Below are 54,696 nucleotides of genomic sequence, written 5' to 3' on the forward strand. Positions count from 1 at the left end.
AGAAAACCTTAGGAAAACACTTAGGTTCTTAGGAAACAGAAAATCTAGGTCAAAAACACCTAGACACTGTGCTAAATGATTGTTATGCATAAAGCGTCTAAGAGAGTTAAAATTAAATGCTTAAAGCTTATCATACCCAAAAGGTATTCAATTTAGCTCTCGAAAACATACCATGTCAAGATGATATCTTTCACAAAACACACTAAAAGATTAAAAGCTTAGAATACAAAAGAAAACATAAACAATCTAAATGTTATCTGTCTAAAGGAGAGATTAAGATCAAAGCAAGCGTTTACTTTCCTAAATGATACCATGAGCTAAAACAATACTTCGTCCAACGATGAAGTCTTACTCAACGCTTGGTATCTTTAAAAGAAAAGCTTAATTGTCAAATGCTACCTTAACGGTAGGAAATCAAAAAGTACTTTGTTGTTCTGAGCAAGCGTTAAATGACATTAAATGCTCAATGTTAAAAAATAACCAAAGTGATAAGAAAAGATCTATCTGTTGAATGCACAATTTACTCTACTCTTTGCAGATAAGTTATTCTACACGCATCTAGAGAGCTTCAGATCAAATATCAGAAAGTGAACGTTAGAGACAAAAGAGATATTCATAGAATGTTCTTCACTTGAAGCCATGCCTAAAAGGGTGTACCACCTACTTCAAGCAAACAACTGAAAAAACATGTCTGCTCTGACAAATTGACTTATCTAATGGATGTTGTACACAAAGAAAGAGAAAGCACAAGAAACAAGGTGAATGCTAAGTCTATTCAAGGAGCCTTTAAATAAGAACTTTCAAAAGAGAAATCAAGATGATAACCAAGAGAATAAGAAAAACTCACAACAAGATATCTATCCTGAGAAGCGTACGAAAGAGAAGAAAAGAAAGAGCTTAAGAGAAAGATTATATCTTACCAGAAAAAGAAAAGAAGTGAAAAGAAAAGAGAAGAAAATAAATTATCTCAAGCTTCATTGTTGTATTGCTTAATGATTGTAAGAGAGAGAAAAAGAAAAAAAGAGAAACACTTGCGAGTGTTTAGACTACTTTGTATTGTATTCAAATTCTCTTAGTGAAAGATATAGTCTGAATTAATTGTAAGCAATTGTTGATTGCAATTCTGAAGAGAATTAAAACACTCACAACTGAACTCTATTGAGTTGTGGAATCTTGGAAAGGTTGCTAAGTACCAAGAGTGGTGCAAATACTCAAAGGAAATCTCGGTAGGTTGCTAAGTACCAAGAATGGTGCGAATACTCAATGGGGTTACTGAGTACCAAGAGTGGTATTAATACTCAGAGAAAATCTCGATGAGGTAGCTAAGTATGCAATGTTTATATGAAGTATATGTATATGAATATGATTATTTATGAGATGTGATGATGATGTTCAAGTAATGTGTGAAGTATGGATTTTAAGTATCATGTGAGAAAAGAATTCCAAGGAGGAATATCCTAGTTGGTTATGTTGTGTTATCTATTGAAGTAGGGGATCCTGGATTGGGGAATGATCCCGACACTCTCAATAACCCCATCTCACGTAGAGATGGTGATTATGTCATAGAGAGTAGCAGGTGCTCATAGAGTATGATCACTGGTTTGGCCATAGATGTTTGATGGATTAACCTCGGTGTATGGTATTATTGGTGGTGGTTGAGGTTGTGGTTATTATTATTTCTGAGCAAGGTTGCTCCACCGTACACGGGTGCAGTTCCCCATGAGTTCGACATCAATGCATCTATCTGGATAGTAGGTTTCAAGTTGAAGTGATTAGTTTTGGTGTTGATTGATTTATAATATGCATGTATATTGTTATTGTTTTAAATTGTATGTATAATCTTTTGATACTTTAGCTTACCCTTGTTTTTGTGTTGTTTGTCTTTGGATATGTTTCTCTTTTGTAATGATCACCTTAGTGATATGAGTTTAGGTAATGTCTTCGGGAAACATGTGCTAGGTGATAGCGGAGCTGAACCTTAGAATAAGAAGTTTTGGTTTTTTCTTTTGTTTGTAATGTTTACCTTACTCTTGGTCATTAGTATTTATTCTTCTAGTATAAAAGGGGTGTGTATATGAATTTTTTATTATAAATTATTGTAACAGGGATTTATATGTTTTTCTCGAGTTAATTGCGTGTAATATCAAGATTGTGATGTATCCTATAATAATTAAATACTATATGAAAAATTGGGATGTTACAAGTGTTATAAAAATATTTTTTTTAAATAGAAATCAAATAAAAATTAAGAGAAAATAATTTACCTTTTCTTTCTCCTTGTTTTACATTTTAAACTTCAACTGAATTTTTGTAATATAGGTATAAGCTTAAGAAAAAGGAAAAGTGGGAAAGAAAAGACCAAAGTGACAATAGAGCAGCAAAGAGGGTGATGAGATGGAGGGAAAGAGATTTTTTGTGGCGGTTCACGTCGGCGCCGGTTACCACGCTCCGTCTAACGACAAGGCCCTCAGGTCCGTCATGAACCGTGCTTGTCAAGCAGCCGCTTCCATTCTGTCCAGCGTAACCCAACCGAACCCAACCTAACCTTTTCTTGTTCTTCATTTTCAATTTCACTCTTTCACCACCTTTCTGTTTCTAGGGTTCGGGAACTGGCCTAGACGCCGTTGTAGCTGCCATTCAAGTGTTGGAGGATGATTCCTGCACGAACGCTGGCAGAGGCTCTAATTTGACCGAGGACGGTGGAGTGGAATGCGACGCCAGTGTGATGGACGGAAAATCTGGAGCTTTTGGGGCTGTTGGAGCAGTGCCAGGTACTTGCTTTCTTATTACGTCTCAAATCGTTGATCCAATGAATATGATGATAGTCACCTACAATAATTGAATTTAAACTGCGCTGTATGGAGAAATGAGGCTTTTGCACGAGAATGGGCAAATTTGCCTCTTATATTACCAAAATAGGCAAAGTCAAACAAATTTACGTAAATGGGGAAGTCGTGGGGGCCCAAACGACTTCAAATGAAGAAGTCGTGCCCCCCTGCACGACTTCACACTGTTCATAGCAACAGTGTTGAAGTCGTGCACCCCAAAAACGACTTCAAGACTTTGTAATCGATTACAATGTAATGGTAATCGATTACAGAGTGTTGAAATCATGACCACCCTGCACGACTTCAAATTTGTATGCCACCAAAAGCACTGGTAATCGATTACAAAACATGTGTAATCGATTACCAGGTTGTTTTGGTGCAAGGCAGAAGAGGACGCTCGTCCAGGCAGAAGCGGACGCTCGTCCAGGCAGAAGCGACGCTCGTCCAGGCAGAAGAGGACGCTCGTCCAGGCAGAGAGAACGCTCGTCCCGAAAGCTAAGAGGACGTTCGTCCATCTAGCTAAGAGGACGCTCGTCGAGATGCGCTCAGTGGACGCTCGGTAGGAGGAGTGGACGCTCGTCCATTTTCAGTGAACGCTCGTCCACATACAGATCGTCCGCCCGGCGCGATTTTTCCAGAAAGTTTCACGCAAGAGTGCTTCTTCCAACATAACCCACCTGGTAATCGATTACCAAAATGGTGTAATCGATTACCAGTACGTTTTCTGCCTTCACATTTCCAGTCTTGCAGGGGTCAGGATTTCAACATTGTGTAATCGATTACCAAAAAATGGTAATCGATTACAGGACCCAGAAGTCGTTTTTGGGGTGCACGACTTCAACACTGTTGCTATAAACAGTGTGAAGTCGTGCAGGGGGGCACGACTTCTTCTTTTGAAGTCGTTATTACCCCCCACGACTTCACTTTTGGTCAATTTTTGCCTAGATCCGTAATAAATTCCTCATTTTTGCCTAGTATGGTGCAAAAGCCGAGAAATGAAGATGACTCCAATTGTATTGCTTAAGCTTGGATGGTTAATAATTAATGGCAACTAGTGGGTGTTTGGTATAGCCTATGTGGAGCTTACGGAAATAGCATATGACTTCCTTTACAAGCTTACTAGTGCATAAGAAATCATTGTCGTAAAAGTTCTCTAAGAGGTTATGGATAAAAAAAAAAATTAGGGTCTATATGTATACAAGCTAGAATTGCTTTTTTAGTGCTTCACTATTTGAAATCCTATTTGGACAAACTTCTCCGCAAAGACAAGAAGAAAGTGAAATAAGCTTTTTCATAAGTTGAAATTAATATATTTATAAGTTAGTTTGTACAAGTTCTTTCATATAGTTTCTCAAAATTTTTATTTTTTAACTTCTGCGTAATGAAGTTGCTTTTCTTCTTATGTTTTTATTTTAGAAATTCCTATGGAGAAGTTTGTCTAAATAGGTTCGTATAAATTTTTCTAGTAGAAAATCTTTCAAAGCATTTCTGGCATTGTATCCAAACAGACTCTTAGCTAAACATTCGTGTAAAAGTTGTTTTTAACTTTCTACAATAGTAGAGGAACTGGAGTTAAACTGTTCTGTTGTGAGCTGTAAGTTGGTTTTCATTAGCTATTTTGAGAGCTGGAAGCAGCTTATACCTTGGCTATTTTGTAAGCTTTTCCTATTACTTACATAAACGCTCATGTCATAAGATAAGTCCAAAGGAGTTGTAAAAGAACTTCAAACACAGCCGAAGTGCTTAGCTAGTGTAGTAGGTGGAATGTTAAAATATTGATTTTCTATGGCAATGAATGTTTTGTTTAATTTATTTCAGAGAAACCTTTTCTTGATAAATTCTAGGAACACTCTTGTTATTGCATTATTTCCAATACAATCATTTTATTTTGGATAAATTCTAGGAACACTCTTGTTATTGCAAATCAATCCCTCATTAGGAATGTGTTGGAAATTGTGTTTGAGAGAGTGTCATTAGCATTCTCTCATCTCTTTTGCAGTTCTTGGGAGAGGTTTGCTAAACTAAGAAACGTTGTTTAAGCTTTACTTTTTTGCTTGTGAGACTTTGGAATTTAACTATTTTATACCAAGTTATCTTTGTATTTATTCCATTTTCTATAGACCAGGTGTCCGCAATGCTATACAAATTGCCGCTTTATTGGCCAAAGAACAACTGATGAGATCTCCATTGCTCGGTCGGATTCCTCCAATGTAATCACTATTCAAGATCTCTGCATCTGTTACCAAAGCATTTATATAACTTCATGTAACACACTACCAAAATTAGTATTTTAGAAAGCCTTCTCCTTTTGGCCTTGCAAACAAGTCCTCCTGTTAATAATTATTGCTGAAGTTCTTATGGGAATTGGTCTTATGCAGCTTCTTGGTTGGCGAAGGGGCTCGCAAATGGGCCAAGTCTAAAGACATTGCTTTGCCAACTAGTATAGAGGAGGCCAATGAGGTAATATTTTCACTTAAAGTTTAAATTCTGCAGTGAAACTTAATTGAATCATGACTTACCACTTTGAAATCATAGTTTGTTACTATGTGTAACAGTGGCTGGTCACAGAAAGGGCTAAAGCACAATGGATAAAATTCAAATCCATGGTTGAAACTGCTAGATCTAAGGCAGACAACACTCCTGAGTTTGATTCTTCCGTCTGTCAAAGTACCACAATACCAGGTATTTTAATAGCACACTTCTGCAAGACCTCACCCTACTTTTTTCTTCTAAAATTCTCAAATCAATAAACAACAGTGCTCCAAAGATCTTAAATTCATTTCCCATGAAAATTAGCATAAGCCTACTGTTAGGTTTCTTGGTGACAAGAAACCTAGATTCTATCTCAAACTAAATAATCAGAAACAGAGAAATGAATCCTCACTATGAGGCAGCAATTTATTGAATGAAAAATATTGAAAACAATCAACAACGTCCAAGGAAAACATTCTCTTCTGCACAGGACAGTCCCTGTTCAGAAATAAAACACTCAACAACTAGAACTAGTACACACCCCCCTCCTTAAAAGACAAAAACCGCCTAACTACTAATTAAAACTTCACCTAACTGTTGTTTAAACTCCTCCTAACTACCCCTAACCACTTCTTTCTAATTTCTATGTTTTATTTTTCCTAACGTAAACCTTCAAAGACCTATCAATACTGCATCAATCTGTGTTTTAGGGGGATAAAATGTCCATACTTACTCAATCGATCAACCACCACCAATACTGCATCATACCCATTAGATTTGGGTAGTCCCACAATAAAGTCCATACTTTTGTTACAAAATCTGCCACATCTCTCTTCATGCCTACCTAATATAGAGTTTGTGCCAATTTCCTATATGTTAGCGCACCATGCAAGAAGCTACAAAATCTGTCGGATCCCTCTTCATGCCCACCTAATATAGAGTTTGTGCCAATTTCCTATATGTTATGAAAATTCCAGAATGACCCCCTGTTTGTGTTACATGAAACTCTGCAGTTAACCTCTGGATCCATGTGGATTGGGCTGTAAGAACCAATCTCCCTTTGTAATGCAACAGATCATTCTCCATTGAGAAATTTGGATGAGAGTCAGGGTTTTTTCTCCAAATCATTTATGATCTTTTGGAGTACAGGATCATGTTGTACTTTCCCCAATACCTCTTGAAAGTCCTACCAAAATGGCCTTAAAATGCCCTTTAGTTCTAATTCTTCAGGCTTACGTGACAATGCATCGGCCACTCTATTTGTCACCCCTGATCTGTATTCAATCTCAAATTCATATCCCAAGAGCTTGGCCAACCAATTCTTTTGATATTAAGTGGTTATACGTTGCTCCAACAAATACCTTAAGCTTCTTTGATCTGTATGCACCACAAATCTTTGCTCCAACAAATATGGTCTCCAATGTTGTATAGATAGAACTAAAGCCATTAGTTCCTTCTCATAGATGGATTTGGACAGAGAAGAATCATTTAAGGCTTTGCTAAAATAAGCAATGGGCCTTCGATTATGTGACAACACAGCCCCTATTCCTTTACCAGAAGCATCAAACTCCGCATGAAAGGTTTGTGAAAAATTTGGTAATGCCAACACCGAGGCTGTGGTAAGGGAAATTTTGAGAGCTTTGATTGCTACCTTGCCTTTGGGAGTCCATTCAAATTGTCCCTTTCACAACAGATTTGCCAAGGGCCTAGTATTCTTCCCATAGTCCTTAATAAACCGCTTATAATATCACGTAAGCCCAAGGAATCCCATAAGATCTCTCATATTATGTGGTTCTGGCCATTCTCAGACAACCTTAACCTTCTTCAAATCCATTTCCACCCTTTTTCTCGAAATGACATTTCCCAAGTACCTAATTTGTGTTCTTCCAAAATCACACTTCTTCTTATTGGAATATAGTTGTTGTTGCCACAATGTTTGAAGAACTTGCTTAAGATGTTTCCTATGCTCCTCTCATGATTAACTATAAATTAAAATATCATCAAAGAAAACTAACACACATTTCCTCAAAAATGACTTCAATACCGTGTTCATCAGACATTGAAATGTTGTAGGAGCATTGGATAATCCAAAAGGCATCACCAAGAATTCATAATGTCTTTGGTGTGTACGGAAAGCAGTATTTGGAATATCTCCTTCCTCGATTCTGCTTTGGTGGTAACCAACCCTCAAATCTACTTTGGAAAAATAACTAGCCCTATTTAATTCATCAAACAACTCGTCTATAACTGGAATGGGGAATTTATCTGGTATAATGGCTTTATTCAACGCCTTATAATCAATATAAAACCTCCAACTTCCATATCTCTTCTTTACTAGAATAACTGGGCTTGACTATGGGCTATTACTTGGACTTATTTTCTCTGAAGTCAACATTTCTGCTACTTGTGTTTCAATCTCTGTCTTCAACAAGCGAGGATATCTATAAGGCCTCACATTAACAGGATTCACGCCCACTTTGATAGGGATTTGGTAGTTTATTTGTCTATTAGGAGGTAATCCCTTTGGTTCTTGGAAAATTTCTTTCAATCCTCCTAGAATTTTGTTAGACAATTAAAAGTATATGTGAGAAGGAATAAAAGGGGAGAAAGTTAAAGGCGGGAAGAAGGGATAATCTGTTAGAGGAGAGAGGCTAATCTGTTAGAGGAGAGAGAGGGTATAAATAAACAAACAGAATAGAGAGAAAGGGGATCAAATATTATTTTGGGGATTTAGACTGGACCTCTTGGCCAGTGGAGGAAGGGAGGCTTCCTTGGGGGAGAGACTGATACATGAGCCTGCAAAGAAATATCCCATCAATTGTTCCTCTGTCAACTCGGTTGCTTGTCCCACCAACATTTCAAACTCTTGAATATACTCCTCTATTTCGCCCTTCTGCCTAACAGTTGCCAGTTTTTAGAACACTGAACATTTTTCCTTCCCCCCAAATCTCCTAATAAGTGCTTCCGTCAACTCCTCTCAAGTAGATCCTTGGTTTTCTTCTTCCAAAACTGAAACCAATGAAAGGCTCTTCCTTCCATACTTATGAAAGTCAAGCTGATTTTCTCTCTAGATGTAACTTCCTAAACTTTGAAGAATATTTCTTCCCTTGTTATCCATCCTACTGGATCTCCTCCTTCAAACGTGTGACATTCTACTCTCTTCATCCATCTATGTTGATTCTCCTTTCTCTCTTCCTCCCATTCTTCTTCAGTTTCATCCCTTTTTCCCGCTCTGTCTCCATACACAAACCCTCTACTTCCTTCAGATCCTCTTTCCATATTTTTCATTCTTCGTAGTAAATCTTCCATCATGTCACTAAGCCTCTAGAAATTGGCTCGGTATTCCTCCCTTGACTCTTCAATTGCATGAGCATTTTCTGTCACCAGTCTCTGCACTACACTCACGCGACTCTCCATGTCTCACCATTTCTTTGATTCAGCAGGTCGGACCAAATGTTAGGTTTCTTGGTGACAAGAAACCTAGATTCTATCTCAAAATAAACAATCAAAAACAGAGAAATAAATCCTCACCGTGAGGCAGCAGTTTATTGAATGGGAAATACTGAAAACAATCAACAACCTCCAAGGGAAAACATTCCCTTCTGCACATAGTCCTTGTTCAGAAATAAAATACTCAACAACCAGAGCTAGTACACGCCCCCCTCCTTAAAAGAAAAAAACTGCCTAACTAGTAATTAAAACTTCCTCTAACTGCTATTTAAACTGCTCCTAACTACCCCTAACGACTTCTTACTAACTTCTATGTTTTATTTGTCCTAACGTAAACCTTCAAAGACTTATCACCTACTACTGTAAAAACAATCTTACTACAAAATAAAAATTTTGTGAAATCTTCAAATTCTTGAAGTCTTATGACTTAAATGTTAGGATATGAAGCTAAGCCTTTGTAGCAATTATAGATAATTTTTCTAAATCCAAACTTGAGAGAGATCTTAAATTGCTAAGGGATTTAAATGGTTGTATTCAATTAAGTATCCATATGCTATTGGGAAAAATATTGCAATGCGTAGGAGTTTGGGAAAAATGATCTTGCCCGGAATTTTTTCTCCTAGCCTTCAATTGTTACTTTCATATGCAGATAGTGCTTTAGAAGATCACGTAATGGACACTGTTGGGATTATTTGTGTAGATAATGAGGGGCATGTTGCAACTGGAGCATCCAGTGGTGGTATTGCTCTAAAGGTGAAAATGGTTTTCTTGGTTTGGTTCTCTTCAATTGCTCTACAGTTCCATGTTAGATTACTAAGTAATTACACATAATTATGTACGAAATATCCAACAGGTCAGTGGACGTGTTGGGTTGGCAGCAATGTATGGTGCAGGTTGTTGGGCATCATCAAAAGGGCCCTTTGGATCTCCGTTCATGGCTGGTTGTTGTGTATCAGGGGCAGGAGAGTACTTAATGAAAGGATTTGCAGCTAGGGAATGCTGTGTTTCATTGTCACTGTATGGTTGGCTCTGTGTCATCTGTTTATATTTTCATGATAGGGGAGAATTTTTATGTAAGATTTGTCCATGTGCTTAAGTTCTACCGGGTCTTCATTTGATATGATAGCATGGAGTAGAATATAATCACATATCACATTTGGACGTTTTCTTTTAAAATTAATGAGCTGGTATTTCTTAAGGACATTCCACCTAAGAAATAATAGTGTATATTCAATGTCTAAACATCTGCACGTGTGATTCTATGTTTGATGGTGAGGACATGCATTAAAATGATGCTTTTATTGAAATTTACATATTGGAAACATTTTATGCTGTTGTATGCGTCACTGGACATTTTGTTGGACACACGTTAAAGATCATATTAAAATATTTTAAAATTTCACTTGAGAAATTAATAAACGAAAAATACATTATTTTTATCTCAAATTTACTTGCTGTGCAAAATTGGTAGGTTAGGATTTGTCCAGTTTATGTTTTCTCTTGTGTGAATACTGAAAATATGATCTCTTCAATATCCCGCTTAGTTTATTGGCTTTAGAAATTTCAACTTCTGATATTGATGCATTGTTGCATAATTTCATTTATGTGTGGGCTATTTCAAGATATCATGGGGTGGACTTTTGATGTTGACTTTCTTTCAGCTCACAGTCTGGTGCTGCTTCTGCTTGCACAAAAATTTTACGGTCTGTTGTTGAGGATGGCAGGCAATGTGATACTGATAGCAGTGCAGGGATCTTGGTTGTGCAATCAGATGCATCTTTAACAGTTAGTCCCTTCAGCTTTTCCACCTAATAGTTTTGTGAAGATTATTAATCTTTCACTTTCCATAGGATCAAGGAAAATCATCAAGGCTGAAAGCTGTAGAGATTGCTGCTGCATACACTTCCTTATCCTTTGGAGTAGGATATTTTGGAAGCTCTATGGAACGTCCCAAGGTAGCAGCACTCTTATGACTGAGATTTATCATCATATGAAGATTTCATATTATAATTTTTTCTAAATTTAAGTTAATTGTGTTCAGTTTAAGGAATCATCTCATGATGTGAAAAAGATGCGCATTATGAAATCATCACATTATGGTCCAAATAGATCAGAAAATTCTCTTCAAAATTATTTAATTTAACAAGATTACCATCTGGTTTGCCTTTTACCTCCCTCTAGACTGATGGTTCTCAGCAAACCATTTGTAAAGTGATATTTTCCTATTGTTTATGATCCAGGTTTCCATTCTTAGGAGTACAAAACAACAAAGCAGGATGGCAATAGATCAATTTGGGGCACGGATAGATCTTTCAAATGGATAGTTAGTGTGACCACGGGTCAAATTTTCCGTGTGATGAGGTGAAGTTCGTGACACCTACAACAAAATTACTTGATTTTCTATATCCAGTTTTTCGATAATCATTTTAGTTCAAGCTATTTTGGTTAGGATAGATATAAGATTTCATTGTTGATTGTCAAGTAATGGTCAATGATTCTATGGACTGAGTCATACAGAACTTAGTTTTCATGTTAAATTAATTTATCTGTCTTCAACATTTACTAAGCTCCCCAGAATTATGGTCTTTGAAGAAAGGCATTTCATTGAAATAATACAAAGATGAAATCATATAATGATACGTAAGTAATTTGTAGTACTTCAAGTATGAAAAGTGGATGCAGTAAATGCTTGCAATTGTTGGTAAACAAACGTGCTGAAAATTTCTTCAAAACTAAACATACTGAAAAAAATTGCAGTTTTTTCTGATCTAGACTTTTGAGCTTTATCACATCTCTTCCACCAAATTTGGTATCTCAAAAAGTGCCAGTTTTCCCTACATGGTGGCATTAACCAAATTTTATGAATATAGTCATCAATTATATTTTTATTTATAACATTTTGCAGTACAATGGTTTTAATAAAATTCTTGTAGTCAAGTAATGTTAAATCTTATACTACAATAATTTACTCAATTATTTTGAGGGATTTCATTTACAACGATGCATTGCTTTTTATGGCATGTTTTGTATAATATTCTTTGTAGTGCTATCATGTAATTTACACTGTCTCTTTGAAATGTTAAATAATTCAAATTTTCAATTATTAAATATAATATAATATAATATATTTACGAAAAGTATTCTTAGAAATGTAACAAATTGTTTTTTTATATTACAATTTTTAGGAAAAACAAGTTCAAAAGTTCTTGCTTAACTAATCCAACATAATTTAATCTTATAAATGGTAAATTAATTAAGTTGGATTGATTCTGAAAAAGAAATGTAAAAATATGCTCCAACCCAGTAATAAGATTTTCTTATCAGGTAGGTTAGGTGCAAGCTTAACCCAATATACTCAATGCATCATGGATTGGCCGTTAATATGAATTGACTTATCTAAATGTTAAGATAATTATTTTAAAAGTAAAAGAGAATAAAGATATATATATATATATATATATATATATATATATATATATATATATATATATATATTTAACAACACAATACGTGAAAAATTAAGATTCTATTATAAGAATTAAAGTTGGTACATGATGAGTGGATATTTATGTCTATATTTATGCTTTAAAATTAAATTTTTGATGAAATTCATGTGCTTTGAATGATTGATTTAAAGAGGATTTGTGATGATTGGAATTTTTGGGTTTGGAAATAAAAAGAAACTTAAAAAGTTATTTTTAGTTGCATAAATTAAGATTTTATTTGAAATCCTAATTGGGTGAGAAAGAGGGTTGCCACGTGGCAAGTTCTCATTGGTCGCGCCTTTCCTCAGTCAAAGCTGGTAAAAGTTGGTCAAACAGGAATTTTGGTGCAATTTTGGAGAATTCTGAAGGGGCTAAAGTGTAAATAGAGAAAATTTCAGGGTATTTGTGCAATTTTGGAAAGTCAGAAAATCTAAAAGATAAAATTCAGTTGTTGAATTTAATTTGGGAATATCAACAGAAAATATCTTCCAAATAATTTTATCATTATCTAAATCTTTTAGTTATTTGGAAGATATAGGATATAAGATAATTGAGTTAATATCTATCAAATATTCTTTAAAACTGATTTAATTTAATGAATATTTGAAAGATATAATATATCAACAGAAAATATCTTATCAACAAACTATTCCAAGGGAGGCAGAAAAAGGGGACTTCACTGAATTCATTCATTCTCTCATACTCCTCTCACTTTTCTTTCATCTTGTATTCAACTCCATTCATGGAGAGCTAAGCATATAGGACTATTCTGCTGTAATTCCATTATGGATTCTGCGGTTACGTTCAATTAATGCAATTGTTTATTTTGATTATTGATTTAAGTTGTTCTCTCTCTATGTCTTTCATCTCTCTATCTTGTTAAAAGTAAAGATTTTTGCATCATAATGTGTTTGAATCTACATGCATATTGATTATATGAGTTCTAGGGTTTCTAGGTTTAATTGAGAATCTACTTTGATTTAATTTAGGAACTTTCATATGATTAAATGATTTTTACTATCAATTGAGAATGTACTTTGATTGGTAGTAATAATTTCAATTATAATCAACTGAGAATTTACTTTAATTAATTAACTTTTAACTTGGTTAGGAGATTTAAGAATAGACATGATTAAACACAATAGGATTTGATTGAGAATGTACTTTGGTTGAATTTATTGTGAATAATCTAGAAATGTTTTGCATTTGATTGAGAATTTACTTTGGTTAAATGCATGATCGCCCTCAAATTAATTAAGAATGTACTTTAATTAATTTGAAACTTAAATAATAATCAATTGAACAATTATCTGTGAATAACCGATGATGAATCTATTTTGGAAAAGCAGTGAAATTAGCCTACTTCATCATAACTATTTTTAAGTTTCTTATTTGTTCTTTAAACCTTCTCCAAACATCATTTTTATTCTTGAACATTGCATTGCATTCAAAAGATTCAAATATTAAAAGGTAATTCCGTATTCGTTGGGAGACGACTCAGGGTTACTTTAACCCTATCTACTTACTTGAATACTACTTGGCAATACTGAAGTTGCCTAGAAAAGTAGTATTAATTTGATAGCTTCAACGACAGCCTATCAGTATATGATACATAATGCTAAATAACAAAAATTTGACATAATTCCTTCCTCAATCCTTATAAACTTTGTATAATAAATAATTAGATTTAAACTCTCGAATGGTCCTCGTATGTGTAAGAAAATCTTAAGTGTGTTCTTTTGTTGAAATCAGTGTCAATTAAATTCTAATTTTTGAAAAATTGAGTCAATTTTGCTATTTCTGTTAAGTGTTGACAAACCACGTCAAAGTCCGTTGATGTGGTGATGTTGATTTGGATATTTGATTACGTGGAAATAAAATTTTGACTTGGATTCCCTACCCAAATGAGGTTTTGACCAGAGAGGTTGCACCTAATGAGAGCTTTCCACGTTGCAGCCCCTATTACCCCAAAAAATTGGGTTCTTGATTAGGCAAAGGGCTCGCTTGATTCTCCTCCACACAGCTACTGATGAGAAGATTTTAAATAGTGAAGTGAGATGGTTCAAAGATTCACGATGTTGGATTCTGGTTGCTAGAATTGGTTTCTGTGATTTGTTTTCTTTAGGTTTCGTGGATGCGAATTGGATGACAAAGTCGCGTCTGGTTTTGAGTGGAGAAGCAGTAGCGCGATTTGAAGGTTCATGATTCAGTGGACGTGCGAAGGAATCACGATTGGTGGTGGAGGAGAATCGCGATTGGGATTTCGCAATTAGGGTTTATGAATTGGGTTTTTGGGTTTCTCTGATTTACAAGTTGGAGGCATGATTCTTAGTTCAAAGGAGGGTTTTGATGAAGGTTGATGGTGGTGCAAATCACAGCGACGAAATTAGGTTCTTCACGTTCTAGGTTTCAAACCAGCTTTGCGCGAGGTTGAATAAAGAGTGGCGACAAAGCGTGGAGAACTGGCGAATGGCGGCGACGCATTGATGTATGATAACAACGATTTTGACCTAGCTACTGGCGACACAATTTTGGGATGAACAACCCTGTATTGACTGATCATTTTCGCACAACTGAAGGTGCATCTTGATAGATCAGGAGAGAAGACTTGCAATATTGAATTTGTTGTTTCCCTGTACGTGAGTGTCAGGAAGAAGAGTGATGCACTCTTGACTTTGAGAGGGGATATCTCAAAGGGTTTGCTGCAACAGGGATGGGTTGTTATGTGTTGGCAGGTTTTGTTGTTCTATATTTGATTAAGAGTTTGTGAGGTGTTTACATTTGAGAATTGCTCTGTAAAGCCTTGGTTGTAATACTCTGATCATTACAGTGAATTACTCTTCAATCTAAAGTTGATTGGGAGGTTGACTGGATGTAGGCATTGAGGCCGAACCAGTATAAAAACTGAGTTTGATTTTCTCTCCTCTATCTCTTTACATTTTCATTGTCATTGCATATACTTGTACTGTTTCATTACACATAGTTAATTGTTGCACAAGAAAGATTTCAAGAACCTTATAATTTGCGAAAAAGATAAAAAAAGTGCAAGTTTTTATAAAACACCAATTCACCCCCTCTTGGTGTTGAGAAACAAAGTCCATCAATTCTAACACTTTTCATTAGTAGCACGAAAGATAATGTCATCAACATATATCTAAATGATAATGAAGTCTTGATTAACATTTTTCCTAAATAGCGTGGTCCCTACTTGACCTCTTGTGAAACCATTCTTTATAAGATAGAAACTTAACCTTTCGTACCAAGCTCTGGGGGCTTGTTTTAATCCATACAATGCATTGTTAAGTCTGAAGATGTGTGTGGGATTTGTTTGACATTCAAAGTCCGAAAGTTGTTCCACATACAATTCTTCCTTAATGTTGTCGTTTAGGAATGCCCTATTGATGTCCATTTGATATAATTTGATTTTGTTGAATGCCACAAATGATAAAAGAATGTGAATGGATTCTAACCTAGCTACTAGAGAATAGGTTTTTGTTTTGTTAATTCCTTCTTGTTGAGAATAGTCTTTCGCAACAAGTGTTGCCTTGTTTTTTATAACTTTTCCATCTTCATCCAAATTGTTGCGACAGACCCATTTTGCTCTGACTACATGTTTTCCTTGAGGTAACTCAACGAGTTCCCATACCTTATTTTTTGAATTGATCCAACTATTCTTTCATGGCTTCAACCCAAGAGTTTCTTCTAGAGCCTAATTGATGTTCAATGGTTCAATTTGATATATGAGAGTTGTGGTAGGATGCTTATGATATGCCTTTGTTCTCACATGCTCTTCCAAATTTCCTATGATCTTTTTTTAAGGGTGATCCTTGGTGATCAAACGGTGTAGGCTATTTGTTTCTCTTCTCTCTTCAAAAGTATCGTTGAGTGGCTCTTCCCGTTGACTCTCTTCTTGGTCTTTGGGTGCCCCTAATGCATTTGCTTCCTTGGACACATTATCTTCTATCTACAATTTGGAGAAAGAGTCATCTATCTCTGACTTGTTTAGGTTAGGCTTATGGTTAAATTTAACATGAATGGTTGCCTCAACTTTCAAGGTTCTAGAGTTGTAAACTCTAAACGCTATTGATGTTTCTAAGTAACCAAGCATGATTCCTTCATCGCTTTTGGAGTCAAACTTCCCCATATTATCTTTAGTATTTAATATAAAGCATTGAAAACCAACAGGGTGAAAATAAGAAATATTTGACTTTATGTCCTTCCATAATTCATAAGGCGTTTTGTTTAGAATTGGCCTAACGTAAACTCTGTTTTGAATATAGCACGCAAGGTTAACTGATTCTACCCAGAAGTGCTTAAGAGAGTTAACAACGTTTAATATTGTTTTGGCCATCTCTTGTAGAGGCCTAATTTTCCTCTCAATGACTTCATTTTGTTGTGGAGTCCTTGGAGTTGAAAAGTTATGTTTAATGTCAGAGTTTTTGCAAAATTTTTTGAAAAGTTCGTTTTCAAATTCTCCTCCATTATCACTTCAAATAGATATTATTTTCAAATTCTTTTTTAGTTTTTATCCTTTTGCAGAGTTTGTAAAAAGCATGAAAAGCCTCATCCTTATGAGTTAAACATAGGACTCTGGTCCACCTAGAAAAATTATTTACTACTACTAATTCATAGGGTTTACCGCTGATAGACATTGTTCTTGTAGGACCAAATAAATCTATATGAAAGAACTCAAGAGATCTTTTATTAGAAACTATGATTTTACTCTTGAAAGATTCCTTGACATGTTTGCTCTTCATGCATGCATTAGAGAAGATTGCATCATTGAATGATACTTCTAGAAATCCTCTTACAAGGTCATGATGTTCTAGCTTCGAGATTAATCTCATATTTCCATGTCTACAATTATTATGTCATGTTACTACCTCATCTTTCATAGATACAAGACATGAAACACTTTGAGACTAAAGTTCATCTATTATTTTGTACAAGTTACCCTGCCTATTAGTTGTAAATACTAATGAATTCCTATTATCTAATACCCTACATTAGCCTATTTCAAAACAACAATATATCAACTGTCACATAATTTACTTATGTTAAGCAGATTCTGTGTATAAAAATGAGTCAGATACTCGAATCTCTCATTGTACTCTTATATTGTCATACCTCCTTGGCATAATGCTAGAAACTGCCTTTCTCGTTCCTACTTAGTACGGGCTGGAAAATATCTCTCCACGAATCTATCTTTGAAGTCTTATCAGGTAGCAACCTCTCCCTTAGCATCAATTCCTCTATGTATGCCACGCCACTAGTACTCTGACTCTCCTGCTAGCATATAGACAGTAAAAGCCATCTTCTGACCCTCGATACATTCAATTGCATCAAATATCTTCTCAAGTTTGCAAATTCAATCATTTACCTCATCTGAAGTTTCTTTGCCATTAAACTCAACAAGATTGTGATGCAGAAAGTCATTCATGCCCACTCTTGGTCTGGGTGTTTGCTCTACATGTCGCGTCTGTTGCGTTTGTTGTCCTTGGATGATCTTACCAATTTGCCTTATAGTTTGTGCTAGTTCCGTAGTAGCATCAATTGGAGTAGTAGATCTTGTCCATCTCGACATCCTTTTTATTTACACACAACAGATAAGTAAAAGAAATTTCACATACATCAAAATCACACAATGAAACTAGTCGAACTCACTCCCCAAAGCTCTCAAAAGTTTTTCGAAAACCAGGCTCTAATACCAAAATGTAACACCCCTTCCGGAATGTCACGGGTGTAAAAACTTTTCACAACAATTTCATAAACATACATTGATGATAATCAACTTTATTCAATTGAAAACGCGGAAGCAAAACATAACCATAAATGTCGTCTAGAAATTTCAGAATATCTCTTTTACATAAAAGAAAAACCAAGTCCGAAAAATTTTAAATCATAGAAAGAAATAATAAATCCCCAACCTTCAACCCCAACTCTCGTTAGCTATTACGATCCGGTCTTATTTGCAACACTATCTACTCATGTACGATCATTGTAGGTGGAAACCACAACCTCAACATGCAAGAGTGAGCAATCAGAAATATCATAATACACAATATACATCAATCATTTTAACTCATAATAATATAACCATAGATTATCACAACAATATCATCATAGCCAAACCATTCGTAAACCAATGTCGTTTCCTTCTACTGTGTCGTCATAACTTGTTCTCACTAACAGGGTGATTCGAGTCGTCTTCCATCGCAACTTCATACATATCTCCCCGACTTCTCAAGGACTAACGAGTAAAAATACTGACACTACGCGCACCGGTGCATTATACTCAGTACGAGCCAAATTTTAAAACCCTAGTTCTCCCTTAAAACCCAAAGATATATAACATTTTTTTTCTCGCTACCATTTTCTGTTTTTATTTTAATCTATCTCTAATATCAGTAACCAAATTTGTAAACGTAAGAAAAGTGCCCTAAAGATCCTGAATTGTTATCCTCTTAGATCTCTCTAGCCAAGCCCAACATCTAAACAAAGAAGAGGGTTATTACCTACACCACCACAGACTACTCCCTACACCTCCCCATTCCTCTTTTGCCCTTATATAATATTTAATTTTTGGTGGTTAAGACATATTAACTTTCACCAACATACACCCACTTCATTAATATTTCATTAATGGTCCTCATTATATCAATGCACCCCCACACCCCACCACTTCCACAAAAATTAGATTTCTCTTATTTTCCTTCTCCCCTCTAACTTTTCTTTGTGATTCTTGTTTGTTGTGAGTGTGGTGGTATAGTGTGGTGTTATTGTAGTGTGCTTGGTTGGAGGTGGCAAAGCTTAGTAGTGGTGCAAGAAGGTGGTCCAATGGTAGCAGGAGGTGGCAAAGCTTAGTAGTGGTGTAAGAAGGTGGTCAAGTTGTGGCAGAGCTTGGTCTTGGTGGTGGTGCTTGAAGGTGGTCCAGTAGTGGTGGCACACACGCAGGAGCTTCACAGGTGTGAATACATAATTCATACCCTGAAACAGATGTCCATATCCATTGAACTCTTAAACGAATATCATAATCCATCGACGGATATCGAAATCCATTGAAGGATAAACAAATTTGGAGATTCGTTTATCCTTCCACGGATGTCGAAATTCGTGTATGGATTTTGATATCCGTTTTAGAGTCCAACATATATGGACATCCATTTTAGAGCATTTTACTTATTTTCTTATCTCAAATGTTTTATTTTACTTGTTTATTATATATAATTGTTGATTATATATAGTTTTAGTTTATAATGTTTGTATATTACTTGAATGTTATTAATTATAATTAATTTATTAGTTTAATAATTTAATTATTATGTAGATATTTATTTATTTTTTTTGTTTTATATGTTTAATCATTTGATAATTATATAGATAAATTTGAATTTGTTTAATTATATAGTTTAATTATATGAATTATATAGTTTAATTTAATAAATTTTTGTATATTAGTTTAATTAATTATGAATTATGTTAATGGGAGTGATTATTATTTTATAGGTGAATATTGTTTAAAATGGATGAATATCTTCATGATATGAAATCTTAAATTGATTATGATTTTATATCGAATTTATCTTCTTTCATCAAAGAAGTAGGAGAAAGATATTTGCACTCACCCGACCCTCCGAAATAGCATAAGCGACATGCTGAACATAATGCGTCAGCAATGAAACATCACATGGACTTCCAGAAAATCCATTGACATCCACCACTATGTCAAGAACATCCGCATGCTCCTCCTCCTCCTTAACATTGTCGTCAGGGACTTCAAATGCCTCCCCCTGAACATGAGCCTCATAGGCCTCATATGCCTGCTCCTCAAAGGCTTGCTCCTCAACTATAGGGTCATCCTCAATAGGCCATCTCACTACTGTACCCTACCTCACCGATTGTAGCCGCTCCTATAATCCACTATAGCCTCTCCTATAGGACATATATAGCCTCTCTTACAGATCATCTCCTTTCAATGCACACAAGGCAAAAGGAATCACTTATCCACAAATAGATCCAGTATTTGCGAGGTACAACAAGTAGACTTATCCTCCACTCTCATGCTCATCAATCACATACTCAGGTACATCCAAACACTCACTCATGCTCCACTCTCAACCACAAGTCAAACTAACCCTAAACATAACCACTAACCTCAATCTCTGATTATCATCATGTTCCACAGCTCCCCAAGCTTGGTTCACGTCCATTTTTCATCAAATTCGCCATTTTCCACCAAAATGCACTGTAATATTCGATTATCACTTAAGATAATTGATTATCTCACTGAAATTTACTTAGAAACATCATGTAGGAAGGGATAATCGATTATCATCCTAGATAATCGATTATTCCCGAAACCACACTCAAAACTAATGCACAGATAATCGATTATAACTAATAATAATCAATTATTGCCGAATCGAAACACATCATGGACATGATTCAAACATTCAAACATGCATACATCAACCTTAGATCACGTGGAAACATAGTTAACACATCATACATGCATTCAAGCATCACATACCCATGTAAACATACTCAAACACATATAATACATCACTTAAATCATCCAGATCCAATCATTGACATGTTATACCCCAATAATAGGGTGCAAAGGAGTCTTTGATAAAAACACTAAATAGGGTTTTCAATCAACCAAATAATGCTTACAAATGAGAACCAAGAAAATGAAAATTCTTCAAAATAGAAATGTTGATGCGAGGCTGTTTTCTCACAAACTAGACCTTCGATTGGGAATCCGACCGGTAAGAATGAAGAACCATACGCCTGAAACCCAATGTCCAAGAATTAGTCTGATCCAACAGTGAACGACTTCACAATGAGGAAAACACCAGTGCAAACTTTATGAAATTCTCCAAAACAGAGCTTGTGATGCAAGACTGTTTTCTCCAAACTAGACCTCCGATTGACGATCCGAACAGTCAGAATGAAGAACCATACATCTGGAACCCATTGTCCCAAAATCAACCCGATCCAACGATAAACGACTTCATAATGACGAAAAACTAGTACAAGTTTTATGTTATGCGAGAATGACTTCTTCTCTTCCTTTCTCTCTCACTTGGTTTTTCCATCTCTTCAAATGACTTTAATCTGACCTATCTCCACTAAAATAAAGTGAAACATAATGATCCACATTATTTGGCCTATTCTCCACATAAGAAGACACTTACAACATATATTTGCATATTTGCATGGAAACCCTCAAGTATCATAACTTTTTTTCTCTTAGCATCAAACCCTCTGTTAGGATAACCCAACAAAATATACATAATACATTAATAGGAAAAACTCATCACAAATATTACATAAATCCTATGTCCATGCATACATAAACTCTTACCCAACAATAACCACATAGAATCATAATCATAATTATTCACACATGCATGAAAACTAGAATTAACCAATCAAGACAATCAATAATTCATGTCATACAACAACAAACAAGCAAAGGTAAGTATCTCCATACCTTGGCCAATGATATGACTTTATCTACAATCCTAAAACATCACAAATCTTTCTTTACACTAAGAGTTTCCTATTGCTCTCTCTCTCTCTCTTCTTCTCCCAAAACGTCAATCTCCTCTCTTTCTCTATTTTCTCTCTTTAATTTTGAGTTTCTATATAGGTTTCTAAACACAAAATCACCCCTTAATTAATTTCTACAACAATTAAATATAGGTAAAAGACTTTTTTGTCCCTAAACAAAAATATAAAAATAAAGAAATAACATAACAATTATGTTCTAAACAAATATAAAAAATATAAACTTATAAATTTCTATTTTTCCGAATCTTACAAATTTTACGTTTTGTTGTCAAATATTTAATTATATGTTCGTTTCGTTTAAAATTAATTATTTTTAAAAATTTTAGATTTAAAATAATTCATAGAGAAAATTACTTTTTCAATTATAAAAATTAGTAAAAATATATATATATATATATATATATATATATATATATATATATATATATATATATGACGACATTAATCTATAGATCATTACAATTAACTATGTCAAAATCATCAAAACATAATAATCCAACACATCACTTAATTAACAAAAATGAATTAAACATAAAAATTTCATTAAAAATATAAAAACTTTGAATATTCAATAAAATAAAAAATAAATTAATATAAAATTAATTAAAAATGTCTTTGAGAAATTTAAAACTTAATTAACCTAAACTAAAATAAAATTCTTTAAAACAATTTTCATATTTTACTTATTTATCTCTATGGTAAGTTATTTCATGTTATTGTATAAATAAAATTTAGGTCATTCATATAAAGACAGCGTTATATTTAGATAAGGTGAAAATACCTATATAAAATATAAAATACTAAAGTGTTTCCAAGTAGATGTTTTTAATTTATTAACATTTAATAACTAGCTTGAAAGTGTATGCACACGCTATGCCATTTAACCACGTCACGTAACTAGAACTTATTTATCATAAAACAAAAATAAAAATAAAAATATATTTAATTGAAAAATAAAAGACATATGAAAAAACTAAAATTCAAATATTTTTTTTTCATTGTTATCTTTGTTTTATGGCTAAATAAAATATACTTTTGAACAAATTCTTCAAGATTTTTAAATAAAAAAATTAAAATAATTTTCATTATATACTAAAACTTGTTTTTGTGTCATTTTATACAAACGTTTGATACAACTTCCTCACATTTATATAAGCTAATTTTATTTTAAAAAACAATTCTTTTTGACATTAAGATAATTTTCAAAACATGATTAAATTTAATGTGTTTTCACTCCATAAATCATAACATAAAAGAAACTCAACTGAATCGGCGCTGAATTCAGACGAAAACAAACAGATAAATCATATAGAAAATGTCTGAGGTGAAGATAATCGGGGTGGTGGGCGGTGGCCAAATGGGATCGGGAATAGCGCAAGTTGCTGCCATGCACGGCGTCGACGTTTTCCTTCACGACCTCGATCACCGAGTTCTTTCCAAAGCCTCGTCTTCCATCTCCTCCTCCATCGACCGTTTTGTTTCCAAAGGCACCCTTTCTCAGGTCACTCCAAAATCAAACCCTCTCTTAATCTCAATTCCTTATATTCGCTTTTCGTGTAACCGAATGTTGTGCTTGATTGTAGTCTCTTTGAGAGATAAATTTTAATTTACTGAAAAAACTTGTTTCTTTTCTTCGAACAGTTAGAATGAATTGGACGATTTGGGGATGATTTTTGTGTGTGTGTGACAGGCGGCGGGAGTTGAGGTGTTTAAACGACTGCGTTTTACCACGAATTTAGAGGACTTTCACACGGCGGATTTTATAATCGAAGCGATTGTGGAATCCGAAGACGTGAAGAAGAGTTTATTCGTTAAATTGGACAAGATTGCGAAGAGTTCTGCGATTTTCGCTTCAAACACGAGCTCTATTTCCATCACGCGTATAGCGTCTTCTACAACCAGGCCGCGTCAGGTATTTCTTAAGTTAATTTATTAAGTTTTGATCAAACTTCTTGAGAAACATTTCTAAATAAAAAAGTACTAAATTATGCCAAGTTTTCTAAAATTACATTTTACTTTTCTTATCGATACGTTTGGTGTAAGTAGATAAGCTGTTAGAAAAGTGAAATCTTTGTCTAGATGTGAATGAAGCATGAGTTTTGAAAGGTTGTATAAGCATCGAGTAAGGTTTATTTGCGGAGAACTCTGCGATAATAGTAATAGAATAGAAATAGACTATGCGAAGTTATTAGGGTGTGCTCAGTTATTAGATTATACGCGATTCTTCTGCAGAAAACTATGCAATGATAAAGTCAGTAGAAGTATAGTTAGAGCGTCTAGTGAGGTATTTGATTATATCAATTGAGTCTCAATAGATGAAAAAGCATATCAATAGATAAAAATGATAATAAATAGTTGTTATATTATCTTCCATTTCGGTAAAACATTAAGGCTGTTGCAAGTCATCAATTAAACTTAACTGTAAAAAGTTCATTTTTAGTTACTACAATTGGAGTATTTTGGTCACATCGAGGTTGTTCTTCTTTCTTTTCCAAGTGTCTGGATTAGAGAATCTTAAACTTTTAAGGTTTTTCTCTCCTGTTCATCTATAATTTCTTCCATCTATAACTTCTTCCGCTATTGTCTATTTTTGTCACCATTACATTTAACTCGTCCATATATGTTTTTTCTGGCTCTTTAACAATGACTTCTTTATCTATTGAATGTTAACAATGCATTTCTCAATAACGATTTATAAGAACAAATTTACATGGAGCAACCTTCCAGATTTGTTGCTCAAGGAAGTTTTTTGGGTTGATATTTCGTTTTTTATGTCGTCTTTACAAACTATTAACAATTTGGTGTCACTCGAGTGTAGAAAGAGATATTTTTCCTAAATCTTTATGAATTATATTAGTAACAAGTTTGATACATATGATTTGTATGCACTAGCTTGAGGGGAGCGATAAATATATTATCTTTATTTTATATTTATCTTTAATTAGTTTGTTATTATTTCTTCTTTGTATTCTAGGTTTAACCTATATTTCTTCTATTATAAACAGAGGAATCTATATGTATATTCAAGACAAGAAAAATTAATCTCATACATAATTTTCACTATATTCAAGAGTCTTGATAAATTATCTCATAGATCACATAAATGCATGTTTTTAGGATTTAGTCGATCCCAAAAAGAATACAAGTGTTTTTCTTCTTATCTTAACTTTTATTTGATTATGTGAATGTCACCTTATACCTATCTTTCGTTTATTTCTTCTATGTCCATCCCTAAATTTGTCAGTGATGCATTAACCTATCCTGATTGGTGTCAGGCTATGCTAGATGAACTTAATGTTCTTCAAAATAGGAACTAAAGAGTTTGTCCCATTATTGTATAAGAAATCTATTGTTAGTTATAGGTGAATTTTTGCTATCAAATTTGGTCCTGATAGTACTATTGATCGTCTCAAAGCTCAACATGTAGCCAAAGGCTACACAAATTTTCGGATTTGATTATGGTGATACTTCTTATCAATGATAGATGATTTATGTTCATTTACTTTTAACCATGTTTGTTCTTCAACAATGACTTTTTTATCAACTGGATGTAAAAAATGTTTTTCTTAATGAAGATTTACAAGAAGAAATTTATATAAAATAACTTTTCAGATTTGTTGCTCAGGGGAGTTTTTTGGATTCTCAAATCTTTATATGGCCTAAAACAATTTCTTAGGACGTGGTTTGGCAAATTTACTCGTACTATTGAACAATTTGGTATAACTCAAAGTGAGACAGATCATTCAGTCTTTTACCAAACTTCTACCAAATTAGGGAGAGTTTATTTCAGATCTTAAGTAATATAGAAGATTGGTTGGGAAATTAAATTATTTTACAATTACCCATCTTGACATTTCTTTTAGAAATAATGTGATGTGTCAATTTCTCAATTTCTCATGTGAAGATCATTGAAATGCAATCATTCATATGTTAAAGTATATTAAAGGTTCGCCTGGAAAATATTTTTTATATGGTTCCAATAACCATGCAAAAGTTGTTTGCTATTTAGATGCTAATTGAGTAGAATCTCCTTTTGAAAGAAGATCTACCTTCGAGTATTGTGTCTCCATTGATGGTAACTTGATTTCTTATAAGAGCAAGAAACAAAGTATTGTGACAAGATCTAGTGTAGAAGCATAATATAGAGTTATGGCCTTTGTTGTTTATGAACTTGTTTGGTTTAAGCAAGTCTAGAGAGTTAAAATTTGAAGATGTCACTAAAATGCCACTTATATGCGACAAAAAAGCAACTCTTTATATCAATTCTAATAATGTCTTTCATGAGAGGACCAAACACATGGAGATTGACTATCATTTCATTCGAGAAAAGATTGTAGCTAGACATAATAAGATTAAGTTCAGTTAGTAGATATTTTCACTAAATCTTTAAAGAGATAGATAATTGGTTATATTTATAACAAACTTGGTATTGTACAATTTATATGCACCCGTTTAAAAGAAAATGTTAGATATATTAAGTTTTATATTAATTAGGAAAGCATACACATTTGATATTGGTAGATATTATTGATATTGTTTGTAACAATATGTTTTATATACCCTATTTATGTATGGTTGTCATATATATTTGTATTATTTTTTATTATAAATATATTATTCTATGTGTATTTTAGATACAATAGAAATTAAGTTTATACTTGGTTTTTCTCTATATTCAAGTATGACTTTTAGTTTAAGTACAACTTTTACTCTAATATTGAGCCCTCATTTATGGTTTTGATAAAGTGACATATTTTAATTCTTTTTTATATGAAAGATTGCATGGGATTCGACCATAGAGAGGTAGCGGGATTGTGGTTGTGTTCCTTTAGGCCTAGGAGGGTCACTTGTTTAAAAAATTGTACTCAAGAATCGATCAAGGTTGTGGTTTTATCCACATATTCATAGAAGATGCAGCTTTGTAGAAAATTCTACCAGTGGGGACTGGGGACATTCAAGCATTAAGAGTACCTTTCCTAGTACAAAGTATTGGAAATGGGGAACATTTGGTGGGTAAGTTATTGTGCTCCGAAGAAATACAGATAACTAAGTGTAGAATATGTTGAATTCACATGTGCTTAATTGACCTTAACAGTACAAGACTTGTGGTCAGAACAACATTTACTTGTGGTCAGAACAACATTTCACTAGTGCAGAAAAAGCTTTAGACGTTTGTTATTTTGGGCTTTTTACGTCTGATCCCGACCTGACGTCTTTACGGGTGATGTTGATGGGACGTCGGTTTGCACTGTCAGACGTCAATATAGACGTCTGACACTACAGACCATACGTCTATATAGACGTCTGACACTATAGATCAGACGTCTAAAGCGTCGTTGTATTTGATTGGATCTTTCTCCGCCTGAGGCCTCTCTGGTTGCTCCTGGCTCATGGTGATTTGAGTTTACAACTTTATATTTTAGTTGAAGAGAATGAATTACGTTTTTTTTGTATTGGATGGTTTTAAAAACGAAGTGGAGGAAATTAGAGGAGTGCAAAACGCAAGAAATCGCCGCCCAAGAATGTCGCCCAAGGAAACGAGCAAAACTGCACCAGAACCCAACGAAAATGCATTTTAATCGGTTCAAATGAAAGATAATTTATCAAAGAGTAATGTAATCGGAGTAAAACTAATTTTAAACGGTGCAAAAGTGACGTCTATATGGCTTTAGAAGTCGGATTGGCGGGATCTGACGTCTAAATGGAGTTAAAAAGTGTTTTTTTTTAGATTTCAAAAATGAGTATATAGAAGTCTGTTCCCCCCACATCAGACGTCTATATAACTTTAGAAGTTGAATTAACGAGATCTGCCGTCTAAATGGAGTTAAAAAGTGACTTTTTAGATTTAAAAAATGAGTATATAGAAGTCTGTTCCCCCACATCAGACGTCTATATGGCTTTAGAAGTCGGATTAGCGGGATCTGACATCTAAATGGAGTTAAAAAATGACTTTTTAGATTTTAAAAATGAGTATATAGAAGTTTGTTCCCCCACATCAGACCTCTATATGGCTTTAAAAGTCGGATTGGCGGGATCTTACGTCATGGAGTTAAAAAATGACTTTTTAGATTTCAAAAATGAGTATATAGAAGTCTGTTCCCCCCACATCAGATGTCTATATGGCTTTAAAAGTCGGATTGGCGGGATGTGACGTATAAATGTAGTCAAAAAGTGACTTTTTAGATTTAAAAAATGAGTATATGGAAGTTTGTTCCCCCCACATCAGACGTCTATATGGCTTTAGAAATCAGATTGGCGGGATCTAACGTCTAAATGGTGTTAAAAAATGACTTTTTAGATTTAAAAGATGAGTATATAGAAGTCTGTTGCCCCCACATCAGACGTCTATATGGCTTTAGAAGTCGGATTGGCGGGATCTGACGTCTAAATGGAGTTAAAAAATGACTTTTTAGATTTTAAAAATGAGTATATAAAAGTCTGTTCTCCCCACATCAAACGTCTATATGGATTTAGAAGTCGGATTGGCGGGATCTAACGTCTAAATGGAGTTAAAAAGTGACTTTTTAGATTTAAAAAATGAGTATATAGAAGTCTGTTCCCCACACATCAGACGTCTAAATGGCTTTAGAAGTCGGATTGGCGGGATCTGACGTCTAAATGGAGTTAAAAAGTGACTTTTTAGATTTCAAAAATAGTATATAAAATTTTGTTGTCCCACATTAGACGTCTATATGGCTTTAGACGTCTGTTCCCTCTAGAACAGATGTCTATATGGTTGTTTTATTTAAGGAAAATGTCACTGATCATTTTTTACGTTGGATATTCAAAGGTCAGACATCTAAAGGATGACATTAAAGGTCTTTTCTATACTAGTATTTACATCAACTTTTTATTTATTGCAATGACCTTTGATAAAGATGCATATGTAATATAAAAGGATAAATACATTCAATATTTTTAAGACTTAAAAAGGTGCATGTAGTATGTATTACGGAAATAATATAACATTTGAAACAAATAAAAAAATCAAGCAAATAAAGTTTTATTGAATAATTTTATTTCTTAGTTATATATTTTTTTGGATTTCCTTACTTTACAGAAAATTCGCCTGAGATTTTCTTTTATAAGTTTTTTATAAATCGATTTTTCTATTCTAATAGTCATGTTCAAATCTACGTATAGTAGAAAATCAACTCAATATAATAGATGATCATTATTCAATAATTAAAAAAATAATTTTTTTATATTAAATGATTAACGAGATAAGAAAATGTGGAACTTAATATATATTAACTTCATTTTTCTCAGGTGATCGGAATGCATTTTATGAACCCTCCGCCTCTGAAGAAATTGATAGAGATTATACGGGGAGCAGACACTTCTGACGAGACATTTGCTACTACGAAAGCATTGTCAGAGAGGTAAGAATGTTTGATTTTCCTGTTCTAGTGAGGGTACGGCTAACCTAGGCATAGGAGAAATAATATTTAAATTAAAAATAATTAATAGAAGAAAAATAAAACAGAAATAAATTGAAATATGTAAAAAACATAATATAGTTAATTTTTTTAAAATTATTTCTTTTTATTTCTCCTCTCGCAAAATTCATGCTTCCTTCTCTCCGAAATTTCTCACCTACTAAATAAAATTGTAGGAAACTTTAAGGAAATAATACAGAAAAGAAAACAAAAGTATACAAATAAAATGAATAAATGAAAATAGCTGAGAAATATGGTAAAAGAAAATAAAGCCAGATGTTTTAACAATTTTTTTGATTAAAGATTATGTGTCATTATTTTATTGGTCTGTATATTTAAAATGATCAATCACAAGTTATTATTGTAAAAAAATTGTTAAAAAAACATTTTTCATGTAAAATATATTATAAATGAAGTAAAGGAGTACTTGCGCGACACCTATTATTTGTCTCTTTTTCCTGTTTAGGTATCATCAAACATATAAACTTAAAATCATCCTCTCAATTTTCTTTGTTTCCTAGACTATATACATATATGATAAGTGATTTGATGATGAGAAAAATAGATTAGTATCGACAACATGTTTTTTTAGCAATGATCGGGCTGGTACTCGGATGTTGGTTATCGGGTAACTGATTTTCGAGCTAGTAATTTTGTATTTTTTTAAAAAAAACTGATTAAAATGAAGAGAATGGAGGAAAAAAAATAAATTTGTTTTTATAATTACGTGTAGTTTGTAATTTTGTTAAATTATATTTTTAAAATAATTTTTTGACTATCATTTATTAAAGGATAGGAAATGAGAATAAAAATGATCAAAGGAAAATTGTATAAGTATATGAAACAAGAAAACAAGTTTCATTAATCTTACTTAAAATATTATAAGGTTGGTATCAAACAAAAATAGAAATTTCATTACGGTAAGTTAAAACCATTATAAGAGTGTCATAACACAAAAATACATAAGAAAAGATATTATATTAGGTTACTTAAACCATATCCCAAAGATTAATTCTAGTGTGTCCATCATCATTAATGAATGATGGACTACAACAAAATATAATCAGACGACTCATCCTTTATGAAATTTACATAAAGAAACATTATCTGCATAGAGAGTATTACTAAATGTTAATGAATGATATGAAAGTATTACTAAATGTTAATGAATGATATGTTGAATATCTTCATCAGTGGTTAAGAAAACGAACTCAGAAGCTCTTTCTTCAACAAATTAAAGAGGGACATGGTACAACAAATGACTTAACTTTATGGTCTTAACAAATGACTTCTTATAATACAACACATAGGGTTGATACTAATGCTATTTGAAAAAGTATAAAAGGCAAAACTTTCATCTTCAAAATGTACATTAGCATTAAATGAATTGAAAGCATTGAACTTCTCAATGAAAACTATGTTTACCTTCTGCTAAAAAATTACACACCTTGTGAAGATAGTAGGAACAACATTTTATAGTGCTTATGACCCTTGTTTTGAAATTTGAGATAAGACAACGTAATTTAGATTTGACTAGACTATGAATTTGATAGAGCTTTAGTTGTGAACTTTATTAGTAAATGAATTAATGGCCTATCAACTTAATGAATGGTACTTGACAACTTTATTGGGTAAGTGAGTTAAAAAGATGAAATGATTCTACTTAGTGTTGGAATAAATGATGTCACATACACTCTCCACATATGATATATATATATATATATATATATATATATATATATATATATATATATATATATATATATTAAAGTTGTTTTAATTTCGTTATTGTTTTATAAAGTTGATATTTTCATTAGAGAATTTGTAATAAAGAAACCAACAAGTTATAACTGAATAAGAAATTTGTTTATTCAATCCAATCAATTACACATAATTGAAAATTGAATTAAAAGAAATTACAATATTGATGGTCTAAATCTTAAACCACCTTTTGAATTCACATAACTCTAAGGTTTCATATCTTTACATTGTTTGTTAGGTGTTGGTGGATGTATATCTATTGTTTGGATGAATAATTCAATATATTTTCAAGGGTGGGAATGGTAGACAGATGAATCTATATGTTTAGCTCTTTTTTTTTCACGGTTATTTGGGTGATATCACTATCTAATTTGATTTAAATCATGTCAAGGATGAGTTTGTTACTAACTACTCTCACTCGTTGAAGGTAGTCAATTTTATTTACTATTTTGCAGGGTTACTCAATAAAGGTTTTAAGTCTTGTCTCCTTGTTAGAGTCGATGTCAGAGCATTTGTTGATTATAGCATCTCGCAGTATATGGTTTAAATGCTCTAAAAATGAAGATATGTGTTGGCACGGTTACCCTATATTTTCACCTTTAAAACACTTAAATTTGACATGTACTCTACTAAAAACACCATACTTAACTTCCATTATAAATAACAACACTTAAACCAAACCTATCACAATCTTTTATTGCATAATAAACCAAACCTCTACAATCACTCTAAGCACATCAACATATACACTTCTTTCATATAGACAACTTTTTCATCAATGAAGAAGACAACTATTCAAATTCCTATCTTGCAACCTTATTTTCAAATGGTGAAATTACTGAGTCTGAAGATGGTGTGTAGTTCCAATGTCAAAACCCAAAACTCTTTCACATTCCATACAATTGCACATTCAACCTCTTAAAGAAAAAAGTGTGCACAAATCTACAATTACCAACTATCACATTCATCAACAAGTTCTACTTCAAAAGACCCAGATTGAATGAACAATGATCCATTGTATATGATGCTCCTCAAATATCAAGTGATGTTGACGTTATAGAAAGGATTATTTGTAAGTCTAATTTTCCAATTAACACAATAATTGAATTGTTTGTTACCTTCCTAAGGTCGACCGAAGAAATAGTTTCTCTTCTAAACCCAACTCCCTCGTCGTCTTCCACTACACCAAACTTTATCCTGTCTTCTCCAACAATTGTTTATTATAGCGGACCTCTTAAACGGGCATGCATCACAAACAGTCTATATGGTTACGATTTATATTTTAGATCAAACACCCTTGTCACCATGTCCATCCAGCATATTTACACCTTCTATGAGCTTCTACAAAATAACCCAAAGAATACATTGTGGGGACCGTAAAATAGTAACTATAATTGTCTACCTTCATCCGTGAGAATAGTTAATAACAAACTCATCCATGACACGGTTCAAATCAAATAAGATAGTGATATCACACAAATGATCTATCAGTGGAGAAAGTTCAACGTATAGATCCATTTGTCTATTGTCTCCACACTTGGAAATATATTGAATTGTTCACCTAAAAAATAGATATACATCTACCAACTTGACAAATAATAAAAAGATATGAAAATTTGAAGTTATGTCGATTTGAAGGATGGTATAAGATTTATACCACCAGTACAATAATTTTTTTTCTTTAATTCGATTTTCAATTATGTAATCTATTATGTGTAATTGATTGGATTAAATAAACAAATTTTCTATCCCGTTATAGCTTTTCAATTTTATTAATACAAATTTTCTAATTAAAATATCAATTTTATAAAACAAGAATGAAATTAAAACAACTTATATATATATATATATATATATAAATTTATAAACATATCATCTGTGATAGAGTCCACGTGACACCATTTATTCAAACTCTAAGTAAAAGCATTCCATCTTTTTGACTCACTTGCCCAATAAAGTTGTCAAGTACCATTAATGGAGTTGATGGACTATTAATCCATGTACTAATAAAACTTACAACTAAAGTCCTATCAAATTCATAGTCTAGCTAAATCTAAATTGAATTGTCTTATCATAAATTTCCTAACAAGGGTTACTTTCATACTATCTTCACAAGGTTTGTATTTCTTTAGTAGACTAGATAAACATGGTTTTCATTGAGGAGTACAATGCTTTCAATTCATTTAATGTTAATGTACATTTTGAAGCTAGAATCTTTGCCTTATATACTTTTCCAAATGAGATTAGTATAACTCATATACGTCGTATCATAAGAAGTCATTTGTTGAGACCACTGAAACTTGAGTTAAGGCATTTGTGGTACCATATCTCTTTTCAATTCTTTGAAGAAGGAGCTTCAGAGTTTGTTTTCTTAGCTACTGACGAAGATGTTCCATTGATGAAGATGTTCAACATGTCATTCATTGGCTTTCAATATTAGTTCCTACGTAGACAATGTCTCTTTATGTGAATTTCATGAAGGTTGAGTCACCTGACTATATTTGTTGTGGTCCATCATCTACTAATGATGGTTGAATCACTGATGTTAGTAATTGAAATGTGGTCTAAGTAACCCAATGTAATCTCCTTTTTTTTATATGTATTTTTGTGTTATTCCAATGGTTTTAACTTATAGTAATAAAATTTCTATTTTGTTGATGCTAACCCTCTAATGCTTTTAGTAAGATTAATGCAACTTATATTTTTTTTTTCATATACTTACACAATTTTCCTTTCGTAATTTTTATTCTCATCTTTTATTCTTTAATAAATGACAGTCAAAAAATTTATTTCAAAAATATAATTCAACAAAATGAAAAACTATACATAACTACAAAAACAACTTTCGAGTGCTAGCCTGGCCATTTTTAAACACATAACCAAGTTCCTACCTTTTCTCAACAAAAAAAATATATAAACCCACCCCCAACATCGCTTCGCCAAAGACAGAACTCCAACCTGGGAAAATACAAAAAAGTTATTTGTTTGGCCTCCAAACTTAGGTTCTAGGGAACGGACTTCCAAGCTATAGCTAGACCAAAATCATGACAATAAAGGCCAAAACTTGCTTGTTCGGGAAACGAATTTCGAGCTATAGCTTGGCCAAAATCACGAAAAACCAAGTCAGAACTCGGTTGCCCGGGAACCGAATTCTGTCCTCTCAAAAATCCGTTCAACTAAGATAAATATTAACTAAAGTGTGTTATCTTGAAAAATTAAAAAAAGAACTATGCTATGTCAGAAAAAAAAAAATCAGATCAGAACACTCTAGTAAGTCGGGATTCGAATTTTGGGGAATCGAACTCCAACCTTCCATATGCGATTTTTGTTGCGTTTTCTTTGTTTGAATTCAGTCCCTAGAAACGAAATTCCGAAGAGTTTTAGTAACTAAAAAGGCAAGACGGAGGTGCGAATTAGACTTCTTTAGTACCAAATTCCCACCATGAAGAATAAAGAGTACTAGTCTATGTGGTATGGATACTAACACGAATACAAATAATTTAATGTGTAGTCTAAATGTAGGACATTGCGGATCTATATTTTAGATTACTATATATTTACATACTCAAAATTATCTTTAAACAAAATTAGTCAAATATAATAATTTAAATGCATTATCAACTAATACAAAAGTTGGAGAATTTTTTTTCTAAATAATGTCATTTGCGGCAAAGAAAATCGTGTTGTGAATGTGGACTGATTGTGTGGTTTAATGCCTAAAGTAGCAGCAGGATAGAATTCACTGTCATAATATTCTTCTTTGTGTTTGCTCAATGTGTAGGTTGGGCAAGGTAGTAATTACCTCCCAGGATTATTCAGGTTTCATAGTGAATCGAATCCTTATGCCTATGATAAATGAAGCCTTTTTTACTCTCTACACTGGGGTTGGAACCAAAGAGGATATTGACAGAGGAATGAAGCTAGGTACTAGCCATCCAATGGGTCCTTTAGAGCTTGCAGACTTCATTGGATTGGATGTGTGCTTGTCAATAATGAGAGTTCTTCATGCTGGTCTTGGAGACAATAAATATGCACCATGCCCTCTCCTTGTGCAGTACGTTGATGCTGGAAGACTTGGAAGAAAGCGAGGTATTGGCGTGTATAAATATAGTGAAGAGCCAAGGTCTACAAAGTCATCTTCTCGTCTCTAAAATGTTCTTTTCTGGAAAAATAGGTCTTCAAAACCTCACTTTTCCCCACATGTCTGACTGTTGGGATGGTGCAGACTGTTCAAATACTCTGTATTATGCAGACAAAACAAAAGAAAGTTTAGAAGAGGTAAGCCTTCTTCATGGTCTTATTGTAATGATGGTATGTACGCCGTATCTCTTGTTTGAAATTAATTTATTTCTGCATACAAGCAGAAAGCAAACTTAATTATGTGAATTTATTGGTAGTTCTAAGCCAATTTATGTTGTTACAATAAGTCAAAGTGATTGTTTAATCTGCAAATTTATTGGTCATTCACTTTACATACTAATGCTTCATTTTGTAGAGAGATGAAAATATAGGGTAAAAAAGAGAAAATAAGAAAAATAAATGTAAGAAGCAGGTGGAAATATACCGGTTTGATTGGAAAGAAATTAGTGAAAAATTATTTTATTTATTTTTATTTTTATTATAATTATAAAAGCAAAAAAAAATAATATCCTTAATTGAGTATGAGGGGTCCATAATCTATTATGTTGTCATGTGATCAATTATGTGTGCTTCATAATCAATTACATATGAAAAAACACAAAACATATTGTACTTATGTCGAATAGTTTTAGCTCATTTAGGATTTAGGAGTTGAGACATAAACAGTTTAAATATTTTTTTTTCTTTTCATTTTTCGACATGTCTTTTAAAAACAAAACCTTGATGAAGCTCCAAGCTCTAAGGTGGACAATATCTCAGATGTGTGGTTATTGACCTTAACGATGACAGTTGACAGACTTGGAAGTTGGAACATTGATGCATACTGTGGGATCGAAAACAAGATTCTAAAGACAAATTATCGATTCCCTTAGTTGGGGATGAATCTTCATTCCCTTTAGATCTTGACTGGGAGGTTTATGTTCTAATATATGAAATAGTCTCACATCGCCTAGGAGTCGAGATCAAATGTAGCTTAAATACTCATTTCACCTTCTAAGTCGTCTTTTAAGGACAAAACTGTGATGGAGCACAAACTTTAATGCGGACAATACCTCATATGAGGGGTGATTGATTTTAACGATGTCACTTGGTGAACTTGGGATCAAAACATTATAGGCCGTCTAATTGAGGTCTAAGGGGAATGACTGTTCATCCTTAATCGAGGGCTTAAGGGATCGATGATTCATCTTAGAACCTTGTTATCGGTCACACGATGGGCGTCAATGTTCTGATCCCAAGTTTATTAAGACATCGTTAGTGTCAATCATCCATCATTTGAGATATTGTCCGCTTTGGAGCTTGTGTTTCGTCTTGATTTTGTCTTTAAAAGGCACCTTTAAAGGTGGAAAGAGTATTTAAATTGTCTTTGACTTCGACTCCTAAACGATGTGGAACTATTGAGCATAGTAAGAACATAAGCTCCCCAATTGAGGTTTAAGGGAAATAATTGTTTATCCCTAATTGAGGGATTAAGGGACTAATGATTCATCTTAGAACCTTGTTATCGGTCCACGATGGGAGCCAATATTCCAATCCTAAGTCTTCTAAGTGGATCGTTAGAGTCAATGACCCCTCATATGAGGGATTGTTAATTGTAGAACTAGTGCTTTGTCAGAGTTTTGTTCTTAAAACACACCTCAAGGGTGGAAGGAAAGAGTATTTAAAATGTCTTTGGCCCGACTCCTAAGTGACGTGAGACTATTGGGTGTACATAGCATACTTATTATTAACATAATGAATGATGTGTTTAACATAATCAATTGTATATATTATATACACTCTTGCATCTAAATGAAATTTTTAAAATTTTCTTTCTATTTTCACTTCCTTGTGCATAAACAATTTATCTTCTTCACTTCTCGCTATTGGTGCATAGTTATCTCCATCATTTTCCACATTGTTCAAAACCATTTTTGAGGCAACCTTTGTTGTTATTCTTCGTCGGACCATCCACATTGTTGGTCATAAGTGTGTTCTTTGTTGTTGTAAGGATTAAACATTCACATTGTTCGTTAGCTTCACACTATTGAGATACACTTGACCGCCATTCAATGTCACTTTATTCACTTTTCCTCGTCGCTGTAGCAGAGTCTTTGTGGCTCCTATTCTCACCACCAAACGTCTCTGCTACTCGTCACCCTACCAAGGCATCATCACCCTCATTGAACCTCCAAGATGTCGTCGCTCTCTTCGTATAACCACCACCTCTACATGCATCTTCACCATTGTTGTTATCATTTAAAGGTATTCTACCATTCGTCAGCCATCATTCTTTAATCCTCTAGGTCTCCATTCCAGGTTAGATTTTGTTTTTCTATATTTTTTAGTTTTAAGTATATATATATATATATATATATATATATATATATATATATATATATATATATATATAAATGTATTGGTGTTGGTATTGTGTTCTAATAAGTTGTGATTAGTTAATATGTGTTTGTATATATTTAAATTGTATTTTATTTTGTTGATGTATAATATGTTATGAGAAACTTTGGTTGGTTAAAACTTGTTAGTATTGAGTCTAGGAGTGTCTGATCCTCGACAATTGTTATTTCTTGTTTTATATATGTTCCATTGTTTCATTGAACGATCCTTAATTTCCTGTTTGAAATTTAATCCATTGATTTATGTAGTACTCTTCTAATTTTATATGTCTTTTTATGTAATTTAAACTTTATATGAAAAGTAATGAAGGTTGTATTAACAATAATAGTATTACATTTTCAATTGGGTTTAATAGTTTGAGAAGAGTAATCACATTTTATGATGACATACCCCCTAGCCATGGTCAAACACTTTCAAGAGAGTGAAATTCATCCTTGAAGATGGTGTCAACTCTACCTTGTGGACCACCATTGGAGTCATTGCAAATCATGGATTGAAGAGTAGTGTAGGTTTGTTTAAGGCCTGTATTAAGGCCTAATTAGCATAGGATTTTCTTTAAGTTAGACATCCAAACCAAATGGAAAGTTTGTGCCATGTATCATGCTTCCATTGGAGATGATTTGGTTTTTAGAAGTGACCACATGACACCCTAGGAGTGGAGAAGATTTCTTTTTGTTAGTGGCCACATGTCCCACCACCATTGGAGAGAATTTGCTTTTAGTAGTGATCACATGACACTCTAGGAATTGAGAGGATTGTGTTTTGTGAATGGCCACATGTCGTCCCATCACTGGAGAGGATTTATGGACACTTGTCCAATCCTTAAAAGGCCTCATTTTTTGCCAATGAGAGCAAAGGTGGGAGATCATGCTTTTAGGGTTAGAAGGAGACACCCTTGACCTATAAATAGAGGTGTCTCCACCCTTGTATCACATTTGTATTTCATCTTGGATTAATGTAATATTATGCTGCCAAATTATGGCCATACATTTCCTAAATTAAGACTAGAGCAATCCTAGAGGTCCCTCTAGTCACTTTCTTCCCTAGTTGGTTTTATCTCTCTTGGAACCACCAAACACTGCACCATCACCACCATATCTCCTAGAAGTCATGAGCTTTTAAACCATCAACACCTTAGTTTATCATCTTTGGACCATTTACCACCACTTTTCTGCATCATCCATCCAAAGAAACACCCCTCCATGTACATCTCCTAGTTTTGGCCCAACCTAGCTAAGGAGGTTGCCATCATTTTATTAACTGATTAGTACATAAATAATAATATACATTTCATATATTTTACTCAATTTTGATTTGTTGCACTTTGTGTTGGGCAAAAATATACATTTTATGTCACCACTTTCATTTTGTGTCACCTGAAAACCAATGCAAAATGTTGTCAAAATTTTGTAAAATATAAGGGTGATGATTAAAATTTATATATTATTCAATTATAATAAAAGTGCATCTTCTTGAATAAGATAAGATCATACCTTTTATGAGAAAAAGTGAGATTTGTTGCATTGAAAGAAAATTAGTTTCTGTCACGTATCTATAGAACATAGATATGGATTAGACTTAGATTAATTTACCACATGTAAGTGATAATTACAAGAGAAGGGTTTGATGAATGCATATTTATGCTCTCATTTAACCTTTAATATTGAACTCTTAATTTGTTTTTGTACTTTAAAAGAATATTTTAATTAATATTTGTTATAGTTGGGTTTATTGAGCATGAGATACAAAAACAGGATAAAAGTAGCTTTTTAGTTGCATAAATATTCTTTGGATATTTTTCTATAATCCAAACAAATTTTAGTTGCTAAAATTTTGAAAACATAATTGGGTTCAACTTTACACTAATAAAAGGAACTTTAAATTGAGGTTTTGAGTAGTGAAATTGCACAATAGCTGTACTAAGTGTTTGCTAACCATTTCAACAACTTTAAATCATCCAAAAACACTTGTTTGAACTGCCAAATGTCAGATTCAAAGTAAAACAAAATATGACTTTACAATGTTAACTACAGAATTTTAAGCAACTACACACCTTATTTGGAGTTCTAATGAATCAAATGGTTAAGCAGTAATGAAATGGACTCTAGAATGTGTAAACACACTAAACTAAGCTAGAAAAATGAGGTTTGACATAATTAAAGTCAAACTAGAGAATAAAAGGATATATAGAATTGTGAAAAACTAGAATTTGGACAAAAACAACCAAATGTGCTTTTGACTTTAGGTAACCAAGCTATGCATTCTACATTTCATTGTTCTTATGGTTTACCAAGTCTTATGCATCATTAACATGAACCAAATCTGTGGTGATATGAGTCAAAAGATATTGCACCGAGAATAAATTAGTAGAATTCAATTCTTTTTCCAGATTTCAAAAATCAAATTACAAATCAGACTTTGCATGTTCTAGCTAATATCACCCAGACTAGATGGATATCTCACTGCCTATAATTGGTTTATATTTAGCACACATGTTTCTGAACTCAAACCAACACTAAATGAAAGCAAATAAACTAGAATTGAGACAAAATTGAACACTACATTAGTTTTTGAGATTCACATGACAGAAATTGATTCAACAAGAAAAATGACTCAAACATAACACTTCACCGATTAAATTACTTAAACAAACAAGAACAAGCATTGGAAACAATCAAACAGTGGATGAAACACAAATTGAACAAATAGAATTAATGAAATAGTAAGCACAAAAGCAAAAAAGAATAGAAAAACAACATAAAACAAAATGAACACAAAGAAAACTGCAGAAGAGCTTATCTCATGCATAGAGATTGACCGATATGCTCTGAATACCACTTGATGGAAGCTTCTTAGACCAAAATCCTCAACTTCAAAAGCTTGAAGTAACAGATGAAGCAAACATACTTTGAAGGTGTAGTGAAATTAAAGGTGTTTGAAGTGTTTAAAGTGAATTTAGGTGGAAGTGTGGTGAGTGTATGGTGCCTCAAGCTTAGAAGGGCTTCCTAAGCTAGAGAAGAAGAAGAAGAACTAAGAACTAAAGTTAACTCAAGAGGAAGCATGGCTGGAAAGTTCAACAATATTTCATTACTTGTATCAAAAGTGAGTTTACATTAATCAAGCACTCCTATTTATAGGTCATGGAGGCCTCTCATCAGCTCACATTTCACTCCAAAGTCGAAAATAAGAGCCAACTAAGTGCCAACTATAAAGGCAAGCTGGAAAAGTCACACTTTGCATGCCAAATGTGCAAATACGTAATGCAGCTCAAGGCATTCTTGTTGGGCGCACAACATGTCGCTAGGCGGCTGAAGCTCTTTACCAAAACGTGGAACAAGTGACTTCTTTTCTCGTTGGGCGAGCACCATGGTCATTGGGCGGTTGGGACTCTCGGCCAAGATCAATTTGAGCTGCTTGTTGGGTGCCTTGTTTGTTCATCGTTGGGCGAATGGACTAGTATGTTATCTTCTAAATAAGCATAGTTCTTTATAAACCTTGCTCTTCTTGTATCCTTCTTGCCATAACTCTTGTTAGAGGTCCTAAGCTTCCTCTAGATTGTCCTCCATCACTCCTTTTTACCATATTGAAAACATTTTTAGTTGGTAAGGTTCAAAGGTTTTAAGTGCCTTCTAACTTTACCATTAGGCCATTTGTTTTCTTTAGTTGTTTGTAGTTTAATGTGTCCACTTGTGTATCAAACTTAAATGGCTAAATGAAGGAGGGGATTTCAATATAGGCCAACAAGTGGAGGTCAAGCTCTCTATAAGGAATTATGAAGATAATATTCTTTGTGACATAATTCTTATGGAAGCTTGTCCCATTCTCTTAGGAAGGTCATGGCAATTTGACAAGAAAATTATACACAATGGTCTTACTAATAATATTACTTTCCACCACAAGGAAAATAAGTTTGTTCTTCATTCCTTGCCATCTTTTAAGTTGTTTAAGGATCAATTACAAATGAGGAAACTAAGTGATGAAGAAAGAAACGAGGAGAACATATGCATAGATTTAGGGGAGGAAGCTCCTAACACATGCATTACTTCAACTCTAAAACCCAAGTGTCTATCTCCTTTGGATAAACTTTTGAAATAATTTGGTGATGTGTTTCCGTAAGAAGATTCCAAGGGTCTTCCACCAATTAGGAGATAGAACATCAAATAGATTTTGTTCTAGGGGAAAACATGCCAAATGGGACAACATATAGAGAAAATCCCTAAGAAATTAAAGAGATTGAAACTCAAGTTCAAGAATTGTTAGACAATGTTTGGGTTCAAAAGAGTATAAGTCTTTGTGTTGTGCGCATTTTGTTAGTCCCTAAAAATTATGGAAAGTGAAGAATGTGTTGTGATTGTAGGGCTATCAATAACGTCACCATTGAGTATTGACACAAAATTCCTAGGCTTGATGACATGTTAGATGAGTTGCATGGGTCCACCATGTTTTCTGAAATAGATATTAAAAGTGGTTATCACCAAATAAGAATAATAGAGGGTGATGAGTGGAAAACCACATTTAAGACTAAATTTGGTCTATATGAGTGGTTAGTAATGCCTTTGGCTTAACTAATTCACTTAGCACCTTGATGAGATTAATGAACCATTTCCTTAGTGATTACATTGAAAATTTTGTGGTTGTATACTTTGATGACATCCTAGTGTATAGATAGAGTCTTCATGGACATCTAGGACATTTGAAAATTGTTCTCTCCAGTTTAAGGGACAACTATATTTTTGCAAACAAAGGAAAATGCACATTTTGTGACGATATAGTGGTCCTTCTAGGATTCATATTGAACAACATTGTGTGACTATTGATCCCATCAAAGTCCAAACCATTCAAGATTGGCCAACTCTCCAAAATGTGGGAGAAGTTAGGAGTTTTCATGGTTTAACATCCTTATATAAGATATTTGTTCTTAACTTCTCAAGAATAGCTTCACCTTTCAATGAGTTGGTGAAAAAGGATGTGAAATTTGTGTGAGGAGAGAAACAAAAGTTGGCTTTCAAGAAACTCAAACACAAGCTCACCAATGTACCGATTCTAGCTCTTCCAAACTTTTCAAAAACTTTTGAGATAGAATGTGATTGAAGTGGTGTGGGAATAGGTAGAGTTTTATTACAACAGGGGTACCCATTGCATATTTTAGTGAAAATCTTAATGGTGTGACTCTTAAATTTCCCATTTATGACAAATCGTTGTGTGCTCTTGTAAGGTCCCTTCAAACGTAGGAGTACTATCTAGTCTGCAAGGAATTTGTCATTCATAGTGATCATGAGTCACTTAAGTATTGAAGGGGGAAAGCTAAAGCATTGTCATAAGTGCATTGCATGTTTGCAAGACAAGGCTAAGATTTTGCCTCATGGTTTGTACACCCCTCTCCCTATTGGTTCATTCCTATGGGAAGACATTAACATGGATTTTATCCATGGTCTACCCAAGACTCAAAGGGGATTTGACTCTATCTTTGTGGTTGTGTTTAGGTTCATCAAGATGGCTTATTTCATACCATGCCACAAGGTTGATAGAAAAAACTCTTTTTTAAAGATGTAGTGAAACTCCACGGCTTGCCTAGGACCATTGTATTTGATAGGGATACCAAGTGATGGAGGACAATCTAGGGAAAACATTGGACCTCTAACAAGAGCTATGGCTAGGAGGATGGAAGAAGAAGAAGGAAGTCAAACGACTCTACTTCTATGGAGGATAGACTACTAATTTCTTGTTTTCTCTTAAGCCTTGTAAAATTGTACATATGTTCTTTCTTTTAGGCCCTATATTTAGGCCGAAGACCTTGTTTTAAGTCTTGTTTTTACATTACCTTTGAAGACTAGTGTCAATTGGTCTAGTTCTTGAAGCTTCATGGCGTCAATTGGGCTTAGGAGTGGGAGGCGCTTCTTTTAGGTCTGCTTAAGCCTTAACGTTCTTCTAGAAAGAGGGAGAAGGCTCACATGCATTGAATCTAACCACTTTCAAAGGAGAATGATCTCATTCATCCCCTTTTGTCATTATAAGCTTCAAGAACCTTTTTAGTTCAATGTATCCTTCTTAGGTTTATGAACTCTAGTTCCTGAGTCACTCCTCCTTCTACATAAAAAGTGCTCTACCATTTGTAAAAACAACATGGAAATAGATGTTAGAGAAATTATGCCAAATTGTATTCTCTCTTCCTCTAAGTTCTCTTAGGATTGTCTTCTACTAAGACTTATCCTTACCTTTTGACTTGTTGGTTGGCCTCACCTCCTTCAAGATCAACCCAAATCCACTCTTCATGTCACACTACCTACATCTTTCATGGCTTCCGCACTTCACTCTACATCTCCATGGAGTCTTTATGAACTTGCTCGAAGAAGGTTTCCTCACCAAGTTCCTTAGGCATTTTTGGAACACACTTTGGTCTAGGCTAGGAATCAAGCTTCAAATTTTCAACTCTAGTCACCCATAAACCGATAGGCAAAACGAGGTTGTGAATGTTAAGACCAAATCATCTATAAGACTTATATGTCTAAACGCTCTTGATGAATCACAATTTTATACGATTCACTTAGTTTTTCACACCGAATTGTGTTATTGAATTGTGTTTAATTCTCCATTATTGTCTTATTTTCACTATTTGGTCTTAATTAGACTATTAATTCTTATTTTAATTAATTTGAATTATTTGGGCCTAATTATTCCAATTCTTATTTGTAGGACAATCACTGTTAGAAAGGTAGAGAAAGAGGGTTTGGACCTATTGCACATAACCGAACGGTCTGACATATATGCACCGAACGGTCTGACAAATCTGCACCGAACGGTTTGAGAAATGTGTTGCACCGATCGGTGTCATAATGCTTGTACCGGACGGTAGTGAACAACTTCACCGATCACTAGTGAACTAACCAGCTGAGCATTGTTGTACCGGACGGTCAAAGACTGCCTACACCGAACGCGTGACCTGGGGAGCAATATTGATTCGAACGACAGAACACTAAATCACTGAACGGTCATATGCAGTGACCAGATGCGTTGTTTGGAAACATATTATGGGACTTCAAGAGGGTGGCCACATCAATATTATAGTTTAATTTCGTTTTATAATGTAATTGGGTCAAACTTTATGACTTTGGGCTCAGTTTTGGTCTACTTTTAAGAGCAGCCCGTGAGGAAGGGCATTTTGGTCTTTTGGGTCTTATAAAACCCCAAATTAGATTTAGGGTTTACTCTCCTCCCCCTCATTCACGTTTCTTCCCTCTTAGGTTGGGAGCTTGGTGCATATTCCAGCCCCCCCTTTGGGGGTTTAGGTTTTAGGTTTGCTTTTTATATCTCTTCTTTTGTAATGAACCAATTTCGTTTTGAATTGCAATATGATTTTTTTTTGTCCTGCCTTTACATTTTCGTTCCAGCATTGTTATCCTCTCTTTGCTGCCATTTTCAATTTCGCACTCTAATTTTCGTTTCTCTATGCATTGTGTTTTCTCCATTTGCGTTTTGTGCTTTAAGTTCGTGTTTTGCCATTGTTTCTTCTCCTGCAGGTTCGTTCCAGTTCAGCTGCGTTTGATTCTATTTGCATTTTGATTCTGCACGTTTTATTGTTGCTGCATTTATTGTTTACCATTCGGTTTATCAATAATATCGTTCGGTCTCTAATAGGTCACACTGTTAGAGATCGTTAGGTTTGTTCTTGTATTGTTCAGCTTTACTTATACCATTCAGTTTTACTGTTTGTACTGTTCGGTTTCCAACTCTTCGTTTCTGCATTTCTTTTCCTTTTTTCTCGCTGGCTCAGGATTGTTCGGCCTCGCTTGTATCATTCGGCCTCACCAATAATACCGTGCGGTTTCTTCGTTTTAATGTTAGCTTAAGTTTGTTTGGTTGATCATTAGCGAAAGTGAATTGTTTCCTTGAGATTTCTAAGCTAGAAGTGTGTAATTTGCTGCTCTGTTTGACATTCTATTAGATCTGATTGTGTTCTTGCAAAGGGTATACGCTTAGTTGCCTAATTGGTGATTGAATATTCGCTTAGTTGATCAATATGTATGGAATACATTGGATGGAATAGGTGTGTTGCGTTCGCTTAGTTCACAATTATGATAGCATGACTGGTCTTCGCTTAGTTGGTTCATTCATGTTGGATTAGATGATAGAGTAGTTTATTCATGCATTTCTGCACTTTAATTGTCATTCTACTGCTCTTATTTGGCTCAATATTCAATATGTTTTGTGCTTGCGATTGGGTGTATGCTTAGTTGCCTAGTTGGTGTTTAATCTTCGCTTAGTTGATTGGCCTGTATGGTACAGAATTGATTGGATTTGTGCATTGCATTCGCTTAGTTTGCAATTTCAAAGACCATATTAGCCTTCGCTTAGTTGGGTAATTTGTGTTGGATTTGGATCAGAGTAGTGTGTAATTGTTGTTAATCTGTGATTGGAAGCATGTAATTGAGTTGGTGACCAATTGTTTTAGATCTATGTTTACCAACCGTTTTAATTATGTGTTGCATTTCAGTTTTAATTTAGTTCATTTTATACCACAAAACTCTTCACAAAACCCCCACTAGTGTTTGACCTAATTCTCGAACCACATTTGGTTCTTGAGAGACGACCTAGGAGTCACTTCCTAGTATTATACTGCACTTAATTGAGCATTAAGACTTATCCTTACCTTTTGACTTGTTGGTTGGCCTCACCTCCTTCAAGATGCAACCCAAATCCACTCTTCATATCACACTACCTTCATCTTTCATGGCTTCCGCACTTCACTCTACATCTCCATGGAGTCTTTATGAACTTGCTTGAAGAAGGTTTCCATCACCAAGTTCCTTAGGCATTTTTGGAACACACTTTGCTCTAGGCTAGGAACCAAGCTTCAATTTTTCAACTCTAGTCACCCACAAACGGATAGGCAAAACGAGGTTGTGAATGTTAAGACCAAATCATCTATAAGACTTATATGTCTAAACGCTCTCATGTTTTGAAGTTTAATCAACTAACATTAAACAAGACAAGAATCTGGAAATGCTTAACCAGAAGAATAGGATAGGAAGAAACATATGTGCTAGGAAAAAAATCCCCAATCATACAACAACAAAGGAAAGCCTTGAGAAAACACTTAGGATTATATGAAAGGAAAAACAACTAGGTTAAAGCTTCTAGACGCTATGCTAAACAACTTACAAGTCAAAGCGTCTAAGAGAGTTAAGCTGAACACGTAAGCTATATTGTCCTTTCCAACTCTTGAGTCTCCCGACCTTCAATATTCCAAGTCATTGAAACCCTCTTCCAAACCTCATGACCGTCATTGTCATCTCATCCGATCACTGGAACAAAATGTACTGATAATCCAACATTCTCTCTTACTCTCATTCTAAGAACCTACCTGCCTTTCGCACGTAGTTCTTCCACCAAACCTATGCCCCTCCTAACCAAAGCCAACCTTACCTAACCACCATTCTTACCTTCCTTCCTTGCCCTATGATCCGCTCATTGTCTCTCAAGTCACATCCTCATATTATTCCTCAGGTTTAATATGATTTGATTTTGACCAATCCTATTCGTCAGGCTATGATGTCCTCTCTCTTTCGCTTCCCTTTTGATGTTTATCAAATAAGGGAGAGAGTAGAGAAGGAGCAAACGCGTCAACATCTAAGAGCATGTACTCAGGGGGAGTACACTAGAAGTTAGGATAGTATAGAATCAAGGGGAGTTTCTCCAAATTCTTAGAATTCATTTTAGGAGTCCATGTTTACATTCTTGTAATTTGTTTTGTTTTAATGAAATTGTTTGTGAGTGTTTTTTATTTTGTGATTATTATCTACTCATTTTTATTTGTTGCTTATTTATAGCTTTATCTGTTTTATGTTCTCGTTTACTCGTTTAAACTAAAAGATAAACTAAAGAATGAATACATCGTTTAAATATGTATTTGTTAAACATAAAAAAGGGAGAGATTTTTAAAGACAAAATTGTCTATACGGACGAACGATCTCAATGTTTGAAGTTTAATCAAATAATATTAAAACGGGTTAATATCCAGAAAATAACTTAGGATAAAAACACAAAACTTGGAGCCTAAACCCCAAACAAACAATAAGTAGAATCTGAACCCCAAACTTAGAAAAATATAGGAAAACAAATAGGTCCTAGGAATTAGAAAAACACTTAGGCTAAAACACCCAAACGCATGACTAGACGATGTCTTGTCCAAAAGCATCCTAGAGAGATTGAGTTAAACGCTAAATGCTTAAAATACCTAGATTATGTATTTGACATCTCTCGGAAACAAAAACAGGTCGAGACAATGTCTTCAACAAAAACATTAAAAGACTTAATTATTAAAAACAATAAGAAAGCCTAAACAAGCTAAACACTATCTATCTAAAAAGAGACAAAAGTCAAAGAACTGTTTACTTGACCAAATGATACCATGAGTTTAACAAATACCTCATCCTACAATGAAGTACTTACATATGCTTGGTATCTTCAACTTAAAGAACTTAAAATTAAAATGTTGCACTTTGTTGTTCAGAGCAAGATTAAATGACATTAAATGTTCAATGTTCTAAAACAAAAAAAAAATGATAAGAAAAGTCATATATGATACATGCACAATTTACTGTAATTTTGTAGATAAGTTATTTTACACGCATCCACAATGCTATAGATCAAATATCAAAATGTGGACATTAGAGACAAATAAGATAACCACAAAATGAAGGAAAGTCTAAAAAGATCGTACAACCTACTTTAAGCAAAGGATTGAAAAAGCATACATGCTTTGACAAAATTGACTTACACAACAACTATTGTGAAAAGGAGAAAGAGAAAACACAAGTATCAAGACTACAAACTACAAACTTAGTCTAACGGACAAATATTCATGAAGCCTATAAATAGAAGATCTCTCAATAAGAAAATCAAGAGGATAAAATAAAGGATAGCTGAAGAGCATAAAAAAAGCTTACAACGACATATCCATCCTAAAGAGAGAAAATAGCTCAAAGAAAAGAATACATCTAAGCTGAAGAAAGGAGAAGAGAAGAGAAAAAGAGAAAGAGATACCCTCGAACTTAAGCGTCAAATTTCTTACTACTCTAAGAGAGAAGAGAGAAACACATGCGAGTGTTTAGACTGCATTGTTTGTAATCAAATCCTCTCGTAAAATGATTTAGTCTAAACTACTAGCAATCCTTGATTGCAATTCTGAAGAGAATTAAAATACTTACAACTGAACTATTTTGAGTTGAGGAATCTAAGCACGATAGTTTAGTACTAAGAGTGGTTCAAATACTCAAAGGAAATCTTGACGGGGAGTTGAGTACCAGGAGTGATGCTAATACTCAAAGAAAATCTCAGTGAGATAGCTGAATATCGAGAGTAGTGTTAATACTCATTTGTAATCGTGTAAAGATTATAGTGGAACCCTCTACAGAGGAGACTGCACGTAGCTCAGTTAGAGCGAACTAATATAAAATCTCTTGTGTTATTTTCTCTTCTCTTTACTAAACGATCATCTTGAAAAACCTACAGTTGAGTTTTATATTTCAAAATACAAGAACTTCCAAGTTAAACGATCATTTCTTTTTAAGGAAGTTCTTACAACTGCAGCAGAAACATTCTGAATAGCACGACAACCTTATCAACACATATCAATATATTTCAAGTCAAGTGTCTAAGCTTGCAAAAGAATATTTCACACATTCAATATCGTGCTATATCATAAGGGTTACGAAAAACGTTTCCCAAAAATACTATCAACATCTTCTAGTGTTTTTCAGGTACTTCATCTCTACTATGAAATCTTTTATCAAGGTTAATGGTATTAAAATGATTTTAAATATGATGTAGTCGTGATTTATTTTAACTTGTGATACATATAAAATTTTACTAACTTATTTTTTTTTTCTTTTTGTTGTGGTTGTTTTCCTACTATGATCACATAATATGAACAAAGGATGGTACAGGCAGTGGTACACAAGAATTGGGTGTTGGAGTCTAGTGAGAGTAACTAATAATTATATATAACAGAGGATGGTGCAGGTAAACAATGTACAAAATAATAGGACTATGGAATCCCGTCGGAATGACTCATAGTTACACATGTTACTTAATATCATTGAAATAGCAAATACTTAGAATTATAATAAAGATAAAAAAAAATAAAAATATAAACAATGAAATTTACAAATGGAATATATACTAAAAATATAAATAAAATATATATATATATATATATATGTTATCATATTTATGGATGTTCATATGATACTCCAATATTATCCTTGAAAACTTATTTTCTAAAAAGTTCACGACTCCTCTAAGAAAAATTTTAATTTATGTCTTCTGAACTAAAAATCTCTAACTCTTTCTATTTTCGGACAAATTTGGAAGAGAAAATAAAATAGAAGAGATGAAACAACTTTATGTTATTTGATTAAGGAGAAAAATAGAAAGAGAAAGAAACATTACATCCATTTTGCGAAAAAAATAAGAAAGAGAGATTAAAAACGGGAATTGTTTATTTTTTATTAAATTTATTGCAATTATAATCTTAGTTAGTTTTCTCTTATGACATAAAAATAGGTTAAATATGTCTTTTGGTCGCGAATCTCAACTGGATCATCGTTTTTTTTTTGTCCCAATTGAATCCAAATACTTGTTAATTTGAGGCAATAAAGTCCTATCCGTTAATTTTCGACTGATGTCGTCTTCACATGGTGAGCTGTAAATATTTTTATATGCGTGGCAATATGTATTAAGTTGAATGGGTGTTCTTTTGTATAATGAAACATTCCACGTGGACAACTAAATTTTTTATGTTGGTAGCCCTAAGCCCTAATATTTAAATCAACCCTCACATCGAAAGTTTATACTTGTTCGTGCTGGAAGCAAAGTTGTGGAAGCAGTGTTTATACTTGAGCTCATCAAATGTCTGCTTCATCCTCTTCTTGCAAATGCTTGGTTTCGGGGTTTCAACAGAGTTGTGGCAGTGTCAGTAGGTTTGGTGTAAAACCCACTTGCTTCTGTGGTCAGAATGCAGTCTTCCGCATTGCAAGAACCCCTAAAAACAAGGGCAAAAGATTTTGGGGATGTGATAGTAACAAATTTGATAGGCTGTCGTTGAAGCTATCAAATTAATACTACTTTTTAAGGCAACTTCAGTATTGCCAAGTAGTATTCAAGAAAGTAGATAGGGCTAAAGTAACCCTGAGTCATCTCCCAACGAACACGGAATTGCTTTTGAATACCTGACTCTTACGAATGCTATGCAATGCTTATGGATAAAAGCAATGTTTGGAGAATGATTAAAGAACAAATAAGAAACTTAAAAACAGTTACGATGAAATAGGCTAATTCCACTGCTTTTCCAAGGTAGATTCGTCATCGGTTATTCACGGATAATTGTTCAATTGATTATTGTTTAAGTTTCAAATTAATTAAAATACATTCTTAATTAATTTGAGGGCGATCATGCATTTAACCAAAGTAAATTCTCAATCAAATGCAAAATCTTTCTAGATTATTCACAATAAATTCAACCAAAGTACATTCTCAATCAAATTCTATTGTGTTTAATCATGTTTATTCTTAAATCTCCTAACCAAATTAAAAGCTAATCAATCAAAGTAAATTCTCAATTGATTATAGTTGAAATTATTACTAATCAATCAAAGTACATTCTCAATTGATAGTAAAAACCATTTAATCATATGAAAATTCCTAAATTAAATCAAAGTAGATTCTCAATTTAAACCTAGAAACCCTAAAACTCATATGATCAATATGCATGTAGATTCAAACACATTATGATCCAAAAATCTTTGCTTTTAACAAGATAGAGAGATGAAAGACATAGAGAGAACAACTTAAATTAATAACCAAAGTAAACAATTGCATCAACTCAATCTAACCTCAGAATCCATAATGGAATTACAGCAGAATAGCCCTAGATGCTTAGCTCTCCAGAAATGGAGTTGAATACAAGATGAAATAAGAGAGAGAGAAGTGGTGAATGAATGAATTGTAGTCTCCCTTGGGTCTCTTTATATAGGGTTTGATTGGGCTTGGACTCTTAATATTCAGTTGACAGAATCTTTTATCTTATATCTTCCAAATAACTAAAAGATTTGAATAATTATAACATTATTTGGAAGATATTTTCTATTGATATTCTCTAATTAAATTAATTTAACAACTGAATTTTATCTTTTAACTTTTCTAACTTTCCAAAATTGCACAAATGCCCTGAAATTTCGCCTATCTGCACTTTAGCCCCTTCAGAATTCTCCAAATTTGCACCAGAACCCCTGTTGACCAGCTTTGACCAGAGAAAGGACGCGGGCAATAACGCTCTGCCACGTGGCATTCCCCCTTTCTCCCAAATTAGGGTTCAGATTTGGGGAAAGGGCTTGTTGTTCGACGTTGGAGAAGATGACGGTGCGAGATGGTTGCGGCGGCCATGGAGGTTCACGGTGAAGGCTGACGTGTGTTGATGGTGGTCGTGCGGTGTGGCAGCGGGAAGAACTCACAGAGGCGCGATGATGATGAATGTTGCGGCGGCTTCGAACCCTTGCGCGAAGGAGAAGGAAGGTGGTGGCGATCTTGCGGTCATGGCAGCGGCGGATCGCGAAGTGATGGCAGCTTTGGGTGGCATTCTGCAGCGGCGTGATAGTGATGATTTCAGAGGAGGAGGCATACAGTGCTCCGGCGATGGTGGATGAAGAACTCGCGTCAGGTCTCGCGATGGTGGTCTCGCCGTTAATGGCGCGATGAAGGTTGGTGACGGAGCGGAACTCGCGATGAAGGAGGAGGAGTGTCGCGGTTTCATGGCGGTGTGGTTTCATGGTGCCAGCACAGCATGGGGGTGACGAGCGTGGCCTTTCGGCGAGAAAGGAAGGAGAAGAAGTTGGCCGGCGATGAGGATGGTACGGCGGAAGCGGAACGACGACTTACGGCATTGGCGGCTAGGGTTTCTGTGGAGAAGGTGGAGAAGATTATGCTCATGTGTTAGGGCTGAGGTGGCGTGTTCTGATTGGTTCACTAGTTAGTGAAAGGATCAATGATGTGGCATCATTTGGGTGGTTCAATCTGTTAATGGTGGATTGCCACATGGCATGATCTGGTGAAGTCTGACTAGTTAGTGGTATGAGGGGTATGGGTAGAAAAATTTAGGAGGTGTATTCAGAATAGGGTTACTATTTGGCTTAGTATTGGGCCTGGTTAAGAAGAAAAGGGTGTATGTAGGGAAATTGGGTGGTGCAAGGGTAAAAGTTGCCTGTTTGGCCCATCTGTACATTATTTTTCAAATAAAACCTGATTTTGGGCCTTGAATTTCCATTTGGACCAATAGAACTTATAATTTCAGCTGCACAAATAAACATTAGAACATCCAAGAATAATTTATGCGCTAAAACACACTTTTTACGCCCCTTTTATTTCTAAACACAATCAATCCAATCATCACAAATCTTCTTTAAATCAACCATTTAAGCACAAATATCTCATCAAAAATTTAAATTTTAAAGCATAAATGTGGGCATAAATATGCACTCATCAAGATGCCCCAAGTTCAAGGTAAGTTTAATGGATGCAATAATCTGACTTTTAATGTGGTTTTCTTCTTCTTCCATAGGGTAGGAGTGAAGATTGCGTTCACGGAGTGTGTTTTCTTCTTGGATAGGGTGGGAATGAAGATTGTTCTTCTGGATGCAACTTCTTTCAATGGTGCAGTGAAGATGTAATTCATGAAGGAAATGTGGTCACTGTAGAAGAAAGTGGAAGAAATAAAGAAGTGGGTGGAAGTTTGATGAAGATGGAACAAATGCTGATGAAGATGGAACAGAGAGATGTTGAAAAGCTGAAAATAGCCTGTTTATAGAATAGTGTTGTTAGTCTGCAAAAGTGGTTGAAGGTGTTAACGGGGATGGTGGTTATTATATGTGTTTGTATGCTGATGAAACTAGGTTGATTTGTTAGTGAAAGGTTATGTAATATAATTTGATATTTGGAATGTTATTGTCTGTTTTATTTATAAAGGTGACTTGTTAGTGTTTAATATTGTCGTCTTATTTGTTATATTTCCTTTTTAATCCAAATATTTGCTAATTTGAGGCAATAAGTTAAAGAAAGTGCACAAGTAACATCATACGTAATGGTCAATAACCATCATACAAGAATGATCACCACATCAATACATAATGGTCAATAAACTTTGTCTTATAATATCTTATAACAAAACAAACATTGTCTTACAATGACAAAACCTCATAACAAACCTGATGAAATTATACCAAAAGATAGCAACCTAATACATATTACACCAATGTAGATTACATTGTCTTACTCAGTGTATAACAAACCTGATAACAACCTAATGAAATTACATCAAAAGATAACTCATAAAACATTGTTCCTTCATCAATACAGATTACATGATATTTAAAACAGTGTCTTCAAAATGGAAGTAAATAAGACTTCATTGATGAGAAGGAAGCACAGTAGACTCCTGAGTTGGTTGGTCAGTAGGGACATGTGTTGAAGGTATTGTCACTTGTGTTGGTTGACTAGGTTGGTCAGGAGGCACTTCTGTTGTTGTAGGTCGTTGTGGACAAGATCTTTTGTTGTGTCCCATTTCTTTGCAGAGACCACATGTTTTTTTGCTCCCACCTTTTCTTAATTCACTGTCATTCTTCTTCAACTCCCAAGCCTGTAGTCTTCGTTTTTTCTTGGGCCTTCCTGGCATTGCCCTTTTCTTTGGGGGTAATACATCTGGATATGGTGTAATCTCCCACACATGTTGATCGTTGATAGGATAAATGATGGTGTTGTAGGTCTCTTCAAAACCTGCAAGATGAAGATCTCAGTAAATATATTCATTCAAACTAAATATAACAATAAATATAAAGTATGAGGAACAATGAATACATACCTAGGTGGAATTGCAATCAAGTATTTAAATGCGTCTACATTGACCTCTTTAATTTTTCTCATTTCGGACTCCCATAGTTGTGGATATGTGGTTGTTGCTGCACTCCACATGAGACGTTTAAGGTCTTTTCCAGGATATTGCTTTCTAAAGTTTGAATACAAATGTCTAACACAATATCTTTGGTCTACCCCAAGTAGAAGATCTTGAAGAGCTTGCAAAAGACCCTAACATTTAAA

At 34.0% G+C, this 54,696-nt stretch overlaps 2 protein-coding genes across 14 annotated transcripts; both read left to right on the plus strand.

The window, feature by feature from the left end:
* The first annotated feature begins 2,320 nt into the window (after positions 1–2,320).
* On the plus strand, positions 2,321–11,313 carry LOC108339019 (putative threonine aspartase). Of its 5 annotated transcripts, none has more exons than XR_008249142.1 (10): positions 2,321–2,520; positions 2,600–2,771; positions 4,954–5,038; positions 5,207–5,288; positions 5,384–5,510; positions 9,400–9,503; positions 9,604–9,823; positions 10,412–10,535; positions 10,601–10,705; positions 10,991–11,025. XR_008249142.1 is itself a non-coding variant. In XM_052878358.1 (10 exons), the coding sequence occupies exons 1-10, from the start codon at positions 2,395–2,397 to the stop codon at positions 11,072–11,074; spliced, it is 1,122 nt and encodes a 373-aa protein (XP_052734318.1). In that variant the 5' UTR covers positions 2,322–2,394; the 3' UTR covers positions 11,075–11,313. The 5 variants fall into 5 exon arrangements, 3 of the variants coding, with proteins under 3 accessions (XP_052734318.1, XP_052734317.1, XP_052734319.1); XR_008249143.1 differs by having other exon boundaries at positions 9,604–9,767; positions 10,419–10,535; XM_052878358.1 differs by having other exon boundaries at positions 2,322–2,520; positions 9,451–9,503; positions 9,604–9,767; positions 10,991–11,313.
* An 11,744-nt stretch (positions 11,314–23,057) lies between these two features.
* On the plus strand, positions 23,058–45,414 carry LOC108340764 (uncharacterized). 9 transcript variants are annotated; one of them, XR_008248818.1, is made up of 7 exons: positions 23,059–23,315; positions 23,505–23,726; positions 29,084–29,196; positions 34,796–35,103; positions 35,189–35,292; positions 37,243–37,398; positions 45,323–45,414. XR_008248818.1 is itself a non-coding variant. In XM_052877544.1 (6 exons), exons 1-6 carry the CDS (start codon positions 23,130–23,132, stop codon positions 45,207–45,209), a joined length of 1,074 nt encoding a protein of 357 aa, XP_052733504.1. In that variant the 5' UTR covers positions 23,058–23,129; the 3' UTR covers positions 45,210–45,414. The 9 variants fall into 9 exon arrangements, 5 of the variants coding, with proteins under 5 accessions (XP_052733504.1, XP_052733505.1, XP_052733506.1 ...); XR_008248817.1 differs by lacking the exon at positions 45,323–45,414 and adding an exon at positions 44,245–44,913; XM_052877544.1 differs by lacking the exon at positions 37,243–37,398 and having other exon boundaries at positions 23,058–23,315; positions 45,069–45,414.
* Positions 45,415–54,696: the final 9,282 nt, after the last annotated feature.

This window comes from Vigna angularis, chromosome 5 (assembly GCF_016808095.1).
Source record: "Vigna angularis cultivar LongXiaoDou No.4 chromosome 5, ASM1680809v1, whole genome shotgun sequence".
NCBI lineage: Eukaryota > Viridiplantae > Streptophyta > Magnoliopsida > Fabales > Fabaceae > Vigna > Vigna angularis.

What these genes read in the sequence shown, in the direction of transcription:
- LOC108339019 (XM_052878357.1), top strand. Translation starts at nt 2,395, where the DNA reads ATGGAGGGAAAGAGATTTTTTGTGGCGGTTCACGTCGGCGCCGGTTAC. An exon ending in GGCTGTTGGAGCAGTGCCAG is followed by an intron (nt 2,772 to 4,953) that starts GTACTTGCTTTC and finishes TCTATAGACCAG; the next exon opens with GTGTCCGCAATGCTATACAA. An exon ending in CTCGGTCGGATTCCTCCAAT is followed by an intron (nt 5,039 to 5,206) that starts GTAATCACTATT and finishes GGTCTTATGCAG; the next exon opens with CTTCTTGGTTGGCGAAGGGG.
- LOC108340764 (XM_052877544.1), top strand. Translation starts at nt 23,130, where the DNA reads ATGTCTGAGGTGAAGATAATCGGGGTGGTGGGCGGTGGCCAAATGGGA. An exon ending in ACGAAAGCATTGTCAGAGAG is followed by an intron (nt 29,197 to 34,795) that starts GTAAGAATGTTT and finishes CTCAATGTGTAG; the next exon opens with GTTGGGCAAGGTAGTAATTA. An exon ending in AAGACTTGGAAGAAAGCGAG is followed by an intron (nt 35,104 to 35,188) that starts GTATTGGCGTGT and finishes CTGGAAAAATAG; the next exon opens with GTCTTCAAAACCTCACTTTT.